Genomic DNA, 72,089 nt, shown 5'->3' with positions numbered 1-72,089 from the left:
GACTTTATTGTTTAGGATGTCTTAAAAGACTTGGATCTACAGTTTGGACGAAAGGACTTACTGGATTAAGTCAAAAAAAAATTAAGCCTTTAGGGAACTGGCCAATACGCTGGGCTTACTCTCCGTTACGCGCCGCGTACTGGGTCAAACCCCCGATTTCTGGTCAAGGCAGCGTACGCTGGGTGTACATGCCCGTTACGCCGCACGTACGCCTATAATTCGAGAATTTATGGACTTTTGGGCCTAAGAAAATGGGCCTGGACTTTTAGGCCTCTTGGCCTACTTTGAAGCATGATTTCGGACTTAAGGACTTAGGACTCGCATATTGGGCCTTCTTGGGCCAAGTTGGGCCCTTGAGAATTATAATGATGGACTTGGATATTTTGGGCCCATTTAGGGAATAAGGCCCAATTTGGTAAATGGACAGTTAGTGGGCCCTTAGGGAATCCTTAAAGGGCCACAGTAGAGTTAGGCTTAATAGGTTAGAATTGGGACTTCGGTATGTCCAGTTGGGTCAAAGGGGTAAAATGGTCATTTTACCCTAAGATTAGTTATCAGATTCTAATTAAGTATCTTTATGGAAATTATAGCTGGAGAGTCGCTAGAGCAGCAGCAGACAGAGATTTCTCACCCAGTTTATCAGCAGTCACTTGTACGAGGTGAGTTACATTTCAGTAGGGGTGGGTCTACGGCCACAATGCCGTCCCACCAGTAGGAGTTGTATGTTAGATGATTTTCTTTGTGATATTCATTCAGGTTTGCTAGTACTTGATATGTTTATGTGCTAGCATGTTATGATGTTAAGTGATAGTAGCAGTAGGGGAGATAGTCCCCAAGATTACCCGTTGATAGGGTCGATGGGGTAGTAATACCCAGTTATGCTAGATAGATTATGATTATGTGATATATGTTATGAGGTAGTACTAGAGGGGTGAAATAGTCCCCGATTCCCGATTGAAAGGACCGAAGGGGAGGCCAGCACCCAGATAGGCTAGGCAATGTCCGATCGAAAGGACCGAAGGGGTAGGTTGGGCACCCAGATATGCCTGATAGTATGTATGTTTTATGTTTGTATGGTATGTAGTATGATAGGGGAACTCACTAAGCTTCGTGCTTACAGTTTGTAGTTTTGTTTCAGGTACCTCTTCAGCAAATGGCAAAGAGTCGGCGCGGTAGCTGCACACCACACGCACATCAGATTTCCGCATTATTGATTCATGGGATTGTACTCTGATTTTAGTACTATTGGTGTTTTGATTTGGAACATGTTTTGGATGATTTATGGTTCGTTGTGATATTAGCAAGATTTTCAGAATTTTTTTTATAAATCAATTAATTAAAATGAAATCTTTGGATTCGAAATTTGGGACGTTACATCATGAAGGTTAACCGGCCCCTGAATGACAGTGATTTAGCTTTCCAAGTTGAGAGCTTTGCTTCAAATTTTTTTTATCACTGTTTCCCAGTTCTTAACTAGGTTCATATTAGCGTCGATAGGTACCCTAAGATATGTGAATGGAAGTGTACCCGCTTCACAACCTAAAATACTTGCCCAGTTTGAAGTTTCTTGGAGGTAGCTCTGTAACATCCTGTTTCAGATTTTTCATGATTAGGGTTCGTAAGCCACGAGCCGGGCATGGGGAGGTCTCGGGTTGCAGCGAGTTGCCAAAGTTTAGGGCATCTCATCACCTTTCTGTAGATATGAGGATCTTTGGAATCTAAGACATATCAAGAATCTATGATAGTTTGGAAGTTATGGCGAGTTTAGTCCTTATTGAGAAATGGGTGGCATCGGGTACGCTGGGCGTAAGTATGGTTACACTTAGCGTACCTTTAAGCGTGGAATGGACGCAAGGGCCACCTAGTATGCTGGGCGTACCAGAAGGTACGCTGGACGTACTAGGCGCTGAGGGAAAAGCCTAATTCGATTAGTGTCCCTATTTAAAGAATGAGATGGTCTCGTTTCTGGCCACCTTCCTCAGTCAATAAACCCTCTCAAACCCTAATATCCATTCTTGAGCTTGTGGGTGGCCATGTTGAGCTTATATGTCTTATTGTGGGCTCTTTGGAGTTAAGAAGGAGCATGGAAAAGAATATAGTTGAAGTCCATGCGTTTGGATCTGAGCGTTCTTGGGGCTAGAGCATCATTTGAAGGTATAAAGCTCAAAGCTTTCCCATTCTTTTGGTCCATGCTTAGTATGGTCCATTTTTAGGGCATGTCCCAAGATTGGAAATTTGTGAGTTGGGGAACTCCAGAGCTTAATAACCTGTCCTTTTAATTGTTTATAGTGGTGAAGAACCATAAAAATCAGATCTTGATCATGAGAATCAATCATGCGTGAGCTATGTGCATTTTGGGTTAAGAAAGTAATAGTTTCATGTGTTGTGACCTTATCAGCCATGCAAGGGCCTAAAGTCGTTAACTTTATGGAGTAAGAGATGTTAGGAAGTCCAGATCCAAGAGATGAGTTAAGGTTTTAACGTGTTAAGACCCATAAATTTGAGTAAGCAAAACTGAGAGTACACGCGGCGTAATTCCAGTACGCCCCACGTACTGGGTCGAGGTCCCCAATCAATTTCATGCGCACTTGAGTACACTGAGCGTGGCAATTAGGTACGCCCCGCGTAATCTCTCTATACGCTTTTGGACTAGACTTTATTGCTGGGCATTAATTGTTGGACCAAAATCTTTGGGCTTGTGTATTTGAGACTATGAGCAGAGAAAAATAATATAATTATGCCTTGGGCCCTTGGGTTGGGCTTGTCATGTAGGTTGAGGTGTGGGCTTCGAGGAGGCCCATTTATTATTGGGCCTTGGTGGGCCCAATGGGTCTAGGGCATTGATGGGCTGGTAGGTGGTCTATGTTTAGACCCAATTAGTGAGAGGTTAGACTTAGCTCCTAATTTAGATAATTGTGGGTTTGGCACAAAGTTAGAGGTCGATGCATAGCAGCAGTGTGTATAGGAGCTGTTCTTCATCTGAGGTGAGTCTTCTCACTATACTTTACCTAGATTAGTAATCAGAGTTATGTGACAGACTATTTTGTATGCTATTTATATGATGTGATACACTGCATTATTTCTATGTGATTTATGATATGTATGCTTTAGAGTTTACAGAGTTAGGACCGGAAGGTCCACAGAGTTAGTACCAGAGGGTCCACAGAGTTATGGGATTGGAGGGTCCCACTGAGTCACATTGACCAGAGGGTCAAACAGAGTTATAGCCTCGAGTGGCTAATATGTGTTGTATGTGGTATTTTGGGGAACTCACTAAGCTTCGTGCTTACCGTGTTATGTGTTATGTGTTTCAGGTTTTCTTCTCAGGATCGCGGGACGATATCAACTTGATTATACACACTAAAGAAAGAGTTATGAGGATCCTGGATTATTACGGATTTGTTCTTTGTAATTGAATAAAAGAGATTTTTATACAATATGTTACGAAAAGTATGAATTTTAGAAATGAAAAATTGAGGGATTCGGATGCGCCTTCGGGTATATCTAGACTCAAACTGAGGAAATGAGGAAAATTTTCAAAATAAATGATTTTTCTGAAACGAGCAGGAGTTTCTAAGAGAAAACGGGAAGGAGCAGTGTGTATAATCAGCCAGAGCCTGAATGGTGATTTCCCAAAATACCCTTACTTTTGTGTTATGAAATATGTTATGAGATATTATGCATGCTAGAGATAGGCTAGGTATTTAATATTTTAGGACTAGAGTGTCCTGATTTGTGATGCCTTAGCCTAGGAGTTGCTGTTATTTGTGATGCACTTTTGAGTATGTGTTGAGTAAGAGTATCCAGCAGGAATCATATATAGAGAGGGATTTGGGTAGAGGAGTAATCTAGGAGAGATACGTGGATGAGAACTGGAGGAGCCTATTGAGATAGTAGTTAGATGCCCGCGTGGGGTAGAGTCTCTTGAGTTAGGTGACACCTGCTTAGTGTGAATAGAGCCAATAGAGCTATATCCTAAAGTGGTTTTACGTGCTGGTAGAGATTGTTCGATGCCTGAATGCTACTTGCTTCGTGCTTCGTAGAACTCTCGATGATGGGAGTTAGCTACTAACTGAATATGACAATATTCAGGAGGTAGATGGTTGGCATCATTAGGAGTTCTTCAGCACCTGATGGCAGAGAAGTGTGAGAATCTAGGAAGAGACTAGGGGGTGACCATGGTTAGATGAGTGCGCTGACAAAGTGGAGCATTTCGCTGGGGAGCGAACACGCGTGACGGAATTGGTGATCGAAAAGGTTGAGCAGCTACCTAGAAACTCTGGGATGGTCCATGTAGAAAGTATGGGTAAGTGTGGCAAGTAGTATGGGCCCGTACTACCGAAAGCAAAGGACCCATACTCGATACAGGGGATATTCCAGAGGATCTAAGTAGAAGATTGAGAGGCGATATCATGGTTAGGGTACCATGATTGGTAGCAGATTGAGAGGTGATATCATGGATCGAGTACCATGATTGGTAGCAGATCGAGAGGTGATAACATGGTTCGAGTAGCATGATTGGTAGTAGATCGAGAGGCGATATCATGGTTCGGGTACCATGATGGGTAGCAGATTGAGAGGTGATATCATGGTTCGAGTACCATGATTGGTGGCAGATCAAGAAGTGATATCACGGTTCGAGCACCATGGTTGGTAGTAGATTGGGAGGTGATGTCATGGTTAGGGTACCATGATTCATAGAAGATAGTGCTTATGCCTTTTCCAGCTATCCCGTTGGTATTGTTTGACTAAGGTCGGATGTGATAGAGTCTGGGGGCAAGAGGGTCGTGTTGCACGAGTTTCGATGAGGCATACCTTGAGAGGGAAATAGGGTTAGTCCTAAGGAATTTTGGTGAGATGCCAGTAGGAGTCACGGGACACAAGGATGAGTAAGGATGGTGTTTATGGGAGATTACGGTCTGAGTTGAGCGATCAGTCGATAGTGGAGGTGTCACCTTCTGTGACCCGAGTGGTGTTATTTCTGTTTCTTGAGGGAGACGTAAGAGGTGTTGAGATTTCGGTTTCTGAGTTTGGGGTGAGCCTTATGGGATCGCACTGATGGTGATCTTCAATCAGAGTATCTGGCAGTAGGTCTGTTGCGAGGGAATGATATAGCTTGAGTAGGTTGTCAGTGGGGACTGAGATAGTCAAGGACCAGGATACACCATATTTGAGTATAGTAGGGCATGTGTTAGCTGTAGCGTTGGACGATCAAGAGGAGTATATCAAGGCGGTGACTCTTATTGTCTTTGATGGGTATAGAGAGTTGAAATGTGGTTTCTGCTCTTATGATAAGGGACGTTTCAGAGCGATGGGCGAGGAGTCCAGGATGAGGAGTATGATAGTTCATTATTTCCAGATTAAGAGTTAGGGTTAATACTGGACAGTTGGGAGGTCCGCTAATGGTATGGTGTGAGATTCTGAATGACTAGAGGCAGTCTTGATGGTAAGTTCTGAGGATTTCATCCGAGATTCGAGTATTTAGAGTTGCTTGGTCTCTGTCGGGGAGATCATCGAGCGTTGCATAGCACCTTCCAAGAGTAGGTGCGATGCTATTGGTGGAATCAGTCTGTGGGATTGATTTTCGGTGCGCCAATTGGTGATGGTTCGATCCCTAGGTGGGGGAGAATCAGCTATTTTATTGAGCGGATCAAAGATTCGTTCAACAATGGTTAGAGATCTGGATATAGAGACCTGCGGTGCGGATTCATGAATCCAGGGTTATTGGTGATCAAGGCGAGGTGCAGAGCGAGTTAATGCAGATGGTATATGGTTGAAAAAGGACGAGTGTCTCCACAGCAAGTGACCGTTGGTTGGAGACCTTGTGGTGGATAGGAATTCTTTAAGGTTATAATGATGAAATAAAGGTGGTTGGCTCGCAGGGTAGTCCGTTGGTTGAGGAATGCTGGTTCAATGTTTGGGCTGTTATGTAGTTTGGGAAGGGCAGGAGTTGATTAGTCAACCAATTTCAAGGTCATTATGAGTTTTCTAGCATGGGTATGAGCAAAATGGGAAGGAGTTTCAGATTGCCATCAACATGTTCTGGGTCGTTGACGATCCCTCCATATTTCAAAGTGAGAATTTGAAGTATTGTGAATTTCGGGTTGTATATCAGGAATATCAGTGGCTGAGGAGAGACTTTGTGAGGTTCTAGGGTGGTGTATCAAGGTATCCGAGTTTAATGTCTTGGATTTCAGATAATTTTGGGTCGTGAGTTGAGACGGCAAGTGGTGTGTCAAGCATCTATGATTCTAGTGGGAGCCCTTTCGGTTAATGACGGCAAGTGGATTATCTAAGGCAATGGATTGCAGCAAGGAAAGGTGTTTTGTTATGACGATTGTCGTCAGTTATAGTGGTGCATAATTCAGGTAGGTGTATGCACCTATCTATGGATGATCCGCAGAGCCTGAGTTAAGGATCGCAGTGTGGGGTCGACCTAAGGATGAGATTGTGAAGTGCTAAGAGCAAGTGGGGTGAGACTACGGAGAGTTGCAGTTTAATGAGTCATAGAGAGGGTGTTGTGATGCTACGGGCAGCCGTAGTACTCACTAGTCAGAGAGAGGGTGTTGTGATGCTACGGGGAGCCGTAGTAATTGATGGGTTATGAACAAAACATCATTCCTATGGTGTACATGCAAACCCTAATAGCTTTTGGATCTAGTTTGTCTAATGAACATGCAATTGAATATCCAAAGCTATAAACCCTAGATCTAGCATACAATTAATCATATTAACATATGAAAGGGTTTTAGATCTTACCTTGATTGTTATGTAGCAATAACAATCTCAAATCCTCCTTTGTAATGGCTTTAGAAAGCTTAGAATCACAAGTGTCAGCCCTCTAATGGCTCACAAACACCAAGAGCAAGAGGATGAAGAATGATAAGAGAGGAGGCACCCAAAAACGTGTAGAAACCCTAAGGAATTAGTTGGCCACGTTTTTAGTGCCCTAGGGGTCCTTAAATAGTGAGGCTATTAGGGTTATCTAACAAGGAAACCCTAATTTGACTGCTTAGGCCCTAAGCAACCCATGGACTCCCTCCTTAGAGGCCTTGGACGATTTCTAATGGGTTTCCCCATAGAATTTGTCCACTCCATCCTCTACGGAGTCCATTAGCCCAATATTCAACTATCACACAATTGACAGTTCTAGTCCGCTTTATTTAATTAATGTCTTTTAGCCACAAAGTTAATTCTTATTAATTCTTGAGTAATATGAATTAAACAATATGATTTCTCCTTTAATATATTATTCTCATAATATAGTAATAAATCATAATTAATCCTCTCTCTCTATAATTCATCCTATCAAGTTGCTTTGGTGAAGGCAACCCAAAAGGACCATGCACCATCGGCTCAAGTACATACCAAAATAGTTATGGACTTACACACTAATCTAATAGTCTCCCACTTGGATAAGTCTAATAACTATTTTGCGTATGACTTCAGATCCTGATCTGCATACGTAGCTTTCAAAAACCGCTGTCAACTCTGATCCTATCAGAAGCGTGTCGTTTAGATAAGGGATCATATATTCCTCCATTCTAGATATCATATATACATGAGACATGGATTTCAATCATTCTCTCTATACTGTTTCCCGATTTCCGATTTATGACGACTGACAACAGACTACAATTGAACACATCAAATTAGTCCCGGCTTGGCCAAGCGCTTATGTGCCATCACTAAATCATCGAGGGGCCCACAGATATCGCTTTCATCCCACTTTGGATAAAAGGAACGGATAAACTTTGATTCAATGCTTGCTTGCACTCACTCACCGAATCACTCACAACAATATGTTTTATGACACCAATTTAGTGGTGCGTTTACATATTATCAATGTGTAACCGACTCGCAAGATACAACTCAGACATCTCGGTTTCAAGAATATAAGATATTATCGTCTCACCAATCACTCGTGATAAAATCAATGAAGTGATCCAAGTGAGCGTGGGTTTAATCCAATGCTCAAATCATATTCATAAGCACTCATGAATGTTGCAACAAACATTTGCTTATATCTAATACACTTTAGACAATCCACACACCAATTCACAACAGTCTTCATTCATACCTACTTCCAACATATGAACGATTGTGGTCCATTCAAATAATTTGATTGTTCTGAACCAAATTAATTATTCAGGAAGTCAAAACATGCAAAGTGAAACACAAGAACAATACTAATCCCATATGGCCCCAAACTCTGGGTATAAATAAAATATTTTAATAAATCACCATATTGATTACTCATTATTTGTTGTTCCAGGTAATCAACTTCTTACTTGAATTATTACTACACTTGTCCTATGCTCTCAGCATGCACACAATTTTTACCTACGGTCCTTACTTTGTGAAATAGATCAAATGAACACATTTCCAATCATACTCATTTTACAACTCCCAATCCTTATCATAAGTATAAGAATATCAAATTCTTGTTACTTATGCTAGATTCTAACATTTTATGCAATGCTTCTTTCGTAAAGTCATAGCTCAAAATCATCAAGACTTGGCCAATCTCTATCAGAAACAATTCTTTAGATATGATGTCTCTCACTCAAAGTACATTCCTTTGAACATCCTTCTTGCATAAAATTTTCTAATCTAGACATAGATTCTCAATATCCAACTCCCAACATGGAAACATTTCCATATTCGCCATATGATAATTCATTCTTAATAGAGTCTTATCTATTCATAATAATGTCATCCAATACCATACTTCCAACTACTCACAAGCGACCAATCCTCAGCGAGCTTTGGATCGTCCTTTGATAGTTGTTTGATTATATTAGTTAAAACTGATTCTAGTCCTTTTTCCCTCTAAATGCGCTAGACATTTGGAAAATTTTAGAATAGTCAAATATAATAACACTGGCAATCAATCCTATACCCGAAGCATATGGGACACGATGCATAATATCTTACATAAAGATATGATACTTTATCAATCTTCTTCCATAATATTTTATGTGTCTCGTTCTTACAATTCGAACTATGAAGAGGGATACCGTAATCATAATCGAAATTTAAGAACACACTATGTATTATTTGACTAAATTTATTAACATTTCTCAATCTAAGCTTTAGATATTGAAATTTCTCAATCTAAGCTTTAGATATTGAAATTTCTCAATCTAAGCTTTAGATATTGAAACGGAGTACAATATTCTCTCCCTTAATTATAGCAAAACAACTTTTCAACCGTTACGACTTTGCAAAGTATAACTCTTGTTTTCTATAATTAATATTGCTAACTTGCAATACTTGACTTAATAATCATACAAGCACAACATTTATTCTCCCACTATCATGATGATTATTATCATATAAGCATAACACTTATGCTCCCACTAGCTTTGACATGTTTTAGAAAACAACTGAACTTCCAGAAAACAATACTTATTGAATTTCTAAAGTTCATATTTCTAATACCTAAGGCTTTGATAATCCTTTATATAAGCTTCTTAAACTTAGACACCTTTGCCTTAGACAGCTCATATGTGTGTCTAAACAATTCAGACTAATTGCCAAATCTCACAATTCGAATTATGGAAAGGGATACCGTAACCATAATCGAATTCGAGAATACAATTTCACAATCACTATCTTCTTAAAATCTCTCTTAGTGAAAGAATTTCCTCACAGTAATTTTCATGAAGGAGGGAATCTTATGACACTTAGATTTTATGGTGTATGTGTTCCTATCCATGTGAATTTGTCAAAATCAAAGTTTGCGACAAATCCAAACTCATATGGACTGAATTTTGTCAATCTTGATTTCTTGTTTTATGGTAACATGAGTGCCTACCATGTCTTCCAAGTAGTTAAGCAGATCACCCTTTCATATCAATGTACTTTTCATTGATCAAAGTGCTTGCCTTTTATGCGTTCAAATGAGAACTCATAGAACTCACATGCATAACTAACTCAATTAGAATAGCCCAAAAACAAAATAATGTCAACACGATAGGTCATAAACCTCAAGTCGTGTGCTAGTGATGATTGATAAGGTTTATTCTTGATTTGTTCTTGAAACCTTTCAAGACCATTGAGACTCCCACTGACTCCTTGACATATAAGATTCTCTTGTCAATAAATTTTTTTTGACAAACAAATATTCAAGAGTTAGTGTAGCTTTTATCAAGACAAAACACTTCACAAAATTGGTCCTAGTTGATCTTTGTCTTATCCAAGACATCACAACTTTCCAATTTCAAAACTTTTCAAAATTCCACATTTGATGAATGTTATAAACCTTCTTGAGACTTGTCACTCAATTCACAATCTTAACTCTGAGACTTGTTTTTGGAGTGAAGTATGATTGAATACTTGATTTAACCATTTCTTCAATTCTCGATTCCTCTTCTCAGACATACAATTGTACTAAGACTCACTTAGAGGATTAATTGAGATATGGTTCTTAATCATTAAGACCTATCATAAAACATAATAAAAGGTACTCTCCCTTCTTCTTAGAATAGAGAAACTTTTATCTTTCTGCCTACTTGATTCTTCTTATTCGTTCTGCTATTTATTGAAACTCTTTCAATCAACTGAGAATTACACTTAATCTCATAAGTATAATCATATTTACTTAACCTTAGTAAATCATGACGAATATCTTTGTTACTCTTGTGGTGGACTTGATCAGCACACAACCTTGTGTACTCGATCTCCTAGTCCTTCACTTGACACTTTGTCAATGAAGTAGTTTGATTTCCAAATATGAAATTTCTCATTCATCATGCAACCAAGTTGTATGATTCCAAGTTTCTGTCCAATTGAAACTTGGGCGATGATAAACTTTCCCTATTTGGTAAATTCTTGACCTTTCCACAAATAACATAATTAAGAATCAAATCCATTATTGCTAACAATAGAAACTTACAAACATCAATTTTCATACACGCCATTGCAAAGATAAATAAATAATATAAAATCAAAATATATTTTATTGCGCAAAAATTTGTCCTTACAATGCAATTCAACTGAAAAACTATGTTGTTGCATATTCCTAAGCAATCTATTCTTACTCCAAGTAGTAGCTTAAGAATCTAATCTTCAAGCAATGCGATCGAAATTCATTTCCTCACGATTAGATTCAGCTCACTTCTTCCCTTAAGCTTCCTTTCTTTTCTTCGATCCTCCAAAACATCAAAATGTAATCGTATCACATCATGTATCAAGAATCTAGAATAGGAACTTAAAAGAGTTAGTTAATGGATTTTACCTAAAGTAGAGCCACACGTTTTGACTCTCCCATCTCTTAGATCTTTTAGGTAAATAGGGCAGTTTCGTCTCCTATGCCCCTTCTCTTGGCAATAAAAGCAAATTGACTCTTTTGGAACAGCACACAGAACTACTTTTGACTTTGCCTTTCTCTTATGATCAAAATTTCGATCATGGCATGCCTTTCATTGCCATTGCCTTCATCCATAGAGGTCTGGAAGGCAGATTCACCAATCAACTTTGCTTTTCCAGTGCGCCAAACCATTGCTGATTCAGCAGCAATAAGCATATAGTTGAGATCGATGAGGGTCACATCGTGGTTCATCATATAGTACTCTCTTACGAACTTACTATATGAGTCAGTAAGCAACTGAAGAACCCAGTCAACAGCCAACTCCTCACAGATAACGGATCCCAATATTCTTAACCTATCAATGTGTGACTTCATCTCTAGGACGTGTGCACACGCTGACTTTCTTTCTTCATGTTTACTTGCCAAAAGGGCTTGAGTGAGTTTGAACTTTTCAAGCCCTCGAACTTGTGGGTTAGGGAGAATAATTGGAGGAGGTGGAGGAAGTGAAGCATGATCTCTTGTTCCTCGATCATATCATGGAACATCATCTTCATTTGGAAAGCATGTTCCATGGGATTTGGGAAGACCATAGTTGTCATACTTTGACATCTACAAAACGGGAGAAAATTCAAGTTAAGTTGATTAGAATCCTCGATGTGACACCCAAATGAAACATCGAGGCTAGGATCCAACACAATACTCTAAAACCTAGTAGAGGGATGCTGTAATCTAGTTGCAGAATATTTGAAGGTAGGTAAATGACGATTTACCAATTTCCACCATGAAAAAAGAAAAAAAAAAGAAATTTAAGTTTTAAATCTATTGAAAATTCCTAGATATTTTGAGATTCACTGAACTTTTCAATGGCATGTTCGAATCTTGATATGCTCCTCGATTTGTGACTGGGATGCCGAGGATCACAAAACAAGGTGTGAATAACCATGCAAACTTACATGGTGCCCCAAATGTTACAGTCACCTATTCGATGTGCTGGTTAACCACACACGCTCCACCGAACTATGACAAACAATGAGTCACCCTTTGCTACCTTTGTTTAAAACCATTTAGTGTGCCGGTTAACCACACACGCTCCACTAATGTCTTCGCAAGGGCACAAAGTGTAATTTCATGGAATTGCATCAATTCACTTTTGCTTAAAGTAACTAAGATTGGGAATTTTGTAAAAACATTTAGTTACTTTTGTACTTCATTATACCTATAATGGAAGGTTTCTGTCCTATCCTACCCGTTTGGCTAACGACCCTCCACTAGTCAAGAGTGCGGTGGGTAAGAGTGGATACCCATTCAATCGCCCTTTTATAGGCAATTTCCTTAAACACCCCTTATAGACCAACTTCGTGAATGAGGCCTATTAACGTTAAGACTGACTGTTACTCATACATATATAATACTAGACTTTTAATGTTATATATATATATATATATATATATATATATATATATATATATATATATACATAGTACAGGGTGTATTTTACACTTTTAAAATACTCGGCGGTCTAATTTAATAAATTATACTTTTAATTTAATTAAATGTAAACCAAAACTTTATGGGTTTATTAAATCTCCTTTAATTATACACCTTAATTAGTTAATAAAACCATAAGGGTGTGATTTGAACTTTTCAAAACAATACTAGGGTTTTAGAATTTAACATTTCTAAATTAAACTTTTAATCAACTTTTAAATTCCAAAACTTGAGGGCAAGTTTTGAAACATTTCAAAACATTAGGGTTTAACTTATTTAAATTTCAAAAACAAAACTTTTAAGTTCAAATTTAAACTATAAAACCTAAAGGGATTAATTTGACACTTTTCCAAACTTTTGAAGAATATTCTAGATCACAAAATTCAAATAAGGCATTTAACAATTAATTGGTGGTTATCTAATTTGACCTAGTCCAAATTCTTGCAAGATAATTCACCAAATAATTAAATCTAATCATATAAGGAAATAATTATTTAACTAATATGAAGTTATCTTTAATTTTGGAAAAGATAATCACCCAATATCATAAAAATCTGATTTATATCAATAAAAAACATTTTGGTAACTATCCCACAGCCAAAGAAGCACAAAATCCCGATTTTCCCTCTTTCTGACCAGCTGACTTGTCGAGTCAAGCATGAACTCGACGATTTCACCATGGACTCAGCGAGTTCAGCCCCCAGAAACCCTAAATTTCGAATTTTAAGCAAGGATAATCCATAATAGTATCAAATACATCAAATAAACAGCCATGGCTCTAATACCACTGATGGGTTATGAGCAAAACATCGTTCCTATGGTGTACATGCAAACCCTAATAGCTTTTGGATCTAGTTTCTCTAATGAACATGCAATTGAATATCCAAAGCTATAAACCCTAGATCTAGCATACAATTAATCATATTAATATATGAAAGGGTTTTAGATCTTACCTTGATTGTTATGTAGCAATAACAATCTCAAATCCTCCTTTGTAATGGCTTTAGAAAGCTTAGAGTCACAAGTGTCACTCCTCTAATGGCTCACAAACACCAAGAGCAAGAGGATGAAGAATGATAAGAGAGGAGGCACCCAAAAACGTGTGGAAACCCTAAGGAATTAGTTGGCCACGTTTTTAGTGCCCTAGGGGTCCTTAAATACTGAGGCTATGTTATCTAACAAGGAAACCCTAATTTGACTGCTTAGGCCCTAAGCAACCCATGGGCTCCCTCCTTAGAGGCCATGGACGGTTTCTAATGGGTTTCCCCATATAATTCGTCCACTTCATCCTCTATGGAGTCCATTAGCCCAATATTGAACTATCACATAATTGACAGTTCTAGTCCACTTTATTTAATTAATGTCTTTTAGCCACAAAGTTAATTCTTATTAATTCTTGAGTAATATTAATTAAACAATATGATTTCTCCTTTAATATATTATTCTCATAATATATTAATACATCATAATTAATCCTCTCTCTCCATAATTCATCCTATCAAGTTGCTTTGGTGAAGGCAACTCAAAAGGACCATGCACCATCGGGCCAAGTACATACCAAAATAGTTATGGACTTAGACACTAATCCAACAGTACTCACTAGTCAGAGAGAGGGTGTTATGATGCTACGGGGAGCCGTAGTACTTACTAGTCAGAGGAGGGTGTTGTGATGCTAGGGGAGCCAGAGTGCTTACTAGTCAGTAGGAGGTTGTTGTGATGCTATGGGGAGCCGTAGTACGCAGTAGTTAGCGAGACGTTGTTATGATGAAGCACTCTTGATCAGAGCATGACGTAGAAGAGTTTTAGGCTTGAATATCCCTAATTTATGACTTTTTGGGAGCCTGGTGGTCAGACCAGGAGCAAGACCGGGGTCTCATCAATGATCGGGAATCATTATATTATGAGGAGGGTGTGGACATCGTAATCCGAAGGAATTGGATAGGTGAAGTACACATGGTTTGCGGGTCATGATTCATGAGTTGAGTGGTTCATTGGGACGAGTGGTTCCAGCTACGGGTCGGACCAAACTCTCGAGTTGAGTTGAGTCTTGGTGGTGTGTTGGGTAGACGAGATGAGATTCTGGAATCGGAGGTGGGTTCCATGTGAGGGGTATTGTTTGTCATATTATGTCTTTGACCTAAGTAGGTCAGAGCCTTGGTTCGGGAGGTGCAGCGGGATGCACAGAACTATTGAGCAGTAAACAACAGAGTTCAGGGGTGATCCGATCTTCAGTAGAGTTGTGGTGTTCGCTTGAGGGAAAGAAAACAGTGTGACTTATGTGTCACTAAGAGTTGAGACAGTTATTATAAGATGGGAATCGGTGAAACCTTTTTGGTTATGGGATGGGTGAGCTTCGGGTTCATCTATTGGGTTTATAGAGGTCAGAGAATATTCCCATATGCACATGATCTTTTCCTTGTGTCCTAGATTAGAGTTTTGGGTTCATCCTCTCTAATGGATCTTGATGATTTCCCTTGCAGTGGGTCCTAGAGAGAGAGGGAGATTATGACATTTTCGTCCTTTTGAGTTGCGATCGGGATTGATCAGGGAATCAGGGTTGGTAGGGTGTTCTTAGGGTCTGTTAGTCGGTGGGCGATTAAACAAATAATGTTTCGAGTATGGTCTGGCAAGGAAATAGACCGCAAGAGTTTTCCAGTTATGGAGATTCAGATTGGGTACCACAGCCGCAGTTGGGTCTGCCCCTTTCGGGTCTGGAGCCCCCGGTGGGAACGAGTATCCTTGGAAGTGATTGTTGCATGGTTTCAGGACCTTCAGTGGTGCATCTCGGTTTGTTGGGTCCGAGCTATGTGTTAATAAAGAGTGATTTCGAGGGCGAAATCTAATTCAAGTGGGGGAGAATTGTAACATCCTGTTTCAAATATTCTGTGATTAGGGTTCGTGAGCCACGAGTCGGGCATGGGGAGGTCTCGGGTTGCAGCAAGTTGCCAAAGCGTAGGGCATCTCATCACCTTTCCATTTATATGAGGATATTTGGAATCTGAGATATATCTAGAATCTATGATAGTTTGGAAGTTATGGCAAGTTTGGTCCTTATTGAGAAATGGGTGGCATCGGGTACACTGGGCGTAAGTATGGTTACGCTTAGCGTACCTATAAGCGTGGAATGGACGCGAGGGCCACCTAGTACGCCGGGCATACCAGAAGGTACGTTGGACGTACTAGGCGCTGAGGCAAAAGCCTAATTCAATTAGTGTCCCTATTTAAAGAATGAGATGGTCTCATTTCTGGCCACCTTCCTCAGTCAATAAACCCTCTCAACCCCTAATATCCATTCTTGAGCTTGTGGGTGGCCATGTTGAGCTTATATGTCTTATTGTGGGCTCTTTGGAGTTAAGAAGGAGCATGGAAAAGAATATAGTTAAAGTCCATGCCTTGGATCTAAGCTTTCTTGGGGCTAGAGCATCATTTGAAGGTATAAAGCTCAAAGCTTTCCCATTCTTTTGGTGTATGCTTAGTATGGTCCATTTTTAGGGTTTCATGTCCCAAGATTGGAAATTTGTGAGTTGGGGAACTCCAGAGCTTAATAACATGTCCTTTTAAGTGTTTATAGTGGTGAAGAACCATAAAAATCAGATCTTGTTCATGAGAATCAACCATGCATGAGTTATGTGCATTTTGGGTTAAGAAAGTAATAGTTTCATGTGTTGTGACCTTATCAGCCATGCAAGGGCCTAAAGTCGTTAACTTTATGGAGTAAGAGATGTTAGGAAGTCCAGATCCAAGAGATGAGTTAAGGTTTTAACGTGTTAAGACCCATAAATTTGAGTAAGCAAAACTGAGAGTACACGCGGCGTAATTCCAGTACGCCCCGCGTACTGGGTCGAGGTCCCCAATCAATTTCATGCGCACTTGAGTACGTTGAGCGTACGAAGGAGGTACGCCCCGCGTAGTCTCAATGTACGCTTTTGGGCTAGACTTTATTATTGGTCCTTAAGTGTTGGACCTAAATCTTTGGACCTGTGTATTTTAGACTATGAGCAGAGAAAAATAATATAATTATGCCTTAGGCCCTTTGGTTGGGATTGTCATGTAGGTTGAGGTTTGGGATTCGAGGAATCCCATTTATTATTGGGCGTTGGTGGGCCTAATGGGTTTATGGGCATTGATGGGCTGGTAGGTGGTCTATCTTTAGACCCAATAAGTGAGAGGTTACACTTAGCTCCTAATTGAGATAATTGTAGGTTTGGCACATAGTTAGAAGTCGGTGCATAGCAGCAGTGTGTATAGGAGATGTTCTTCATCCGAGGTGAGTCTTCCCACTATACTTTAGCTAGAGTGGTAATTAGAGTTATGTGATAGAGTATTTTGTATGTTATTTATATGATGTGGTACACTGCATTATTTTTATGTGATTTATGATATGTATGTTTTAGAGTTTATAGAGTTAGGACCGGAAGGTCTACAGAGTGAGGACCAGAGGGTCCACAAAGTTATGGGACTGGAGGGTACCACTGAGACATATTGGCTAGAGGGTTTAACAGAGTTATAGCCTCAAGTGGCTAATATGTGTTATATGTGGTATTTTGGGGAACTCACTAAGCTTCGTGCTTACCGTGTTATATGTTATGTGTTTCAGGTTTTGTTCTCAGGATCGCGGGATGGCACCGACTTGGTTGTACACACCATAGAAAGTGTTATGAGGATCCTGGATTATTACGGATTTGTGCTTTGTAATTGAATAAAAGAGATTTTATACAATATGTTATGAAAAGTATGCATTTTAAAAATGAAAAATTGTTTTAAATTTTCACGTCGTTACAAGCTCCAATCCCGAAGACTTTAGATTTGTGGAAGTTGACCTTGACGCTGGAAGAAACATAGAAGCACTTAAGGATACGAGCTAGATTTTTGAGATTAGATCGTGACCACTCTCCAAGAAATAGTGCGTCGTCAGCATAGATGAGATGGGAGATTGTATATCCTCCGTGTGGAATATTGACGCCTTTAAAGATACCTTTTTCTCCTGCTGGTTTTAGGGCAACGTTTAAGCCTTCCATTGCTATTATGAACAGGAAACAAGAAAGCGGATCTCCTTGACAGACCCTCTATTTATATTGAATTCTTTGGTTGGAACTCCATTCATAATGATGGAAGCACGTGATGAGGAAAGACATACACGGATCCGCCCTCTCCATTTGTTCCCGAATCCTATCTGAGAAAGTATAGAATCCAAGTATTCCTAGTTAACCGAGTCGAACGCTTTGTCAAAGTCAAACTTGAATAGCAACACCTTCTTTTTGATTTTTTTTGCCCACGCACAAATTTTATTGATAATTAGCGGCCCATCTAATATGTTACGGTCCTCTACATAAGCCGATTGTACATCTCCGATGATCTTCCCAATGACAGTTTTAGGTCTCGTAGCTAATAGCTTGGTAATAATCTTATTGAGACAACCAACTAAGCTGATTGGACGAAATTCGTTGAGAGAGATAGGGTCTTTGGTTTTGGGAGCAAGTGTGATGAAGGATGAGTTACAAGAATGGGATAGGGTACCATGGTCTTCAAAATGGCAAACAAAGTTCATAATATCAGTGACTAAAATGTTCAAGCATCTTTTGACGAATTCGAAAGTTAACCCATCGGGACCAGGTGCTTTATTGTTCCCACATGACCAAACAACCGCCTTTACCTCCTCTAGTTCAAATGCGGCTTCGATGCGAATTGCGTCCATCATCGGGATAGATAGAAAGTGAGAATTGATGAGTTTGGGTCGGGAGGGCCATTGCTCTTGGAATTTGCTTTGAAAGAATCGAAACACTTTGCCTTTGATCTCATTAACTACCGTTAATCATCTACCGTTGATGAGTAAGCCATTCAATTTATTTCTCCTATTTTTGCAATTAAGGAATCCGTGGAAGAATTTACTGTTTTCATCACCATCCACAGTCCATTTAATTCGTGATTTTTTCTTTAATCTAACACTGCCATGCTTTCTAGTTCAATAATTTTTTGAATACTGTCGGAACGGGTTTTGAGTTCATCATTTGTTAAGGTTCTTCGTTCAGCAACCTTCTCAAGTTTAGCTCTACTTTCTTTAAGGCTGTTCATCACCTGTTTTTCATTTAGAGACTCCTCTCCTCCATTTTTTTATTCCTTTTTTAAGATGTTTAAGTTTAGCGGCTAATTAAGTATGCATCTGGTCTACCGTACCCATTGAAAGAACTCCAAGTTTCTGCCACTACTCGATCCAGTCGATCTATTAATAACCATGAGTTGTAGAATTTAAACGGTGGTGGCCCAAAGTCAACAAAGGATTAAATAAGAGTAACTGGACAGTGGTCGGAGAGTTCTTTTGGATGAGCAATAGCTGTAGCAGATGGGAAATCAGAAAGGAAGGAGGAGCAAACAAGAAATCTGTCTAATTTGCTGAGCTTGGCTCCAACACGTGTCATATATGTATACTTGTCACCACCCATGTTAAAGTCATGTAAACCGGCCTTTCAAATGAATCGATTGAATGATCGTGCACTGGAGGGACAAAACACGGAATTGAATCTCTTCTCAATACGCCTGACAACATTAAGGACTGTAAATAGATTGAGGACTGTAAATGTTAGCAAAAATGTTATTACCTGATAAGCCCTTCCAGTTGCCAACTACGATAAGGTAGGATTTAGATTTGATAACACTTGACTTCGTGAAGTAGTTTGTGTTCTAGATAGAAATTAGTCCCTCAGACCTACCACATGAGTCAACCCCATCAAAGTCAAGGTTCGAGGAATTCCAACAGCTGTTGACGTCGATGCATGAAAAGTCTGATAATTGAGTTTCTTGGAGCCCAAGGAAATTAATTTTATGTTTTGATTGAAGTCGCCTGATCCATTGGACCTTTATATTCTCCCCAATACCTCTTACGTTCAGAGAGAGACAGTTCATTGGAAACCTGTTTTATCGCCATTATCGCCAACCACTTGGGCAAGAATCTCATCGCTCTTATCGATCTGAAAACCAACCTCAATACCTATTTCTACTTCTTGAGTCAACTCATGAGAAGCGGAACATTCTTCACATCCGGAGTGAGCATCACCCAACACAACACTACTAGAAGGGGGGAATCATTCAGATTGATGTCTTGGGTTTGGGTGATGAAGGCCATGTGCGGAGCAGAAGAATTCATTAGATTATTGTCAATCGGAGGAAGACAAGGAGAGAGTCGAGATTTAGAGCGATTTCTTTTTCTCCGTTAGTCTTTCGGCCACCGTTATTCAAGTTAGAATTTGGATAAGGGGTATTGCATTGGGCCGGAGTGGAGCCCAGTGAGGATCTAATGGATTTAGGAAAAGGTCCAAAACAACCTGCTGGGACCAGTAGTTCCGAGGAACCAAATTCAAAAGTGAATGATTTTTTGGGATTATGATCCAAGTTGGAAGGCTCATTATGTCGAGTATTCAATTTCTGGTACGCCTTCATTCCATATGGTGTGGTCTCCAAAGTTTGGGGACTATCAGTTGTCGAAGATGATTGGGGAAGTGGGGGGTTCGCTTTTAATTCGAATCCGACTGTTGAGTCCTGTGTTGGTACCGGAGGATTGATCACCGGAAAATTGTTAGCAGTTTCGTCCATCTTTTCCACTACTCCATTTCCATCTGCGTGCTTCTCATCCATACAAATTTCACCTTCCTCAAAGCCATTATCTTCTTCCTAAATCCATGTATCTGAGATACCTTCTTCTTCCTCCTCATCATTATCTTCATTTGATTATTCCTTCGACCTTATCAAACGGAAGGGGCTTGAATGGGGACCAATCATCTGTATATTCGACTACACCAACCTTGAATGTTTTTCCTTCTACGATGATACTGATGTCCTCATTTATCCATCTAATATGTGATGTCAACACTCCCATTTTACCCATGGAATAATCTCTCTGGTTATAAATGCCATCGAACGGACATATGACTCTACCATATCGACTTGTAATAGTTGAGAAGTTATCTTCGTCCCAGAGCCTCAACGATAGACGGAGAATTTTTAGCCACGCTGTTCGTGATGGGTTTTGGACATAAGAACTTTACCTATGTGCACATACAACCCTATAGCTTGGATCTAGGTTTCACTAATTGAACATGCAACATATCCAAGACGTTCCTGGCTAGATCTAATGTAAACAAACAATCAAAGCATATGAAAACAGATCTAGAATGATACCTTGAGTTACTTGCTTGAAAACCTTCTTCTTCTTGGAGCTTAGAGTCACAAATGTCACTCCTCTAATGGCTTACAAACACCAACTACCAAGAAGATGATTTGAGAGAGATGAGGAAGAGGGAAATCGGCTCTAGGGTTTCTCCAATCACAATGGTGGCCGATTTCCTCAACCCTATGGGTCTATTTATATTGTAAGCTCCTAGGGTTTTACCCTTAAACCCTAATTGGATAACTTAGCCTCAAAGCAATCCAAATCCCTTCCTAGATAACGCCTTGGACGATTTCTAGGTGATCCATATCCCTAAAATCGTCCAACCCTATATCCATAAGGATTATCAGCTCAAAATACAACTTTCACACATTTGACAGTTTATACCCCTTTATTCAATTAATCTCTTTAAGTCACCAAATTAATTCCTAATTAATTTATGACTTATATTAATCAAATAATATTAGTATTCCTTTAACATATTATTCTTATAATATTAATAATAATATCTCTTCTCTCTAAATCACCCTATCAAGTTGTTATGGTGAAGGCAACCCAAAAGGACCATGCACAACCGGGTCAAGTACTTACCAAATATAGTTACAGCCTTAGACACTAATCCAATAGTCTCCCACTTGGATAAGTCTAGTAACTATAAACGCAAACACAATCGGATTAGAAATCGTAGCTCTCAAAGACGTTGTTAACTCTGATCATATCAGTAACTTGTCCTTTAGATAAGGGATCGTATAGTCCTCTGTTTTGATATCGTGCAGACGATTTCATAAGACATTGTCATACTCATTGTCCAGCAACTATTTTCTCGATCTCAGATTTATTCGACATAGAAATTAATTGAACACATCAATTCGGTCCTGACCGGGCCAACACATAAGTCAAATCAAATCATCGAGCAGCCGTGATATCGCTTTTACTCTCTTAGAATAAAAGTAACAAATAAACTTCAACTTATATGCATTTACTTATCGACTAACCAACTATACACAACAATGCGTTTTATAACATCAATTTACTGATGCGGTTTCGCATTATCAATGTACAACCAATTAGTAAATAATAAACCATATATCTAGGTTTTAAGACATATGATATTATCGTCTTGCGATCACTCCAAAGTGATTCTAGCAAGTGCGGGTTTATTCCAATGCTCAAAACTTGTTCATAAGAACTCATGAACGTTGCAGCAAACCTTTGCTATGTCTAATACCATTTAAACAATCTACACACCAATTCACGACAATCTTCATTCATATCTACTTCCAACACATGAACGATTGTGGACAGTCTGAATAATTCGATTATTCTTAATAAACTCGATTATTCTAGAAGTCAAAACATGCAAAGTGAAACAATAGCTAAACAATTTACATAAGACAATAACATTACTTATAAATAATACTCCTTTATTTAATCATCAAATGTCAATTACATTTATCTATTACACGTTTCTAATACTATCTAATCTAAACTAATATCATCCTTCAGCCCAATACTCCTAGCATGCTGAAAGTGCTTAACCATGCTCAGTCCCTTCGTAAGCGGATCTGTTGGGTTATCTTCTGATGATATCCTCTTAACTACAAGGTGTCCTTCTTCTACTCGATGCCTAATAAAGTGATATTTTCTGTCGATATGCCGAGATCTACCATGATCCCTCAGTTCCTTGGTCAAGGCAACCGCTCCTTCATTATCACAAAAAAAATTCCACGGGCTCCTTTATGGCAGGCACAACTCCAAGATCGCCAATGAAGTTCTTCAACCATATGGCCTCCTTTGACGCTTCGCTCGCTGCAATGTACTCTGATTCGCACGTTGAATCAGCTACAGTTTCCTGTTTGGAACTTTTCCAAGTTACTGCTCCTCCATTAAGGGTAAAGACCCATCCCGAATGCGAACGGTAGTTGTCCCTGTCGGTCTGGAAACTGGCGTCACTATACCCTCGCACCTTCAAGTCATCATTCCCTCCGAGGACTAGAAACCATTCCTTGGTCCTCCGAAGGTACTTAAGGATATTCTTGACCGCAATCCAATGCGCTTTACCAGGATTCCCTTGATATCTACTGACCATGCTCAAAGCGAAGGCCACATCGGGTCGAGTACAAGTCATAGCATACATGATCGAGCCAACTGCGGAAGCGTAAGGTACTCGGCTCATCTCAGCTATCTCGGCTTCGATACTCGGACTTTGAGTCTTACTCAAATTGGTATTACTCTGTATCGGTAGTTCTCCCTTCTTTGAGTTTTCCATACTAAAACGTTTTAGTACCTTATCTAAGTAAGTATTCTGACTAAGTCCTATTAGTCTCTTACTTCTTTCTCTCACTATCCTTATTCCCAAAATATAGGAAGCCTCTCCGAGGTCCTTCATAGCGAAGCACTTCCCGAGCCAGGACTTTACTTCCTGCAGAGTCGGGACGTTGTTTCCTATGAGTAGTATGTCATCGACATACAAAACGAGAAAGCTAACTATGCTCCCACTGGCTTTGACATATACACATGATTCATCTTCGCTTCGTACAAATCAAAACTCTTTGACTTTCTCATCAAAGATAAGATTTCATCTGTAAGACGCTTGCTTAAGTCCATAAATGGACTTCTCAAGCTTGCATACTCTATTTGGATGCTTCGGATCAACAAAACCCTCTGGCTGAGCCATGTAAACATCCTTAGCCAACTTCCCATTAAGGAAACCGGTCTTGACATCCATTTGCCATATCTCATAATCATGAAATGCGGCAATAGCTAGCATCACTCTAATAGACTTTATCTTCGCAACTGGTGAGAATGTCTCATCATAGTCAACTCCGGGAGTTTGAGTAAAGCCCTTCGCAACCAATCGTGCCTTGTACGTGTGCACGTTTCCATCCATGTCGGTCTTCTTTTTGAAGATCCATTTGCACCCAACCGTCTTACGTCCGAGCACATTGTCAACCAAATTCCAAACTTGGTTGTCATACATGGACTGAATCTCGTTGTCCATTGCCTCTTTCCATTTTACAGACTCCGGGCCTGCCATGGCTTCCTTATAGGAATTAGGTTCATCTAGATTTATTAGTGTACTATCACTAATATACGTGTCCCCTTCGGTAGTAATATGAAAACCATACAACTGCGATTGAACTCTAACTCTTTCGGAACATCTAAGTGGTAATGACTCGTCAATTGGTTCAACCGGAGTTTCCTCCTCGGGTTGAACGCCAGCGGTAGAGGTTCCTTCATCACTTGACTCTTGAATCTCTTCAAGATCGATTTGCCTCCCACTGTCCCCTTGGCTTATGAGTTCTCTGTCTCGGAAAACCCCTGTCCTCGCAACGAAGACTACATTGTCACTCGGTCTATAGAAGAGATATCCAAAGGATTTCTGCGGGTAGCCGATGAAAATACATCGCTCAACACGAGGTTCGAGCTTGTCATGAGTTTCTCGTCTTACGAAAACTTCACAACCCCAAACCTTGATATGTTCCAACGAGGGAGCTTTCCCTGTCCACATCTCGTGATGTGTTTTGGCAACCTTCTTTGTAGGGACTCGGTTAAGGATATGAGCGGTAGTCTCTAAGGCATACCCCCAAAATGAGATAGGTAGCGAAGCACGACTCATCATAGAACGAACCATGTCCAACAGGGGTCGATTGCGCCTTTCTGCCACACCATTCAACCGCGGTGTCCTAGGTGGCGTCAATTGTGAAATTATTCCACATTCCTTGAGATAGTCGTGGAATTCAAGACTTAGGTACTCTCCTCCTCGATCAGATCGAAGCATCTTGATTTTCCTGCCCAATTGATTCTCCACTTAATTCTTGAACTCTTTGAACTTTTCAAACGTTTTAGACTTGTGCTTGATTAAGTAAATATACCGATATCTACTATAATCATCGGTGAAAGTCACGTAGAAGCGGTTTCCATCCTTTGTGGTGGATCTGAAGGGTCCACATACATCGGTATGTATGAGATCCAATAAACCCTCACCCCTCTCACATGTGCTAGTGAAGGGTAACTTGGTCATCTTTCCAAGTAAACACAATTCGCACATGTTATCTTCCTTAACGTCGAATGACTCCAACACTCCATCCTTTTGAAGTTGGGCTATGCGCTTCTTGTTGACATGTCCCAGACGAAAATGCCACAAAGACGCTTTATCAATACTATTGGAAGAATCTATACACAACACATCATTTCCTAGGTTATCTACAACCATAACAGTTTCATAAATTCCATTACAAGGCATAGCTTCAAAGTATAAAACACCATTTAGATAAGCATAAATAGAACCATTCATATTACTAAACGAATATCTAAATCCTTTTTCCTAAACAAACCATGAAATGAAATGATGTTTCTTGCCATTTCTGGCGAGTAGCAACAATTATTTAAATCTAGACCTAATCCATTACTAAGCACTAAAGAATACACTCCAATCTTGGTGACAGGCGACAATCTTCTGTTTCCCATGATTAGATTTATTCTTCCTTGCTCCACATCTCTATCTCTTCTTAGTCCCTGCAAGTCAGAACAAATGTGGTAACCACATCTTGTGTCAAGAACCCAAGAAGTAGTGTGAGATGAATTACTAGATTTAATTGTGTATATACCTGCAAAAGATGGATTGATCTTTCCATCCTTGATGGCTTGCAGATATTTCGGGCAGCTTCTCTTCCAATGCCCTATCTTGTGTCAATGATGGCACTCTGCCTCCTTCGGGTTAGGGTTGGGCTTAGCGGGATCAACTTTGGTCCCACTAGAAGAGGAACCATCTTGGGACTTTCCCTTGCGGTGGCTCTTTGAAGAAGCCTTCCTCTTCTTTCCCTTTCCCTGCCCTATAGCCAAAACAGGAGCAGCGGTTGGTGCGGGAGTTGGTGCAACAGAGTTGTCCTTTAGGTTGCTCTCAGCAGTCCTTAGGAGTCCTTGGAGTTTGCTTAGGGTGACCTCTTCCGTGTTCATGTGGTAGGTCATCCTAAATTGGTTGTAGCATGAAGGCAAGGAATAAAGAACAATGTCGATGGCCAAATCCTCCCCAAAGTTAACATTTAACTTGCGAAGACGATCAACATATCGTTGCATCTTTTTCAAGTGCACAGTCAACGATTCTCCATTTCCCATCTTAGCGGTGATCATATTAGTGATGATCTCGTAGCGCTCTTGCCTTGCGCTTTGGTGGTACCTCTCCATCAAGTCTTGATGCATTTCATACGGATACATGTCCTGTAACGTCCCAAAATTTAAGACTAAAAATTTCTTTTAATAAAACATTACTTTAAGCAAATTCATCATTTCAAAACATAATCAGAGTATTAGTTTCCAAAATACATGTTCGTTATCAGAGTAAACATTCCTAGGCTGTCTAATCTATGGTGTGTGCCATGCGATCACCCCGAGCTCTTCCCTCCGCTACCGGAAGTACCTGAAACCAAAACTGAAAACCGTAAGCACGAAGCTTAGTGAGTTCCCCACCCTACCACATACCATGCATAACCACATACTGCACATACTGGGCCACGCCCACTGTCCTGGCCCTCGCCCCCTACCTCGGGCTTCGCCCGCTACAACGGCCCCGCCACTCCAGGCCCCGCCTGGCTTCGAGCCCCGATCGGATACAGATCTGTTTCACTTAGGCCTCGCCTGTCACAGGGCCTCACCCACCAACGTATAATAGCACATAAACATATCACATCACATTACATAATCTAAACACATACTAACGGATCTTGTCCTAAGGCCTCGCCTATCCCTGGGCCCCGCCCTTGTCCTGCTACTGATGAGTCATGGAACCCCGTCCATACTCCTGCTGATAGTGAGGTACGGGCCCAGCCCACCCTCACTCCTTCCCTAACTTGGGCCTCGCCCCTGATCTGTTGCTACTGAGATGTGGAACACCATCCACACTCTGCTATTGGTGAGATACGGGACCTCGCCCACACTCACCTCCCTACCAGGCACATACAAGTATCACACAGACAACAAGTATAAACTATCACATAAACCATTCCTTGGGCACCCACCCTCTATCATTGGACCTCATCCCGAATATCATATTAGCATATTGTGCCTAGGGCTAACCCCCGGGTCTTCTACTCATAACTACATGGGCCGGCATTGTGGTCGTAGACCCATTCATACAAAGGGAAACTCACCTGCACTGGCTGAACTGGCTTATGAACCCACTAGTTGCTGCCCGGTAACTCTCTGAACTCCTGCTCCACTCGCTCCCCGAGCTACCAATATCAATGCAAACACTGAGTCTAACCGACCCCCAAAAGACTACCAAGTCAACTCTGGTCAAAGTCAACCTTCCAGGTCAACCCTACTCGCCGAGTCACCCTATTGACTCGCCGAGTTCATAAGTTCAGAGTCCTTCTATTCGGGACTCGACTCGCCAATTCAGTCCATGACTCGCTGAGTCTACCGATTACCGAGTCCTGACCTGTCCAACTCACCGAGTCTCCATTCGACCTGACTCCCCGAGTCCAAGAACAGAGTCGCCGAGTCCAAGACAACCTTCAATAGACTCGCTGAGTTGTTCAGCCAACTCGCCGAGTTCCTGCCCAACTTCATCTGACTCGACGAGCTGTTCATCCCACTCGTCGAGTTCCTCCTCATCTTCATGCTACTCGCCGAGTCCACTCAAAGGACTCGCCGAGTCCATTCAGATCTCTATACATGCAGAGGACTTTTGAGTCATGCATTGACTCCAAACTGTAGATCTACCCTTCCCAAGCCTATTCCTCACGTAAAGTTGCAAACTTTATGTGTAAAGAAGGAGATCTAGGCAAAATGCGCCATACACTAGGGTTTAAGGCAAAGAGGCTCCATAATCAACTCCAGGGCTAAAACTTTATGCTTTCCAAGACCAAAATATACTTTGATCCGAAGTAGCGACTTCAGATTTGGCTTTTAACTCAAATGGATCACTACTCATGGCTAAAAGCCCCAAAACTCACAACCAAAATAGATCTAAAGGAAGGGAAATGACTTAATACCTTCAGATGTTCAGAAATATCTTCCCAATCTCATATCTATAGCCCCCTCCTTGCACCTTCAAGATCCTTTTTCCTTCTCCAAGCTTTAATGCACTCCTCAAGACAACAATTGGCTCAATCAATGGATATGGCGGCTAGGGTTTGGCATTCTGGGTTAAATAGGCAGTAAAGGAACCCTAGGGAAGAGAATGAGGCGCTTAAATAGGCCCCAAGTCCCGAATTTAGGGTTTTCCTCGAACAGACCTGACTCGTCGAGTCTCCTTGGCCGACTCGCCGAGTTCCTCCTTGGACTCACCGAGTCCCCCCCCCCTTAAAGTTAGGGTTGTCTTTCCTTTCTTGGCCATCAAAACTTTGGGTGTTACAACTCTCCCCCACTTAAACTAAACTTCGTCCTTAAAGTTTGCTATGGCCCACCGCCTGCGATCTACCTCCCATACCCCACCAACTATTCCAACACGAGCTGCCTACCTTCGCTGGCCTTCCGCTTGGTCATTCCGACTAACATTAACCCTTGCGGATAATCATCTCAGGTCAACCCTGACCCTAAACATTCTGGAAACACAACTTACTCAACCGACAATCCTTCTGGTACTCACCGAGTACTGCACTGAACCCACAGGGGTTCTCCCCTTCCTTCTTTGCGCGATTTCCTTACCTCCCCAAGGCAATACTCCATAACCAACTATTTTCTCTGTCACTGTGAAGGTCCTATCCTTCACCAACTCCATCACCCCTGCTATTTCCAGTACGGGTCATCACCGTCAGTAACCACTGACACTCTTCTCCGTCAAAACTTGGTGCCGAGCACCCCTCGATTCAACTAACTGAATTCCACCATACGTTGTATACTCGCACTACTACTGACTGGAAATTCTGCTATTCCTCGTCTGACTTCCGGATGAACTGAGACCACCCTGGTCCCTACCAACCTATCAATGTCTGGATTACCGGCTCCCACCGGTAGCTAGTCCCAACACCACCACTAGTCGCTCCCAGTGACTTCCGAAGAAGCTTCGACCACCTATAACTGCTCAATCTATTCTGCCATTCAGGAACTACAAACGTGGGATCCCCGATCCCCTAACTTGACACTAAGGTCCCTACCATGTCCCACCTGTGCTGCTAAAACTCACGGGCCTCAACCATGGATCCCACCCGCCTCTATCCTTCTAGTCCCACTAGTCTAATCACTCTCGCTTGGGCCTCGCCCACGGGTCTCACCCAACCATACTACTGAGCAACCCTGCTCTCAGGTCTCATCTACACCGCTAATCTCATTTGGGCCTCGCCTACGGGTCTCACCCAACTATATCCTGGAGCAGCCTCTCCCAAGGTCTCACCTCCCTAGGGCTATACAGGCAAACTCCCTATCATTCTCATCCACTACCCATTCTTGATCCCTATCTGATCACTAGGAGATAAGGGCCTCGCCCCAACTCCGCTAACGAAGCTACTAAGGAATGCTACGGCTTACCCGTAGTCTTACATCACCATCCATTGCTGACTGCTAGTGAATGCTACAGCTGCCCCATAGTCTTACATCACTTTTTACCACTGACTGCTACTACGAAGGCACCCATGTGCCATTAGCTCTCAAGATCCTCATTTCGACTCCCTCGAGTCCTATAGGCGATCTACAACCCGAATTCCCAACCACGTACTAACCATCACCATCACATGCACTAGCTGATGGGGAGTTTCTCAAACTCCCAACCCTGAAATCCTCAACCCATCAAACGCTGAACCACTTCTTTTTCCTTCTCGGAGGTCGCGCACTCATTCTGGGTCTGCGTGCTCCTACCTTTGCACACTCGGAGGATTCTCCCCCACTTCGATCCTGCTTACCCCTTGTTTCTCAATACTCAAAAGAAATCCTTGCTACCATTCCATAATCAATCTACTGAGGAACCCAAGCTTACCATAGATAGGGATCTAACCAATCCATTTCTAACACTATACAACTCCGATCTAACAAGACATACCAAGTCCCTCCCAAGCATGCTACAGTTACTGCATCCTATGTAACCTTCTCCAATAGGACACATCCCATCACTACCATTTGAATATCCAAGGTATGCAGATGGCATATAACTCGATCACAATCAACCGCTCAAAAATAAAACACTCATACCGATAATGATGCGGAACCATAACAATATAATCATGCACAAATAAAAGAACTGAAAACAGAAATCGCATACCTGCAACGTCCGGTGCTGATCGCGCCTCTAAGGTAGTCATCTGAAGAGCTCTGCCTCTTACCGTAGGCGCCTCTGCACGGCCCTGATGGCCGTCTGTGATCCTCAAAGTTGCAGGGGCAGGTGCCATCACCCGTCCTGCTAAAACAAACTGGGGCACTGGGCCTTCCTGTGGCCCCGCTGATTGTAGTGAAAACATAACAAGTCTGATCCCTGTGCGGTGGTAACAGTACAATCCCTGCTGAAATGACCAGTCTGACCGCACTTGAAACAGCCAGACTCACCACCACTACCACTCCTGCACGCGCCCCCGTGCGCCTGCCACACTTCCCGCACCGACTGCGGTCCTGATAACCCCTCGATCTCGAATCCGATCCCTTAGGCCTTTTGCCCGAACCTGCAGCTACCTGAACCTCATCTGGCTTCCTCTTCTGGATCTGCTCCAAATCAATTTCCCTCTCTCTAGCCCGAGAAATCATATCTTCCAGCGTCTTACAGTTGGATCTGCTCATGAACTCTCTGATGTCATCCCTCAACATCTCATGGTATCGGGCCTTCTTCATCTCCTCATCCGCGACATACTGCGGTACAAGAAGAGCCCTCTCCCTGAACTTGGCGGTGATCTCCGCCATAGTCTCAGTGGTCTGCGTCAAATCCTGAGACTCCCGTGCCAACTGCTGCACCTCAATAATCGGCGAAAACTCCGCCCTGAACCTGGCCGAGAAATCGCTCCAAGTCATTGCGTCCAACGCGGCATCATCCCCTAAAGCATGACCAATCTCCTCCCACCAATCCCTCGCTCTGTCCTTCAGAAGACAGGAAGCGAGTATGACCTTGTCCCCCTCCGGACACCGGCTCGTATGGAATGCGTTGGTAACATCAGCCAACCATCTACTGCTAGCGATGGGGTCCCTAGCCCCATGATAATCTGGTGCCCCGCAAGCCCTGAACTCTCGAAATGTCAAGGTACGCGCTCCCATCAAGGCCATCATCTCAGTACGGAAGGCTCCCAGCCTCTCATCCAAAATCTCCAATATACCCTCCTTGACCGTGCCAAAGATCACAGGAGTCTGATCCAGAATACTGCGCGTAACCTCGGCGGATATCAACTCCCTCATTCGCTCCTCAAGCTGCTCGGCCCCTGAGCCCGAGCCTGATCCCTCTCCGGCGCTTGATCTGCCCGCTGGTCTCTCTCGCAACATCACCATGCTGAAAATATACCACAACCACTATCAGAATACTCATCACTGATGCGAGACCAAACACACCCTACCAGGTTCCCGGTCTTGTCTCGGCCTTTCCCGAATCGAGTACGGATCCTCTGCTTTCAGTAGTACGGGCCCATACTACCTTCCACATCTATCCGTACTTTCCTCAGGAATTGCTTCGACTCCACCAGGTCCCTTATCCACTACTACTGCTCCCAGTACTATCTCATCCTAGGCTTACCCTAGGAAAACCTCTGCCTCAACTCAAACCAGTCCTCAGTTGCTGAAGGTCTCCTTGTGATGCCAATTAGCCATCACCTGGATACCATCACATGTGACGAGGCTCAGATAATCCTTCAAGTAAAAGACTCGTCCCTACAACAGTTAGGACTAAATCCAGCACTCTGAGATTATTCAACCCTGATCACATGTGACGTGTCGTATCCACCTAATGGCTTACTCCCATCACTCAATATCCCACAATGCACAAAGCAAGCAACATTCAGACAAGGGAAAATCTAACCATAATATACTCAAGCAATCATATCCACGCAGCAAGAATCTGAACTAGCATGCAACACAACTCATAGACTCAGGCATAACCTAAACAGGCTATCCTACTACTGTCTAATTAGCACTATCATGTAGCTCGAAAGCACATATCACTACAAGAAAAATAGCCTTTTACGACGCGCAAACCACGACACTCGTTGATTTATGTTACGCAAATGGGAGTGACTTTAAAAAAGTGTCATCTCTTCAAAAAAAATTAAGGATTTAAGTCACGCATTATTGCGTGCCCTTAAATTAGTGTCTATTGTAAAAAAATAAAAAAAACACGGAGGGCACTTTATCTAAAACGTGTGTCCTCTATGAATGTCGCTTTATATATTTTTTTTAAGAAGCGCGCGTCTCCCTTTAGAGGGAAAATGAAATCCCTAAATTTTTTAAACCCTCGCTTCTTCTCCCTTGTCTCCACCCCGACCCCGACCCTCACCCACATTCACCGCCTCCAATCCTCGTTGCCTCCTCTGGCCTCAGACTACGCGTACTGTTCATCTTATAATAAAATCGTAAGGGATTTAGGGTATTTTCAAAAGGATCGCTACATCTGCTCACTTCTGCTCACCTCTTACCTCCGGAGACCTCCGCTCAACTCTTCCCACTGGCGACCTCGAGTTCATCTCACTTCACCGAGGTGAAACCTCTTACCTCCGACTCCTCACGCTCACAAGAATATGATTCAGGGCTCGTTACATTATACCTATGTCAAACTTACAAGGAGATTAAGAGCTTTGCGACTTAATCGGACGTGGTGGCGCTGAATCTTCCGATAAGGTTGTCGGAGGTGGTGTTGGTGGTTCCTTAGAGTCTGATGATGATGAAGATGACGGATTCGATGATGTGGAGATTCTGGTGGATCATCCGGTGTCGGACTATAACATCACGATCGAGGCGCTTCCGTCTAGTACAATCAACGATCTGCACGAAATCGCAAAAAGGATGGTCGCTGCCGGCTACGGAAAAGAATGCTCGCTTGCTTACAGCACCTGCCGGAGGGAGATTTTGGAAGAAAGCCTCTCGAGATTAGGTTTTTTAGGGTTACAGAATTCGAGTAAACCTCTAGAAGACGCCGACAACGATGTTGAAATCGAGAAATGGGTCAAAGCAATTAGCATGGTTGTTCGGGTTTTTTACCCTAGCGAGCGACGCCTTTGCGAATGATATACTCCAAATGTTCAGATGCAGCCGCTGAGGTGCCAGAAGCTTCAGATGTTGCTGAGAAATACACTGGTGCTAAATCAGAGGTACTTCAATTGTCGATTGTTTTAGCTTTGTGGTTTTTTTTTTTTTTTTTGCCTGATGCAAATCATAGTTTGAAAACTTCAATTTTCCTTGTGAAACTGAGCTAAATAAAAATCATCTGTGTTTCTTTTATTTGTGTGTATAAATTATAACTATTGTTAATAAAGTAATATTTCTATTTCTAATTATAACAAGAATCACATGATTCTTGATGATGATGAAGTTGGAGGTCTTAACTTAAATCTTGGAGGCCAAGTGTACCCTATAACAGAAGACGATTTGGAAATATGGGAAGGGAAGAGTGGCAGAAGACGATTTTGTCAGCAGTTCAGTAGGTAAGGGATAACATGTATTTTCTTTTACTATATCTCATCTAATCATATGTTAAAATTCAATTTTGGTAAACCTAAATATGGGCATATGTTTGATGTTTTAGTTGTAAAAAAAATATTATCTAATCCACCATAAACAAAGAAACACATTAAAATTAAACTTAAAATTTTTTAAAGAAAATAAGTTGTTTCGGCTTCTGACTTTGGCATGATTTATTTGTGTACTTTGACATGATCAAGTTGATAAAGTTGAAGGGGTAAATATTTTCTACAAGATAAAAGAATTTTGCAACTTTGGGTGGGGCTTTGTTCTTTTTGCATGCTTCTCAAATTATTCATCTGCCAACAGGTTACAAAGATTTTTACCATTTAGATAAATATAGGAATTAGTTATTTACTTATTTTATTGATGTGGGATTTCATTTACAGGGGAGAAAGTTTGAACTGTGGCATGCTTGTGTGGGTCTTCCTGCCTCTGTAGTCATTTTTATGTAATTTCATAAGTCATTTATCATTAACCCCAATCATTATTTTAGGAAAATTTACGAAAGGGTGAAACCATCATTTCATTTCATTGAAGACTAAAGAGCCAAGATAATCCTGCAAGTTGAACAAATGGAGGTACCAATAGCTTATTGGAATAAGTATCATTACTCACTGTTGAAAATGGTGGGAAATTCCTCAATAAAAGTATGCAGCAGATCATCTCTTCCATCTGATGAAAACAGAAAAGGAGGTATAGGGGCAGTTTGGTCAAGCAAGTTACATGGTTCAAAATTGTTACTGATATGGAAACTTATTGGCAATGTAAATGCTATGCATCAGGTTATTATAGGAAAGGGTATTGTGGGAAAACTAAACAAATAAAGAGCATCTTTTAGTATAGGGGCATTTTAGGCATTTATGTTAATGTAGTGGCTATATAGGAGTAGAGAGAATGAGTGGAAGGCATCTTTTCATTTGTGTAAAAACTGGATTTTATTCCTTTGGGAGAGGCTAGGCTCTCAATTCTCTAGGGTTGTTGTTCATTTTGAGTGATTAATGAATTTACAGGTGACACATTTTTGGTTGTCAACTTTATTAGTGAGACTCGAATATTGGCAATGAATTTAGATGATGAATTAGATGAAAAAAGTTGTGGCTTGTCTCCTGTTTGGAGGATCAAGGAAGGTATAATGCCAACTTTACCCTTGAATATTGGTGTCTTTACTTAATCATTTAGGAGCTCATTTCCTCTATTTTTACAGACTTTACCTGATGGTGTTAGATTGAGGGGTGATATTAATGTTTTGCTCTTAGGAGACCTATCCACTGCAAAATCACAGGTAACCTTAAATTCTTTTCATTTCTTTTTATTACAGAGTTGTAATTTTAATAATCTAAGTAAATCAATGAAGGTACTTTACTATTTGTTGTTTTTAACCCATGAGTTAGAAAAATATAATAAATAAATAATAAAGAGTATATTGCTATTTCTTGTATTTAAACCCATTTTTATTACAATGGCTAAATTTTGTAATGAATTAGAAATCTGGTTGATGCCTCCAATATTGTTGCATTGGCTGCCCTGTCAACTTTTAGAAGGCATGAATGTACACTTGGAGGTGAAGATGGTCAAGAAGTCATTGTGCATCCACCAGAGGTGAGCTTTATTTTATTTTGTTTTGTTTTAGTTTTTATTTTTTTTATTTAATATGTTAATAGTTAATATATTATTAAACAAATCTTTTTCGAAGGGTAAGAAGGTCATTTATGTTTCCATTTGTATTCCTTTTTTCTTACTCTTCCCTCGCAAGCATGTCTTAGTCGTTGGTTACCCATTTAGACATTATATATGACAATGCTTATTATTGGTTACGTGTCTGAGCTGGAATCTCAAATCGAGGTTGGATAATGATGAATTGAGCCCTGAAAAAGTCAATGATGTTAAGGACTTCATTGATGACTATGTGGAACGAAATCATGTCATCATATACTTCTTTCCTTTTCACATTTTCTCAATAGTTTATTTTGTGATTGAATGAAAGTCTTAATGAAAGTAAGTTATTTTTTTTCACATTTTCTCAGTAGTTCCTTTTCACTTCATTGTGTTTGCTCTAAGGGAGATCAACTTATCAAAAGTAAGTTATTTTTTTCACCCTTTTATTTAATATTTCTGTGATTGAATGAAAGTCTTAATGAAAGTAATTGACAACCCTTTTTCTGTAAACGATGTTGTGATTGTGGGAGAGGTGTTGTGTTTTTCTCTGCTGCTAGGTAACCTTCTCAACAACAGCATTCTACTTAAGCAGGTGAGTAATCAAGATTAAAGGAGACTTGTAATCATGTTTGGCATTCCTTTCCAGTAAGAAACAGAGTTGTATGATTATTTTTTAGTTTTATAGGAATGTATAACCCATGTTAGCAATGTATTATTTTTGTTTAACATTTGACTGATTCTTTGTATGACATTATAATTTGTGCAATTTATTTTATTTTTTGAGTATAAAATTTTATTTTATATTATGCAATGGATTGTATTTTTTGTATATGGTATTTTATTTCTATTATGAGAAATTAAATGAAAATTTAATTTAAAAATTAATAAATATATAAATTTATTTTTTTTAACATTTAAATTTACGATACGCAAAAATGTGTGTCATCTTCATTTATGAAATGGCCTTTCTTGACAGAGGCTTTCTTGATACGCATTGCGTGTCATTAACACGCGCATCGTAAGGTTACGACACGCAGATGCGTGTCGTCTTCCTTTATGACAGGACCTTCCTTGATACGCATTACGTGTCGTAAACGCACGTCGTAATTGCGCGTCGTAAATGAGCGTTGTAAATGCGCGTCGTCTCTCTTTATGATAGGGCCTTCCTTGACGCGCATTTGCGCGTCGTCTGAGCCTTTTACGACGCGCAATGAGCGTCGTAAAAGGGTGTTTTTCTAGTAGTGTATAACAGGCACATAAGGCATCATCCCTAGATCCTTAGCCCTATTCTAGCATGTTGTTCTACTAACTGATAATCAAATCATAAACTTGTATGGGTATTTTGGGGTACTTACTTGAGCTCGGTTGATTGCATACACCACCCTTTTTCTCTTGTCAAAGTTCTTTTCTTTCTGAATTATTTTTTCTTTTCTAAAACTGTTTTCTTTCCCAAAACTCTCATTTTTACAAAACTGTCTTTTCATTTTGAAAACTTCTATACCAATTCCTCGGTTTGAGTTCAGACACACCCGAGAGCATGTCTGAATCCCTCAAACCAAGGCTCTGATACCAACTTGTAACGTCCCAAAATTTAAGACTAAAAATTTCTTTTAATAAAACATTACTTTAAGCAAATTCATCATTTCAAAACATAATCAGAGTATTAGTTTCCAAAATACATGTTCGTTATCAGAGTAAACATTCCCAAGCTGTCTAATCTATGGTGTGTGCCATGCAATAACCCCGAGCTCTTCCCTCCGCTACCGGAAGTACCTGAAACCAAAACTGAAAATCGTAAGCACGAAGCTTAGTGAGTTCCCCACCCTAGCACATACCATGCATAACCACATATTGCACATACTGGGCCACGCCTGCTATCCTGGGCCTCGCCCCTACCTCGGGCCTTGCCCGCTACAACGGCCCCGCCGCTCCAGGCCCCACCTGGCTTCGAGCCCTACTCGGATACAGATCTGTTTCACTTAGACCTCGCCTGTCACAGGGCCTCGCCCACTAACGTATAATAGAACATAAACATATCACATCACATCACATAATCTAAACACATACTAACGGATCTTGTCCTAAGGCCTCGCCTATCCCTGGGCCCCGCCCTTGTCCTGCTACTGATGAGTCATGGAACCCTGTCCATACTCCTGCTGATAGTGAGGTACGGTCCCAGCCCACCCTCACTCCTTCCCTAACTTGGGCCTCGCTCCTGATCTGCTGCTACTGAGATGTGGAACACCATCCACACTCTGCTATTTGTGAGATACGGGACCTCGCCCACACTCACCTCCCTACCAGGCACATACAAGTATCACACAGACAACAAGTATAAACTATCACATAAACCATTCTTTGGGCACCCGCCCTCTATCATTGGACCTCGTCCCGAATATCATACTAGCATATTGTGCCTAGGGCTAACCCCCGGGTCTTCTACTCATAACTACATGGGCCGGCATTGTGGCCGTAGACCCATTCATACAAAGGGAAACTCACTTGCACTGGCTGAACTGGCTGATGAATCCACTAGCTGCTGCCCGGCAACTCTCTGAACTCCTACTTCACTCGCTCCCCGAGCTACCAATATCAATGCAACACTGAGTCTAACCGACCCCCGAAAGACAACCAAGTCAACTCTGGTCAAAGTCAACCTTCCAGGTCAACCCTACTCGCCGAGTCACCCTATTGACTCACTGAGTTCATATGTTCAGAGTTCTTCTATTTGCGACTCGACTCACCGAGTCAGTCCATGACTCGCCGAGTCTACCGATTACCGAGTCCTGACCTGTCCAAGTCACCGAGTCTCCATTCGACTCACTGATTCGAGTCTCAACTCGAAGGGTTTGGGGTTTCGCGACCTAACTCGCCGAGTTGTTCATCCAACTCGTCGAGTTCCTACCCAACTTCAACTGACTCGACGAGCTATTCATCCCACTCGTCGAGTTCCTCCTCATCTTCATGCTACTCGTCGAGTCCACTCAAAGGACTCGCCGAGTCCATTCAGATCTCTATACATGCAAAGGACTTTTTAGTCATGCATGGACTCCAAACTGTAGATCTACCCTTCCCAAGCCTATTCCTCACGTAAAGAAGGAGATCTAGGCAAAATGCACCATACACTAGGGTTTAAGGCAAAGCGGCTCCATAATCAACTCAAGGGCTGAAACTTTATGCTTTCCAAGACCAAAATATACTTATATCCGAAGTAGCAACTTCAGATCTGGCTTCTAACTCATATGGATCACTACTCATGGCTAAAAGCCCCAAAACTCACAACCAAAATAGATCTAAAGGAAGGGAAACGACTTAATACCTTCAGATGTTCAGAAATATCTTCCCAATCTCAGATCTATAGCCCCCTCCTTGCACCTTCAAGATCCTTCTTCCTTCTCCAAGCTTTAATGCACTCCTCAAGACAACAATTGGCTTAATCAATGGATATGGCGGCTAGGGTTTGGCATTCTGGGTTAAAGAGGCAGTAAAGGAACCCTAAGGAAGAGAATGAGGCGCTTAAATAGGCCCCAAGTCCCGAATTTAGGGTTTTTCCTCTAACAGACCTGACTCGTCGAGTCTCCTTGGCTGACTCGCCGAGTCGGTCACTTACTCTTCGACCCGGATCCCGCTTGGACTCGCCGAGTTCCTCCTTGGACTCGCCGAGTCCCCCCCTTAAAGTTAGGGTTTTCTTTCCTTTCTTGGCCTTCAAAACTTTGGGTGTTACATGTCCTCATAGGACTTTTGGAATTCTTGGTTCATAGTGGCTATCATGATGCAACGAACTTTCGTTGCATCACGGTCGTGTGTCTCAAAGACAGCCATCTCTTTGGGAGTAGCGATTTCCGGGTTGACCTTCTCGAGCTTTTCGTCGAGGACATACTCTTTGTCCTCGTAGCGTGCAATGGTGCGAATGTATCTTATCCATTCGTTAAAGTTGGTACCATCGAAGGTCACCTTTTGGCAAAGGCTCATTAAGGTGAATGAGTTGGCAGCAGCGTTGTTTACGTTTGACATCTACAAATAGAAAGGACAAAGTTTGATTAGAATTTGGATCCCTAATTAAACACCCAAAATGAAAAATTAGGGCTAGGACCCAACAACATTATTTACATATTAGAAAAGGGATGCCGTAATCCAATCATGCAAATAATTTGGAGGTAAGTGAATGACGATTCACTAATTCTTCACCACGAAAACATAACCTTAAGTTTTATTGAGAATTCCTAGATTTTAGAGATTCATTGAACTTTTCAATGGCATGTTTAAATCTCGATATGCCCCTCTAGTTTGTGACTGGGATACCGAGGATCACAAAGCGGATGTGAATTACCATGCAAATCTACATGGTGCCTTCATTGTTACAATCATCTATTCAATGTGCCGGTAAACCACACACGCTCCATCGAACTATGATAAACAATGAATCACCGTTCGTCACCTTTTCTTAGAACCAATTAGTGTGCCGGTAAACCACACACGCTCCACTAACTTCTTAGCAAGGGTGCAAAGTGCAATTTCATGGGATTGCATCAATTCACTTTTCCTAAAGTAACTAAGATTGGGAATTTTATAAAATAGTTTAGTTACTTTATAGTTTCATTATACTTATTAATGAGGAGAGTGAGTTGCTCTATCTTACCCGTCCGGCTAACGACCCTCCATCGGTCAAGCAAGCGGTGGGTGTGAGTGTACACCCATTAAGCACCATTTTATAGGCAGCAACGTTATACCCACCTTATAGACCGGCTTCGTGAATGAGGCATACTAACGGTAAGACTAGCATTTTAATTTTACTTATATATTTATTAAGCTTTTAATAATATAATAGTATAGGTTGAATTTTAAACTTGTAAAACTCTAGGGGTTGAAATTTAAATTCTTCTAAATCAAACTATTAATCACAAAATTCAAATTTCAAAACTTCGGGATATAAATTGAACTTTTCAAACAATAGGGATCAAATAACAAATAATTCAACTTAAACAATTAATTTCATAATTATCTATATTTGACCTTATTAACTTTTAGCCATTAGATAATTACCAAATAATCTTAAATAGTCCAATATTTATCATATAAATAATCAATATTTAAAGGATTTGAAATTATCTATATTTATGTCAACGATAATCATTGAATTAAGTTAAAATTCGGATTTTTACATAATAAAACGATTTAGGTATCAATCCAAGACAAAACAGCAACAAAATCCCGAATTATCCTCTGTCTGACGCTTGAACTCGTCGAGTCAAGCTTTGGACTCACCGAGTAGGGCCAACTCACCGAGTCCAAACACTGACTCGCCGAGTTGGGTTGACAGAGGGCAAGAAAAATGATTTTCAGCAAATGAAACAGTAAAGCATCATATTCAATTGAAACCAATCAAGGCTCTGATACCACTGATGAGTTTTGGACATAAGAACTTTACCTATGTGCACATACAACCCTATAACTTGGATCTAGGTTTCACTAATTGAACATGCAACATATCCAAGACTTTCATGGCTAGATCTAATGTAAACAAACAATCAAAGCATATGAAAACAGATCTAGAATGATACCTTGAGTTACTTGCTTGAAAACCTTCTTCTTCTTGGAGCTTAGAGTCACAAATGTCACTCCTCTAATGGCTTACAAACACCAACTAGCAAGAAGATGATTTGAGAGAGATGAGGAAGAGGGAAATCGGCTCTAGGGTTTTTCCAATCACAATGGTGGCCGATTTCCTCAACCCTATGGGTCTATTTATACTGTGAGCTCCTAGGGTTTCAACCTTAAACCCTAATTGGATAACTTAGCCTCAAAGCAATCCAAATCCCTTCCTAGATAAGGCCTTGGACAATTTCTAGGTGATCCATATCCCTAAAATTGTCCAACCCTATATCCATAAGGATTATCAGCTCAAAGTACAACTTTCACACATTTGACAGTTTATACCCCTTTATTCAATTAATCTCTTTAAGTCACCAAATTAATTCCTAATTAATTTATGACTTATATTAATCAAATAATATTATTATTCCTTTAACAGATTATTCTTATAATATATTAATAATAATATCTCTTCTCTCTAAATCACCCTATCAAGTTGCTATGGTGAAGGCAACCCAAAAGGACCATGCACAACCGGGTCAAGTACTTACCAAATATAGTTACAGCCTTAGACACTAATCCAACAGTTCGTTCATATTTGATGTCGGTTTGGTCCCCTTTTGTCAACCATTTAAACCAATCGCTCCACCTTTCTTTTTCATTAAGAAATTCCTTAGCTTCCACGGAGTTATCAAAGCATAGAGCAATTCTTGGACATCCCAGGTACTTAGTGTCCATGTATCTTATTGGTGATGTTGGAAGGTTGCCAATATGATCTAGGCTGTGAGCTTCACCGATTAATACCTTTTTCTGAATCCATACTCCTATTGAGGTCTGTGAGTAGAGGTGAACTGTCGGGGTGGGTTATTAGTGTTTCTGAGGTTGACTCCAGCAGTTACTTGGGCGAATGATATTTGATCTCTATTGTAGAGGGGTGGAGGTGGAGGGGGAGGGGGTAGAGGAGAATCCTGACCGACAAAGTTAGGTTTGTGACGACCTGTATATTGGAATTGCGTTTTAAGGGGTTTTCTTTTGAATTTCTCTAGGTTCACCGATAGAACTATATCACACATCATTATGCCCTATAGTTCATTCTCCAACATTTTCTCATCCTGGACATTAGTGTACCTGACGAAAGCAAAGTTTTTCCGGTGAGACTCTTTCTTTCTCCCCATGTATACGTCGATGACTTTTCCGAATCTAGTGAAGGGCTTACTAAGTTCCTCCATCTTGGTATCTTCTGGAAAACCTGAGATATAGAGGTTTGTGATGATGTTGTTGGGGTGTGAGTGTCGTGATGGTTTTCTTCGTCGGACCTCCGTCCATTCACCGTTTCTCTCGCCCATCTCGCTCGAATTGGGGTCTTATTTACTTCTTTAGATTTTAATCATGGAGTATTTTCCAGACAATAATTACATCTAGTCTTGTTTTTGTTTGTTAATGAAATTGTGTTGTTCAAAAATAATAATAATAAATAAATAAAATAAAACAAACTAAAAAAATTTGTTTCTAGATACTATAAGCTTTGGCTGGCTCCGCATTCATATGCGCCACCTAACTCTAACTCTCGTTTTATATTAAAAAACTGTCTACGCTTAAGTCTGCAACTATAAAATGGTTACCTCTCCTCAATCTCAATCTCACTCTTCAAAAATTTCATTTCTCCACTTCCTCTTGTCTCAATCGCTGCTGCCTTCACCTTCGTATTTCACCTCCCACGCCTGACCCTTCGTGTAAAATATCTCATTCCTACAGCTTGAATGATCTCTTAGCACTTAATCAATAATTTCATTTTCACATTTGCATTCACACTTAACGTTGAAATATTTGTTGTTAATTGTTATATATATATACTCTGCATGGTATCTCTATCATTAATCGGTTTATTTATTCTGGTATTTATTGACGCAGTGTAGCCTCCAAAAAAACACAGGAAAAATGGTTGCCAATAAATTAACAGGAAAAACCGACGTTATCGATAACTTGAAAGAAAAGACCGATGCTGTTGATACCTTGAAAGAAAAGGCGGTCTCTATCGATAATAATCTCTCTGCATGCACACTTGACTACGACAGGAAAGCTGAGCTTATAGCATTTGATGAAACCAAATCCGGTGTCAAAGGACTTGTAGATGCTGGCATAACAGAGGTGCCTCGGATCTTCCGTCTACCTTCACCTGAAAACCCAAACTCCGACCAAAAGCCGCCACCAGAGCACAGTCTTCCGGTCATCAACCTTGAAGGAATCAAGAAAGATCCGATCCGGCGAAAGGAGGTAGTGAAGGAAATCAAGGATGCGTTGGGGAGTTGGGGGTTCTTTCAAATGGTGAATCATGGAGTTCCGATTAGCGTAATGGAGGAAATGAAAAAAGGAGTTTTAGGGTTTTTTGAACAGGATAATGAGGTGAAGAAGCAGTGGTATACGAGAGACAGCAGTGGGAAAACGAGGGTGGTGTATAACAGCAATTTCGACTTGTATTCTGCTCCGGTGACAAACTGGCGAGACACTTTCTTGTGCACCATGTATCCTAATCCTCCTCAGCCAAACGAGTTGCCTCCTCAATGCAGGTTTTGACTTTCAATATATTTATTTCAATAAAAAAATTTCATCATTCAAATTCAATGGATCAAAGTAACGCTTTTATAAAAGACATGTAAAGTCGAGTTTTTCTGATCTCAACCACATTTTTTGGGTATGTTATTTCTTCAAAATCCTTTAAAAGTAGTCATTATTAATTACAAAAAACATTATATAACTTTTATGAATAAAACAATTTAAAATGTAAAAACAAAGAGTTAAATTTTGGGTTATGTAGCAATATTTGTACTTTGATAAATTATTGGTCACCATTGCCAGGACGGCTAATTTTGATTATAATTATTTTTTCAACCATATTTCTAATAAATAAAACCCTAGGTGACCTTTGGTTTATTTTTAATTTTTGTCAACTAAACTATTAATCATTATTGTTGACAACGATGGCATTAATTAACAAAGTCCGAGATAGCGGTCCAAGCTTTTAAGAATATGATCGCTTCAGATCTTTTATTTGTAATTTCTTTTTTTATAAATTTTAGTCGATAATAATTAACATATATTCAACTTGTCGTTTGTTTCTTCTACATTTTCAATGTTTAATACTTCTACAAATATATAAAAAGTAATGATTAACCGTAAACAAATAGTGTATAAGCTTTATTTAAACGGCCAAACCATATGTAGCCAAACAGTCCATCGGTCTTGAAATTTTTTAAGGATCCATTTTGAGCATATTTCTGGATCGATTCAAATTCATATCTACACATGGATTTTCGCATGATATGCATTTTTTGTTTGATTGGGAGATATGTACACTTGCAGAGATATTTTGTTAGAGTACTCAAACCATGTAATGAAACTCGGACGTTTTGTTCTCGAATTGATGTCAGAGGCTCTAGGGTTGGACTCAAATTACCTTTTAGATATGGGATGTGCAGAAGGGCTTTCTATTGGCAACCATTACTATCCTCCTTGCCCACAACCTGAGCTAACGATTGGCACCCTTGAACACGCAGATGCCGGTTTCATCACCATTCTTCAACAAGATCATATCGGTGGCCTTAAGGTCTTTTATCAGAACGAATGGACCGATGTTCCAACTATATCAGGAGCCTTTGTAGTGAATGCTGGAGATCTTTTACAGGCATCTCTCTCTCTCACTCTCTCTCACATATAGTATACTGTCCTTAAATCGTTAAGTGTAGTGTACTAATATGTAGCATTCCTTGAAATTTTATAGCTAGTTACAAATGACAACTTTGTAAGTTCACGACACAAAGTGATGGCAAACAAGGCTGGTCCAAGGATATCGATGGCATCGTTCTTTATAAGTTACCTGACTGATACAGGAAAGGTGTTGGGACCAATCAAGGAGTTGCTTTCCGAAGATAATCCAGCAAAGTATAGAGAAACAACAGAAAAAGAATTTTCGAGTCACTACCATCAGAAAGGACTTACTAAAATTTCTGCTTTGATGCATTTCAAGATCTAGCTCAATTATATGACTTTGAATTGGCTCCAATATGAAGGTCTCCTTTTCTTGTTCTACTTGTGGTCACCTAATCTGTCTATAAAATTGTTTCTTTGCATTATAATAAAGTATTATGTTTTAATAAGAAGCTCAGAAAAAAATTTAGTTGCTATATTGTATGTGCTTCACTACGCAATCAAATGTAATGTCAAACGTTAAACGCTTTCCAAGTACTGTAAAGGTGAAATTACTTGTTGAACTTTGTTATATATTTGTTTTTGTGTATGGTTTTTCGTCCCTCATATAAAGAATACTAGTATAAGAAATATATTTTGAAGTGCTTATTTGTAAGAAACCACTAATAACAACAAAAATTTCCTAAATGTTAGAGAAGTCACGCAAAACAATAATTTAATCAATACAAATATATATTATATTAAACATTTCAAAATATAGTGAGTTTTAATTTTGAATCCTACAATCTTTAATCTTTGGGTGACCTAGTGTTCAAAAACACATTATAAAGTCTATTTCTTAAAAAAGTCAAAGATAAACATCTTTAACAGCTTTTTTATTAAAGGATAAGAATCCAATTGATCTTTAAGAACTTACCGAAAGTTGTTTATGCTAAATGATTATTATAAAATGATATTTACTAATAATATATGATTTTATAAAGTCACACCATATAACAAATAAACAATAATTGATTATTTATTAAGTAATATGATTATAAATTATTTAAATCATAACTTGTATTTAATTATGAAATTACTGTTTTTGGGAAAAACAATAATACAAAGTACAATTAATTATATTTTAATTATATAGTATGATTAATATGTTATGTACAAAATATTAGACATATAGTAGACTAATAACTACTGGTGTACATAATATTAATAAGATGGAGTGCTAGGCACTCCACCCTCTCTCCACACCATCAAATCGTCAACCACATGGTGTGGGAGATAGTTTGTTTGCTTTGGCTTTACTTGCCCATTCTTGGTTGCTTGTAAATACACGAGACATTAAATAAAAGCATGGATTTTGTCTTATCTTATGTAATATAATCAAAGAGTCATGGGAGACCAATGCTAGTTTTTACTTTCTTGAAGAACAAAAGTCAAGAGCAACTCGAAGCCCTCCCATCTCCTATGTTGTTTCTTTTTGCTTGCATTTTGCACTTGGATTTGCTTCTCCTTTGAAGTCTTATCTAATATAAGACTTACGAGTTTGAAAATATCTCCTTACAGTGAATGACTAGCATCCACTAGTAGATTGGAGACTTGTTTTTGTGGATACATAAACAAAGCTCTTTGTTTGGGTGGATACATATGCACCACCTAACTCTTGTTTTATATTTAAAAAAATTGTCTACGCTTAATCGCCTGCTGGAACCATGTTGAAAAAAAAATCATGAGATTTCTAGTTTTCGTACATGGGACAAATCACTAAAACAAGCTCCCCGCAACTATAAAATGCTTACCTCTCTTCAAACTCAATCTCACTTTAAAAAATCTCACTTCTCCACTTTTTCTTGTCTCGACCTTTGCTGCCTTCACCTTCGTGTATCACCTCCCACACCTGACTCTTCGTGTAAAATCTCGTTCCAACAATTTGAATGATCTCTTAGCACTTAATTAATAATTTCATTTTCACATTTGCATTCACACTTAACATTGAAATATTTGTTGTTAATTGTTATATATATATATATATATATATATATATATATATATATATATATATATATATATATATATATATATTTATTGCATGGTATCTCTATCATTAATCGATTTGTATATTCTTGTATTTATTGATGCAGTGTAGCCTCCAAAAGAAAACAGAAAAAATGGTTACCAATATCATGACAGGAAAGACCAACGTTGTCGATAACTTCAAGCGAAAAATGGAAGTTGTCGACAACTTGAAAAAAAAAACCGATGTTGTTGATACCTTAAAAGAAAAGGTGGTCGTTATAGATGATAATCTGTCTACATGCACACTTGACTATGATAGGAAAGCTGAGCTTATAGCCTTTGATGAAACTACATCCGGTGTCAAAGGACTTGTAGATGATGGCATAACAGAGGTGTCTCAGATCTTCCATATACCTTCACCTGAAACCCAAACTCCGACCAAAATTCGCCACCAGGTCACAATCTTCCAATCATCAACCTTGAAGGAATCAAGGAAGATCTGATCCAGCGAAAATGGTGTTTTCATGGCGTAAGAGCGTAGGGTTGATACGTTGTTAGAAGACTTTGTAGCAGCCAACTGTGGCGTGGATTGATGTTTCTTCGTTGGTGATATTCTTTTGTTCGTTGGTATTCGTTTGTTGTTGTTGTTGTTCGATTTCTTGTTGTTCGATTGATTGCTTCTGCTGGTTTGTTACTCCTTTCATTCTCATATTACTATACTGTTATTGTGGTTACTTATTCATTGTTAACATGACTGGAAAGGATGATTCCCTTCAGTTTATCAGTCCTCGTCTAGATGGAAAGAGTTATTTGTATTGAAGTTATGTTATAAAGAACCTCCTTCGTGGGCAGAATATGTGGGGCTATGTCACTGGAACTAAAGCCAAACCCTCAGTGCCTCAAGCTGAGAATTTCGACTTGTTGGTTGATACTTGTGAGACTGATAACTCCAAGGTCATTACTTGGATTAATATGTCTGTTACTCGGTATATTGGTATGTAGTTGGCTAAATATGAAAAAGCAAAGGAAGTTTAGAATCACTTGGAGAGACTGTATACTTAGTCCAACTTTGCTAAACAATATGAGTTACAATATGATATTCGTGCTTTTCAACAAAATGACCAGAGCATTCAAGATTTCTATGTTGTTATGTCTGATTTGTGGGATCAATTAGCTCTTACTGAATCTAAAGAGTTAAAAGATTTTAAGCCTTACATTGCTAAGAAGGGAGAACAACGTTTGGTCCATTTCTTGATGGCCTTACATTATATGACTTGCTTAATTTATAAATGACATTGCGGGGTTATACGTAGATGGTTTGGGTAGTTCATGATCTTTGCCTAAAACCTTATTTGAATCATTGAGGGTGCCTACTAGGTTGAAAGAGTACCTATAGGAAGAGCTATAGCTACAACGGTGATTAGTTGTCGATCTTTCTAGATGACCGTGTGACACATGGTTTGCGGGCACTTCGTTGTTCGTGGGCTGGAGTGATGTTGGTCCCTCGTTCGTGGCCAGCGCAAACATCACGTGGGAATCGGGAGGTGTATCGTTGGAATTGGCACCGTTTGTACCGATCCTGAACGACACCGTGGGGTACTTGTACTTTGCAAAGTCGGAGTAGCGAAAGTGGAGTCACGGGGTTAGTGTTTCGGGTGGAAGTCATGAGCCACTTAGAGCATTCGGCTGGCCGTGCACACAAGTAGTGAACGGGGTGTTTCTCTTGGGTTAGGTAGTACTAAGAGACACTTTTTTATCAATCGGTTGGATAGATATAATAAAATGTTGAACATGTAACAAACGGTTGGTTGAATATATATAACAAAGGTTGATTATTAACAAAAGGTTGAACATGTAACAAAAGGTTGGTTGCATATTAAAAAGTTGAATATATATCAAAGGTTTCTTATTAATAAAAGGTTGAACATTTAAAGGTTGCTTATATATGAAATGTGATTAATTATATGCTATGCGGTTGCTTATGTGGTATTTGATTGATCATATATGTTATGTGGTAGAATTGTGATTAAACATATAGGCATATATGTCGTTGGATAATTATGATATGCGGTTGTTTTCTAAGTGGTATTTGTCTATCATTTTTATGCTTCATCATAAAATGAATGATTGACCCATTTGGGGTTTGTATGTTTTATGTGCAACTTTATGAACTCATTCAGCAGGGCCTGACACTTGTATCTTTTCTCTTTTGTGTCTTATGATTGGTACAGGCAGTTTAGAAGGTTGGCCTTGGTGAGAGGGGTTCCAATGGGTAGTAGATTTATATTAGCGATACCACTCTTGGACACGTTTTTGATTGTTTACTTTAAAAATACTTTTGTTTACAGTTTAATGGTTTGGAATTATGTTTGAATTTTTTAAGTAACGTTGTGGTATTGAAAATGTTTTGATAAACAAAACTAAGTCTTCCGCTAACATATTTTGTTAAATAATTGTTTTAAAAAGAAAAAAAATTGGTAAAAATCACGATGTTACACGTATGTCTTGGAGGTTCTTGAAGTATATGCTATTGCTACCTCCAATATTGATTTGTCTTCTTTTCGTTTGATTCCTTTGTCATCTAAGTATTATCTTTAGCATTATCATTTGGGACGGTGCCACAAATGTCAGGGTACAACCACATATACCATTATGAATATGGTCATTGGTACGCTAGCCCCTATCACATGCAACACACAATGGCCAGTGGAGCACCTGCATATCCATACATGTATGACTAGGTACCAAGAATTAGCTCGACATTTTGCCACGAGGTCCTACGATACGAAATACCACATTCATCCATGATCCCAAATATCCCAAAATATAATGGCACAACAGATCCCAACGAACACATAGACACTTATGAATGGACGATGACATCGCTCCGGATGGACAAGAGGTTCACTTATACCTACTTCCCGATCAAACTATCAGGAAATGCCAGTAAGTGGTTCAAGGCGTTATGACCGGGAAGTATCTCCAGCTTCGAACAATTGAGACATCTTCCTCCACAATTTCATGCAGTTGAGAAAAGTCAAAGGAGATGCCAACTCGATCATGGAATGCAAGCAAAAGGAGGGAGAGTCCATCTGAGTATATTATGACTGGTTCACCTTACCAACTTTAAGCATCCCAAGCCATGAAGAATTCTTAGTCACATGCATCTTCGCCCAAGCTACTCCCAGGCCCCCTGTCAAGAAAAATGCAAGCCACAGTACTAAAATCTTGAGATGAGCTTAAATATAGGGTCTAGAAATACCTCCGACGGGTCGAAGGAGAAGAATGCAAACAATCAAATTTGAAGGTCGTAGCAAACACATGTATCAAATAGAGAATCGGCCAACTCCTACTGCCGCCACAACCATAAAGAGCGTAATGATGGAAACCACGAAAAACAGATTAGACATTCGGGACATTCCTCCGCAGATTCTGCCTATTCGTTAGACACGATCCTAGGAGCCACAGTTGAGAAGTACATGTCGTAGAAAAAACCCTACAGCAGACGGAGAAGGAAAAAAACAAATACTACGAATACTACAAAAGCAAAACACTCGACACCGGACAATGCGCGATACTTAAAATAGAAGTAGCGGACAAGCAATTGAAAGGAGACCTAACAGAAATAGCAAGGACCCTACGGTTAAAGTTCAAACCATAATAAGAAAATTTTGACAGCATGGAGACCTAACAACAGTACTAGATATATAGGAATATTTACAGGGACAAGTGCTACATAGAGCATAGATACGAAGGCTATTCCTTAAACCAAAAGAAAGGACGGGTAAAGCGTCTTCTACCGGCGACGGGTACCCCTCGGGCGAACCCTCAAGTCAGACAAATGACACTCCACATGAAGGAGGTGTTGCTCATAAACCCTTTGGCGTACCTGGAGCTCTATGACTTTAGCCCGAGTTGCAGCCAGTTGTTGTTGTAGAGCCTCATTGTCTCTTTTAGCTCTCTCACGAGCATCTTCCAGACGACGAATGTGGATTGTACCAACTGCCGCATTAGCATCAGCCTCCATGATTCGGTGGATGGTTTTCTTACCCTGCTCTTCATTACGAGCAACCCTACGGACCAGAATTGGCAGGACTCTGTCTGTTGAGCCTCCCTCGCTCAGGTTGTAGAAGCTTCGGTCTCCATTGTATGGCATAGGCTGACCCTGCTCCTAACTCCATGTATCCGCCCACAGAGGCGTAAGGCCTTGAAAAGCCAAACGAGGGTTAGGATTCAGGATTGGAGCCACCAAAGGCAAATCATTGACTTTTGGCTTGGAGTCAGAATCCTCCGGAAAGTTCTCTAAGAAGTCATCATCCAAAGGGATTGGATGATTCTCTTTTGGCTCGTCATCAAGCCATCCATCATTGCCTTGGTTGGGGAAGTACGGGTCGCCAGGGAGATTGAATCCAGCCATATTATCTACGCGAGAATAGGAGTAAAAGAATTAATTAATAGACGTACTAATTAAGATAATTATAAGATGATCGTTATCAGTTACTTCAATAATTGCATAGTGCATACCAATTACATGAAATCAAAATAGGATAGACCATCGAATAAGTGACCCTAACTCCAAATTCACAACCAAATAAGGAACAGGAAATAAAGCAAAGATCATAGATTCTAAGTCTATGACACCTTAGTCACATATAACCTTAGCGTATCCACCTAGCAACTATTGACCTACTAATAAAGACCTTTAGTTCCCAAATAAGTAATTATAGTAACACAAAATACTCCTATAGTATTTTAAGTTTATGTTATGTTCTAATGTTTTCATTATAGTAGTGTTGGTAACTTTTTAGACTTGTTGCGACACCACAACCATTCCTAGGCAGATGATAATCACTTCTCGGAAAGATATAGTTGATCAGGCTATATCACTCCCAGATCTGATTATATGTCCCCCAAGCCTACTTGTGTTGTCCAACAACCGCAATACTTTTATTCTGTCCTAGTGACACTGATTTTAGTATGAATGCAGGTATGTATACTTCGGTTAAATATTTTATTATTTAAAAGTATAAACTCTTGGTCAGAGTATTTTAATCTCTTTGTGTTTATAGTTTGTATATCTTTTATGGGTTGATATACTCAATTCACTATAAACAAAGCTCTGATACCAATCTGTCGCACCCCAAAACCGGAACGGCGGAAATATTATGGGGCGGAGGACGTCATGTACAGTGTCACAACAATGCATAATAGTAAACAAGCAACAACATAATCCATTGCATTAATAATATGATTTTAATACAAGTGTGTTCTGTGTATAGTTTATAAGACACCAAAAATGAATAATCAAAATAAAGACAAGTCTTGAAAGCTTTGTCTTCTTAAAAACCTGGTCATCGGTACCTGTCTACTGGTGACCTGAGAATACAAGTTATTTTGAAAGAGTAGATCAGCAATAAAGCTGGTGAGTTCATAAGTATTTTAGTGTCATTGTTTGTATGAAAATATTTGATGTAAACGTTTGTACGTGTTTGTAAATGTTTGTATCTCCTAGAAAATCCTATATTTTCTACTAAAAAGTAGCCTTCTACCAAGGCCCGAATGTTCTGTATGTTGTTTGTTTGTAAAAGTGTGTATCTTTCCCAAGTGTGACTATCATTACCAAAATATAGTTTACATTACCGTTTATGTGAGAAGATCACAATGTGAATGCAATGGGAAAATAATGATGTATTGTATTATTGTATATAAGTAACTACCAATGTAGTAACTACCTTAAACCAGTTTGTTAATTAAGGTAAAATCTGATATGATTGTAACCATACTTGATCGACTAGTAAAACACAATGCTCGAAGACGTCGAAATGGTATAACATTCATCACCTGTAGACCTGTAAGTCCCACTGTAGCTAGCAGCAAGGTGTAGGACGGTCAGTCTCGTATAGATCTATACACAAATTCACGCACTCCCTCCAGGAGACTCTGGTTACAAAACGGGACACAACAATAGATTGCCATGCCATGAAGTAGTGGCTCACATTAATGTTATTGCAAGTCTCTAATTTGCCCGTGTATCAATCAGATCTGTTTGATGGTGCGGAATCCCAATCAAACGGATGATGTCATATCAAATAGAAGAAAAAGAGAAGAAGAATATGTTGAATCTTGAATGTATTGATGATATGAATTAAGTTCCTTACACAAGATTCACACACACTAACACACACTAAAGTTCCTATCTTCTTCTCTCTTGGCCGTACACTCTCTATTGTTCCATCAATCAGTACTCCTCACCCCTAACACCTATATATACAAGGGGAACATGGGCCGTAAATGGGTTTACGGCCGTAAACACCAAGTTGTTTACGGTCCAGGACACAAAAATACATTTTTCTAGAAAAGTAAAGTATAAACCATATTTTTGACCCAACAATCCCCCCCTTGGTTTATAGCTTTCTTTTCTTAAATGACCCAACAAGCTCCCCCTAAAAAGTAGCTGCCTTTTCTTGTTAATCTTCACTGGGAGATTGGCTTCAGCATTTATCTTCAAATTCTTCACAACTTCAAGATGTACTTGATGAATCTTCAATGAATGACTTCATCTTGAGCACTTGAGCTTTTCTTCAGGATTTGACTCTGAACGCACATTGGGTGAGGAGGCTTCTTGTATTGATTCTTGAAAGATGGAGCTTTCAGCTTGAGAATCTTTAGAGAGAACATCAGAGAGAACAAATCTTCTGGATCACTTTTGCAAGTACAACGATAGCAACAGACTGATTGAGGAGGCTTCAATGCAATCCGTCACACAATCTTCAATTTTTGCTTAACCTTGCTTCTGGGGTGGAAGGATTGAATGTTGAAAGAATAATCTTCATTTCTTGCTCCTTCGAATGAGAATTCTTCGATGATCACGGATGAAGCTTTGGCTCAGAAATTTTCGACACAAACTCCATGAGTTTCATCTTCACCTAAATTCACTTTTCAAGAAAAAACAAAACTAAAAGAAAATTTAGCACACAATATTTTTGGGTTTTTCATATTTTCTGAACAAAAAATAAAACAGAAACAACACTATTTTTTATTTTGAATTTTCTGATTTTTGTTTGTTTTTTTTTTAATTTTCCTCCTTACATTTAAATTAGAAGAACACTATGAACAAACTAAACAAAAACAAAAATAATAGCTAACTTTAAGAGTGATTTGGGATCGAAGTTGTTGGAAAGCCTTATTCCAATTGTCGGTACCCTTATCTTCACATCTTCGTCTGATCGATCGCCAGTATTGTGGTCCACTTAAACACGAAAAATTTGTGACAATATTTTGGACAATTTACCAATGACATGATACACATACATATAGATGATTATAATTTTATTATCATGATTGGCCCTAATTCTTAAATAAATTTTTCTTATGACCATTTAACTGACTACGACCAGGGATATTGTTGTCCACCTAAATTGAGCAATGAGATCTACAAACAACCTGTATGTCTTCAACTTTAATTATACTAGAACGTGTTTCCTGCACCCTGGCATGCCCCAGCCATCAAGGACTTCCAAAATACTTCTTACACCGGGTGAGCAGACACTTATTAAGAGAGAAGATAGATTTAGAATGCATATGTTGTACATCCAGGTCGGATCTCTTCCAATCACGCAAAGGATGAAACATATGGCTAACTGAAGTTTCAGAGGGATTGAGAAGAGAACGTTGCATATACTGTGTACCAGGTCGGATTTTGAGTCACGCAGAAGAGACAGTATATGGCTAACAGATGGAAAGAATTGCATAGATAGAAGATGCAGAGAGATAAAGTTGCATATGTTACAGTCTAGGTCGGATCTCTCGATCACGCGGAGGAGACAACATATGAATAACAGACAGAAAGAAAGAAAATAACATTCTATAGACCTAATTTATCGGAATTCCCCAGTCACCCCATCCAACCGGAATTAAGGATAGAATCCGCACATCGAGGAAAAGTGAATCCACAGTTCTAGATACAGGTTCTTTAGTGTGACCAGTAGATTCCCATCCCTGCTCAACCTATCTGAGCGTCGTGATGTCAGGCTAAACGGATCTAACTAGGTTAAAGTTTGTCAAGTCCTTAAATTTATTAAGTTCAACTATCCTTAGTCAAGTCTATTTAAAATCTTTCATGCCTACCAGCGCATCGAGCATAGAACATAGACAATTCAATTTAGGTACGTTACGCAGATTCAGATTGCCCTTTATCACTTGCTTTCATTTCCCAAAACATCTCCTGCAAGCACATTTCATAACCAACATATTTTTTTTTATTTTTTGATTTTCTAATGTTTTTGGATTTTTTTTTGAAATTTTCTAATTTTTGTTTTGGTTTTATTTCTCCCCCTAAATTTGTGCATATGAGAGAAACGAAAGTAAATGCACAAATTTAAAATATCCTAAAACAAACATTAGTCTTTAAAGCGAATCAGCTTAAGAAAAACTCAGGACTATAGAGAAGAAAACTCAAACCGTAAGTCACCGATTGAATTTGCATCCAGAAGGTCTGAGAACAGCACGCGTAATCTCAGAACAGATCCAAAAATTCTTCATGTCATTAAGCACAAACCCCATGTGTTGTCCCTTCCTTTCTTCCCTTCCCGCAAAGGACACATACTCTTAAACAAAATTCTGAGTGTTGTACAGTTTAGAGATGCCTCCTATCATGTGCCTGGAACAGGCACTACCAACAAACCGAAATCTGATGGTATGCCTCCATAGCTGCTCCGACACAAAGCGAGATTAGTTAGTCATTGGAACCCAGTCCATTTTGAAACTGGGCCGACCTTTGTCATCAATGTTGGGTACTCTCTCCCATGACATATCCTGCTTATCACAAACAGAAGGCGGTGAAATATTAGATTCATTAGACGATTTGGGAGTTTTCACCTTTCGTACCCATCTATATTCGGGTTTAACCTATTTCTTGTTCGATCTGATGGGTGCCTCGGCACTTGATTTGGAACTTGAAGCCGGCTGCCGAGATGGCTTTGACCTAACCGGTATTGGCTTCATAGGAGCATCTCTTGAACTAGACTTCTGGGCCAGCATTCCTTTCTTGTTCTTCGAAGTTGGATGCTTGACCTTGGGAGTTGGATGCTTGGCCTTGGGAGTTGAATTCTTGGCCTTCATGGCATTCCAGTCGGCATTGTCTGAACGTGACCTTGAGGGGTTTCTTTTGAAAAATCTCCCACTTGGCGCGTTTTGCCATCCTTGTGCGTAGTAGGGAACGTACGCGCGATTAGGACAATTTCTGGCAATTTGTCCAGGTGTTCCGCAGTGAAAACATGTCTTTTTCTTCACTATAAAGTTATTTCTTCCCGCCCCTGGTGGCGTATCCATGTCTTGTCTCTTATTGATCCCAGATGCACACTTGCAATAGGCACTCTGTTTCACTGGAATTGGTGGCCTATATTTCTCAACGGCAGGTTTGTTAGGAATAACAGAATTTGAAGCAACAGATTCTGAGTTCAAGGAGATGTTGGATTGTTCAATGGTTTTCTCCTTGTTCTCATCTTCTGCTACTTTACCTGCACATAAAGTAGAAGCATTAGTATTTTCAACTTGAATACCTCCTGACACAAATCCAGCTGATTTTCCATATTGAAGATGTGCCTCCCTGTCAATTTCTTCCTGTGTCATAGGGATGGATGTGTAGTTATGATTGAAAGGTGGAGGAACACTATCATACCCTAGACCCTTGTTATGATTATCCTTGAATTTTAATTGGGTTTCAAATAATGACTCGGTTGTCTGATTTGACGCAGTATAATTTTTGAAACTAACGTCTGTTTTTCCACACTTAATTTTCAAAGTGTCAAGTTCTTCAGTTAAAGCAGCAAGTTGTCTCTTAATATAGTCATAATTTTCACACTTGTTGCTATACTCTTCCTGAAGTTTCCTAAAGTCCTTGGTTTTTGCTTCTAATTCAACCTTCATGGGTTTCTGTCCTTTCCTGAGTTGATATCCTTCATATCTCATGTCCTCAACTTCTCTTTTTAATAAATCAATTTGTTCCCCAAGAAATTTAATCGTAGTTTCACAAGCTGGAGTACATGTAACTTCAGTGAACGGAATGTTTTCAGAACTCATTGTTTTTCTAAACTTCAAAGCATCAAGTTCTTCAATTACATCAGCAAGACTAAGATGATTGAGATCTTTTGTCTTCTTGACGATAGCCACGTTTATATCCCACGATTTCAGAAGTGAATTCAGTAGCTTTTTGTTTATCTCAAACTTAGACAAGAAGATCCCAGCTATATTCATCTCAGTATTAAGTGTAGTAAATCGCTGCAACTGAGTTTCGAGGGTGTCTCCAGGGATATAATCGAAAATGTTGAAATTTTGTCTCAACATATCCTGACAACTCTCTTTCATGTTTTCAATTCCCTTGTTGACCTCAAAAGTCATTAAAAGCACAACTCGAAACTAAGATAAAACTTAAACGTCAAATTTGAAAATACCCTTTTTCTAAAAAGTCAAATTTAAAAAAAATCAAAATCAAAAGTCAAATTTGAAAAAGTCAAACGTAAAAGTAAAATTTAAAAAAAAAACCAAACTTAAAAGTCAAACTTGAAAAAGTCAAACCGAAAAGCTAAATTTGAAAATTTAAAAGTCATACGAGAAAGTCAAAGTTTAAAGTCAAAGACCAAACTTGAAAGTCAAAAGTCAATTTTTGAAGACAAAAGTCAAAAATAAAAGTCAAAAATTAAAAACTATTTTTATTTATTATTATTATTTATTTATTATTTTTATTTATTTATTTATTATGGAGGAAAAAAAATTTAAAATTAAAAGAAATTAAGCTTTGGGGTTAAAAGTGTCAAAATGCAAAACTTGAAGCGAAAAAGACGCTTTATGAATTAAATTCGGAAGGAGATTATCAAGTCATGGCCTAGAGGAGTTGGAAGTAGCGCTGCTTGGTGAACCAGAGGTCCTGAGTTCTAACCTCGAAACCTCTACTTTTGCTTCTTATTTTTTTATATGCGAAGGTTGCTGCTGCGAAGCGAGGACGAGGACCGAGGTGCGAGGCGAGGATCTGGTGCGAGGTACGAATACCGGCCGCAAACCGAGGCCGTGAACTTCGGGCCGAAAACTCAGGACCGTGAACTTCGGGCCGTGAACTCCGAAACCCTAGCCGTCGACCGCAAACTCCACCACACCCTCGCAGGTTTCGACCGAAAACACTGATTTTTCGACTTTAAAGCTCCAAAACTCGATTAAAAACCTTTTTTTATGAAAAACACGAAGAACAAAACCCCCTTATTTTTTAGAGATCTATCCTAAAACGCAAGAATCTTTCGAAAATAAGATCAAATAATGCTCCAAATCTGACAAAATTGATTGATACAACCTTGCTCTGATACCAATTGTAAGTCCCTAATTTGCCCGTGTATCAATCAAATCCTTTTGATGGTGCGGAATCCCAATCAAATGGATGATGTCAGATCAAATAGAAGAGAAGGAGAAGAAGAATATGTTGAATCTTGAATGTATTGATGATATGAATTAAGTTTCTTACACAAGATTCACACACACTAACACACACTAAAGTTCCTCTCTTCTTCTCTCTTGGCCGTACGCTCTCTATTGTTCCATCAATCAGTACTCCTCACCCCTAACACCTATATATATACAAGGGGAACATGGGCCGGAGAACATGGTCCGTAAATGGGTTTACGGCCGTAAACACAGCCGTAAACACGTATACAGCCGTAAACACCAAGTTGTTTACGGTCCAAGACACAAAATACATTTTTCTATAAAAGTAAAGTATAAACCATATTTTTGACCCAACAGTTATAGTATTCTAGTGTTTGTATAGTATGTTCTAGTGCATTGTATGTTCTATCTGTTCTAGTGTATAGTATGTTCTCTTTTATAGTGTAGTGTATGTTCTCTTAGTTTCTCATCATAGTATGTTCTTTCTGTTTCTTATAATAGTAAGTTTGTATTGAATCATGAATGAAATGATACTTGTATGTTTCATTGTACTAGAATTAGTGAGTATTAAATCTCTAAATTATACCTATTATAGTTACTAGTAATGTTGTTTCAATGACTGAGTATGTTTGTACACCTTTGCTGCCCAAAGGTTCTGAACTGATGTAAGAACTTTTATATCTATGCATATATACATAATTCATAACTAAGATTCAAACAACACTCGGACAAATAACCGTATACCCTAAGTCCACAACCAAACAAGGAATAGGAAATAAAGTAAGTTATCAGTCCTAATTCCTTTCAATCTTATTTATATAACTATATCTATATAGACATGATTTTGACAATATAAATAAGTTTAAAAGAGTTTAATAAAGAGTTTTAACCATTTGAATGGTAAAAGATGACTTGATATCAGTTTATATAATGTTTTGAAGAGTTTGCTTGATAAAACAGTTTGATGTATAAGAAAATCCACTTGTATGATAGCTATTCATCACATGTGATTGATATAACAGCTATAATGTTTCTACTTGTATTCTCCCCCATAAAAGCATTTAAAATCATTTAAAAGATAAGTTAAGGGGTATGAACTCACCTGTAGTGAGTGATGCGAATGTAAGATCGATTGTAGGATGCTAAGTGCTAACTGAAATCTCGGGCACAAACGGATCCTATAAAGCATATAATGATACATATATGTATATAATTAGTGTTTATACAACTAATCATGCAAGGAAACATCTTAGGGACTAGGAAACACTTGAATGGAAGTGTTACAATCACATGTGATTGCACATAAAGGGAGTTTACGGCCACACATGGTGTTCACGACCATGATGTTTACGACCCAATGTGTTTACGGCCATAGGGTTTATGGCCCTAAGAATTTATGGTCGTACACTCATGAATACATATGCCAAAGAGTGTTTTATGTCCTATTCATCCTCAAGGAAGTGTGTCTTGACCCATTCCTAACCTTAAGAAGAGTTTATGGCCAAAATAGGAACCTTAACAAGGGTTTACGGCTAGGGGTGTAAGTGAGCCGAGCTACTTGCGAGCTACTCAGGATCGACTCGTTAAAAGCTCGACTCGAGATCGAATTAAACGAGCCCGAGTCGAGCTCGATCCCAAATATGAGGCTCGTTTATTAAACGAGCTCGATCCGAGCTTCAGCTACTGGGCTCGCAAGCTTAAATGAGCCTAAACGAGCCTATATATATATATATATATATATATATATATATATATATATATATATATATATATATATATATACGTGTGTGTGTGTGAGTGTATATATATATAGGCTCGTTTAGGCTCGCGAGCTCACTAAATTGTTCACGAGCTGAGCTCGAACTTCATTTTAAGGCTCGAATCGAGCTCGAGCTTCTTCAAAATTAAACGAGCCGAGCTCGGGCTCGGCTCGGCTCGTTTACACCCCTATTTACGGCCAAGGGAGATGCTCATGGCCGTAAACTCTCATTGTTCTTGGGAAAATGATTGTTTTCAAGGGTGTATGTGAAAAGCTTCTATATAATAACTAGTATATGGAAGATTACTTATGTTTTGAAGCTTGAAGGGGGTATTTAAGGTCCAAGAATTAGTGTGTGTTCTTGGTGTTATTGAAGATCTAACCCAAAAGATGAATTTCATGGATGAAATAAAAGTGTGCTACTAGATTAAGAAGAATAACATCTAATAACATGGAAGAAATGCTTACTCTTTTGAAGATCAAGGTGAAAATCTTGATGATAGTTAAGAGAGAATCCGAAATCTAGGCTTGGAAGTGTAAGAAATGACTAGAAATGAAGGTAAAACTCATATATGGACATGAGTTTACGGCCAAGGAGGTGTTTACGGCTGTAAACTCTAGTTTACGGTCGTAAACTCCTTATGAATGGAGTTTCCGGCTTGTATGTTGCACACAACATTCTAAAATACACTTCCTAGCATTCATTCTTGAAGGTACTAGGCTTATAACACTCAAACAGACCCTAAACAGTGCTAAAAGATAGTAGAAACGAGTCTGACATTGATTGAATTGAATGGATGTATAAGATAGAAATTTCGGGTTGTCACATAATCCCACCAATTTGTTATCATGCTAACAACTCAAAAGATGCAAATGAATAGTTGATTAATTTGTTGCTATCGGTTCTCAAAACACATACAAGCTTTGCACTTTACACCACATCATCCATGATCATTGTCTCCAAACGATCCTTGTCTCTGAGTTCTAATACTAAACAAAAGAAAAAAATCAAATACAATGAGTAGTTAATGACTAAAAAAACTGCATGCAAATTTTTAGCAGCAATGGAGTGATACACAAATATAAATAAAGCAGTATAAAGTAGAGTGGATAGATAGGAGTATTTTTTTGTAGTAAAACTCCCATGTACCAACACACAAGATGTGAACCACCACGACACCATCACTGAAAAATACATGTTGCATCACCCAAAAAAAATCTTCATAAATAACGAATCAATACCCAAAAAATACATGTTGCATCACCGAGCATCATCGTCTTCACCAGCCGAAAACATCCATTCCAGCCATCTTCTAGAACCTCTTGCCAATTAACCTTCATACATGATGTAGACTATCACCGTAAACCTCAACCCACTTCTGGCAGCACTATACACCTTCACTGGTTCTAACCGTGTTCATTGTCGGAAACCTCTAGCTTCACCGAAACCATATTCGCATTGTTTTCCTCCATCAGTACCTGTTACAGCCTACACCCATCAAGGGAAGATAGCAAAAGCAGGTTATTATAAACACAAAAAACAAAAGTGTATTGTTATTTCTTGCATCTGGCCCTTAGAAAAAAAATGCATGCCTATTCGGGTCTAAAACCCGAAACCAGTTTCAATTACCCATTTCCGGTTACATACCCACGTTACTTTACCCGGTCTGATATCCGGAGCTGAACCGGATGCGGTTCCTTTATACCGGTCCGGTTCTCGGGTCCTCTAATCCTTCAATTCTGGTTTTTGGATCCATTCTGGCAGAGTCCGAACATACTTTCATCCATACTTTCAAGTTCAAGACCACAAGAAACCTTAGACAGTAAGAACTTCACTTCCTCCTACACAAAATTTCAAACCAGTTAATATTTGAACTTTAGTACTTCTCTATAACTACACTTAATTGTTTGGACAAATATGCCCTTGAAAATCAAACATCTCAATAACTAAACCCAAACTATCCAAACAATCAAATTGTTAATCTTCTACATAAGGTTCGTTATCTTACCCATTAAAACAACAATCATTATTTACTTGGCTTATGAAAAATCCATTTAACACAAATTTTCGGATTTAGACCCTTATAAGACGACATTTACCAACCCAGATTCATTATTGGTATCTAACTTGACTGGCAAAAAATCCATGTACATTATCTGTAAAATTTCAAGGTAGATGTTTTTTTGGTTGTTTCACTTTCATCATCTGTATGAGCTAAAAATATTGTTGTCAAATTTGTTCTAACGACAATGTGACTTGTTACCTTCGAGTTTCACTTTCATCATCTGTAGGAGTTGTCATTTCATTGAACCGTTGGTCAGCAGCTGTCGTGATCTTTAGATGTATCTACCAAGAGCGATGTTATTAGCCATGTAAATGGTTACAATAGAAGGATAACTTAAATTGAATACTAAATCCAAATTAAACATATATGTTGTTTTTAAATGTTATAATATTGACTAGATCTGTACAAAATATTGTTATTATGATTTCACCAGTTTAAATACTTAATTGAAAAAACACAACGAAAACATCAAACACACCCAAATTAAAACATACCTATAGGTAATATATTATATCAACTAAAACCATCATGAACCAAAATACCAAGAAAGGTATAAACACTGCAACATACAACTTACAAAGCATGGGTGTCAACTTTATTAGCAAAAACATATGTAGACAGCCATCCACCATCATCAGATGTTACAACAGATTGCCCCATCTTACAATTACCACGCAATTGCATTTGGATACAATCATAATTATTTTGGAACATGACATATAAACATGCATTCTTTATTTCAATGTAAATACGGAAAACACATAAGCTTAAGTGAAGAGCATTCCCATCTTTTATGTCATATATAACATATATAACCTAAAAACATTATATCAAAGAGAAAAGAGATCTACCTAGGCTCATTATCACCAAATACCCGACCCATCGCACATACCATCATCGTATGTCCATTTCAACCTACCACAATATTTATTTCATTAAAATCATGAATCTTATGTTAAGCAACTTTTTTCTCTATGGATACACTAATCAAGATTCAACTCACCTTAAAGCATTACAAATCAGGACATGTGTTGTGAACTTCCCCTAATTTCATGATGTCTTCTTTAGAGTTGCTCCGACGGGAAGCCAAACCACTAAAACCAAGCAGCCAAAATTTCCCAAATTGATCAATATGTTGAAAGAGACCCACTCTTATAGCTTGCTCATTGGAGTCAAAAAGTTTCACCGATGTGGGTAGCACCTATATTTAAATCCCCAAAAGTTTCAATAACTTTATGAAAAAATTATTTGTGGCTTTAGCTCAAGAAAAATCAAACCAATATCATTTTTCGTATTTTACAAACAATAATCCCCAAAACACAATAAATAAATAAATAAATAAAATAAGTTAAAGCAAATCCAAGTACTGGAAACCTGCCATTCAAAATAATCAAATCAAATTTGAAATTGAAACCAAAAACTCAAGATGCAAAGAAATTAAAAAAAAGGAGAATCTTACATGTTATTTCATTTGTTCAAAAACTTCACAACCAGATGTAAAAAATAAAAACAAAATAAATTTCAGACACAACTTCTAAAACTTCAATTTTGAAACACATACAAACTCCTCAACTGATCTCATCGGTTTAGTTGGATTTTGTTGAGTATAACATAAGTTCTTTACCTGATATTTGTGATGTGTCAATACACAAATAAGCGACGAGCAGAGGTGGTACTGCAGTTCTTCTTCCAAGAGTGTGGATTGAGTGAGATAGAGAACAGAGATCGTGACCTACGTAGGTTTCCACTTCACGATGTGTGACGATAGTGAGAACGGTCGTACGATGGTATGGAGTTTCTCAGAGAGACGGAGGTGGAGGAAGAGAGAAGTCACTGAGCGATGTTGGCGGCCGTAGGTTTTCCGTCATAATGATGGATAGGTGACAGCTTTGGTTGAAAGCGAGGGATAGAGACCTTAGTGGTGGTACAAGTTCGGGTTTGTAGAAAGGGTTATGACTATCTGACCTTGGTGAGTGACCGGCGACTACTTAGGTCAGAGAGAAGGAGAGATGCTAAAAGAATGAAGAGGAACATACTTGGGGTTCAAATTCAAAATAAGAATGATAGGGGTGGTGGGGAAAACTGAATTGCTAGATATGAACAAAGAAAAATGAATTCTTCAGACTTTTCCATTCCTCAAATTTGAAAGACTCTGAACAAAGAATCGTTCATTTTGAGCTAAAAAGGAGGATTTGGCGATATATACCGGGAAAGTTGATATATATATATATATATATATATATATATATATATATATATATATATATATATATATATATATATATATATATATATATATATATATATATCAATGGCGGATCCCTTAAGGGGCCAGGGAGGCCATGGCCCCCCTGTTTTTTGGCTTTCTAATTACTTACATAGAGGATAAATTCTATAGAATTAATAAGAAAAAGTGAGAAAACGGAGCAAAAACTAAACAGTGGGTGCTGCTCCGTTGTTGCTTTAGATCTCAGGCAAAGCTTCACATCTCAGTGGTTGCTTCTTATCTCCAGCGTCGCTTTGCCACTCCCGATGGTCGCTTTACCAGCTTCCCCTCTGATTTACCCAATTGGTCAATAGGAAAAACCTCATTTCAAAATATAGAGTTAATTGATTATCGGCGTTTTTTCCTTTACATGTCAACTTTTATAGGTTTAAAAAGAAAACTAAGAAAAACACTCTACCCAATAAACAATAGCCAATAAGTACTCGATTTTTACTTTATTAATATATTTTCTTACTTTCTATTCTACTACTTGTTTTCAGTTTATTGGTATTATTGTTGAATTTATAATCATTTTATATAGGAATACATATTGCACTAACCGTATATATTTTTGCTAAAATAATTTACAAACAAATAGTTGATAATGGTACTATTATTCTAAAATACTAGTAATTTGTTTTGTATATGAAGTATGTATATTTTTCAATACATATAAAATATACCCTTAGAAATATTTAGGAATTTTAGTATTTAGAAAATGGTTTTCAACTTAATAAATGTTTTTTTAAACATAAAACAGGTTGTTCTATTATAAACTTTTGTCAAATTTTTCAACAACCCCAAGTCCCCCAACATCTTTGTGAAATTCTTCAATAACCCAAAGATCTTTAAAAAAACTCATTAGTAACATTCTTTACAAAACCAATATAAAGTAAGCTTGACATACCTTAGAGCACACGGTATGGGGCTTCTCGTTCTCATTATTACCGACGTGGACATGCCTTGATGACGTGATAACGGGGGGAACACCCCCCCCCCCCTTCTCGTATCTTCTCGTCGTGGCATGCATCGTTGTGACGAGAACGAGACAAAACGCCATTTTCCACCAATAAGATTTCTTTCTTTACTCTATCTCTCTCTTTCTCTCTATTTCGTAACACACGTTATAACATTGAACATTATTTTTTATCTAAATGGTGTGGTGTTAAAGGTGATATGTCATGGTGAGGTGGCAATTTTTTTGTGTCATAACACCCACCCATACCGTATGCTCTTAATATTAAAATTCAAAATTCTTTAGTTGAATGAATTGAATTTTTCATTTCACTCGTATCGGTCAATCCATGATGTATAATTCCAATGTATTTAATAGATTCTATTTTGTTAAATATTCACAAAACACATATAAATATCAACCTCATTTAAAAGATAATTAATATAATCTTTATAGAAAACAAAATACCAGTATAATTATAACATTTTAATTTACCCAATCTTTATTTTGGCCCCTCCGGTTATAATGGTCGTGTTCCGCCCCTGATATATATATATATATATATATATATATATATATATATATATATATATATATATATATATATATATATATATATATATATATATATATATACTTATAAAGCTAGCATTTTTTCTTGAATCTCATGCATTTGAAACCTCCATTCATTTTTCCTTTCACCATATTCATTTGAAACTCTCATGACTTTTCAATTTCTTTATAATAATAATTATAATTTGGTAATTAGGTTAAATAAATATCAAATCTAAAGTGTATTCATATATAAACTAAATTGCAGTATTAAAATAATATCTTTAATTCTACTTATAAAATTATGTTTATTAACTTCTAACATATTATAGTTAATTTATTAGTTTTAATATATTGTTGGATGTAAACCATTATCATTTTAAAGGTATAATTTTTGAACAATTTGTATAAAATACTTAAATTATTAATTAAAATATAACATTATAGGCTCAACGTAAATATAAATTTTATTTAACTTAAACAACACAAAGTTTATTTTATAAATAGTTAAAAGTGATAAATTTTAGTGTCTTTCTAATAATGATTGTAAGTTGGTTAATAAAGTCAAATAAATATCAAACCTAAAGTGTAATCATAAATAGACTAAATTTCAATTTTAAAATAATATATTTACTTCTATTTATAAAGTTATGTCTTTAAATTTTAACATATTATACTTAATTTATTAGATTTAAAATGTTGTTGCATATAAACCATTATCAGTTTAAAGCTATAATTTTTGAACAGTTTTGACAAAATACTTAAATTGTTAATTTAAATATAACATTATAGTGTCAACTTAAATATAAATTTCAGTTCCACTAAAAAAATCAAATAATATGTTGTAAATAGTTAAAGATGATAAATTATATGTAACAGCCCGGAATTCCAGGTATTGTTATATTTATGATTTTGGGTGTTTTAAGAGGGGACTCGGCGAGTTGGAGCTCAGACTTGCCGAGTAGGATCGCGGATCAGGTCGCGGGTTCGCGACTGGACTCGGCGAGTCCGCGCTGTTTAGCGAAACCCTAACCGTTCAGGTTTGGGACACATATAAGGGGCCTTATGGCCGTCATTGTTCATCCTAGTCCCTGGAGAGAAACCCTAATTCGATTGTGAACATCTGGAGCAAGGTAGAAGACCATTATTGATCTTCTAAGTGTTACTTTGCAAGGAGAAGGAGGATTGGTTAAGGGAACAACAGGAGAAGCCACACTCTAAGGATTTGGGGACACAGAGCACGTTATTCAGGTAAGATTTCGAGTTGCACTCTTCTATGTTGATGTTAATATGGATTTAGGGTTTATTGAACCCTTTTGTGGCTAGATTGAGTGTTACCTTAGTCCCCCAAGCGATTGGAACCCTGTATTGGGACCCTTAGAAGTCCAGAATGTCCCATGCCTGAGCATTTCGGGAATCAATGGAGGTTTTGGATTGGAAACCTTATGCCTTAGGTTAAAATGTGAATTATGAGTCTTGGGGTGTATTATGAACACCAAAATGAGGGCTTTACGTGATGAACCAGTTTAAGAAGGCCAGACCTGTGAATTGTCGGAGCAGATCGGACCTTAGGAAGCAGTTTGAGCGGTTGCATGGCATGGACTCGCCGAGTCCGATGAACAGACTCGGCGAGTAGCTTGAAGATTAACTGGGACTCGCCGAGTTGTTCTTCAGACTCGACGAGTTGAGTCGGGGTGGCCCCACGATTCTTCCAGGAGGAACTCGTCGAGTCAGGGGAGATACTCGATGAGTAGAAAGGGAATCTTAGAGAATTGGTGAGGACGTCTAGACTCGCCGAGTCGCCCTAGCACTCGCCGAGTCCGGTCAAAGTTGACCGTTGACCGTTGACCGTTGACCAAAGTGGACCTGTGTTGACTTCTTAGGGATAGTCAACATTAGAGATATAAAGTGTTAACTAGGGACATATGATGTTATAGGAGGATTAGAGCTCGGAGAATCGGGCACGAGGGATTCCCAGGATTGTGAGATATCGAGACACGCGAGGTGAGTCTTTTCACTATACTTTACCTTGAGTATGTAACCAGAGTTATGTGATAGAGTATTTGTATGCTATGTATGATATGTGTTGTACTGCATTATTTCTATGTGATTTATGTTGTGCCTATTTGCAGAGTTGGAACCGAAGGGTTCCTAGAGTTAGAACCTGAGGGTTCACAGAGTTGGGTGCACGGACCCATAGAGTTATAGCCTCGAGTGGCTTATATGTGTTATATGTGTGGTATTTTGGGGAACTCACTAAGCTTCGTGCTTACAGTGTCTGTGTTATGTTGTTTTCAGGTTTCTTTTAGTATCACGGGACGGCACCGGCTTGATTGTACACACCAGAGAAAGAGTCATATTTTGGAGGATCATGGTTTACTATGCAAGTGAAAATGAAGCTATGTTTAGTAATTCACTTATGAATGAGATTTTAAACAAGTGTTCTAAGATTAAAATGATTATTTTAAATGAAAATTTTGTCTTGAAATTTACGGTGTTACAAGTTGGTATCAGAGCCTTGGTTTGAGGGATTCGGATGCGCCTTCGGGCAAATCTGGACTCAAACTGAGGAAGTAAGAAAAGTTTTCAAATAAATAGTTTTCTAAAAGTGAATAAGAGTTCAAAGAGAAAGCAAGAAAGAGCAGTGTGTACAATCAGCCAGAGCCCGAACGGTGTTTTCCCAAAATGCCCTTACTTTTGTGTTATGAGATATTTATGATGCACTTTATGAGATATTATTGCATGCTAGGGACAGGCTAAGTATTTCATATCTTAGGACTAGAGTGGCCTGATTTGTGATGCCTTAGCCTAGGAATTGTTGTTATATGTGTTATGCTTTTGAGTATGTGATGAGTGAGAGTATCCAGTTAGAACCCATGAGGGGTAGAGTTACAGAGTTCAGTGGTACTTTCGAGGATTAGCCGAGAAGGTGGAGTTATCACAGAGAGGGAGTACTATGTATTCTTCGATGCTCGAATGCTGCTTGCTTTGTGCTTTGTGGAACTCTCGATGATGGGAGTCAGCTACCAAGTGAGTATGACGATATTCAGGAGGTAGATGGCTGGCATCATTAGGAGCTCTTCAGCAGCTGATAGCAAAGAAGTGGGAGGACAACGGAAGAGCCTAGGGAGTAAACCTAGCCAGATGAGTGCACTGGTAGAGTAGAGGATTTTGCTGGGGAGCGAGCACGCGCGACGGAATTGGTGAACTAGAAGGTCGAGCAGCTACTTAGGAGCTCCGGGATAGTCCGTGTGGAAAGTATGGGTAGATGTGGCAGGTAGTATGGGCCCATACTACTGAAAGCAGAGGACCCATACTTGATACAGGGAGTATTCTGAAGATTCTAATGAGCGTATTGAGGAGTGATGTTATGGTTCGAGTACCATACATCGGAGCAGATTGAGGAGTGATGTTATGGTTCGAGTACCATACATCGGAGCAGATTGAGGAGTGATGTTATGGTTCGAGTACCATACATCGGAGCAGATTGAGGAGTGATGTTATGGTTGAGTACCATACATCGGAGCAGATTGAGGAGTGATGTTATGGTTCGGGTACCATACACCGGAGCATATTGAGAAGGGATGTCATGGGATGAGTACCATGGTTCGTAGTGAATGATGCTTGTGATTATCTTGTTATCCGGTCATGATTGATGAGGTAGAGATTGGACGCTATGGGTTTTAGGCCTGTAGACCATGATTGAGTTTGAAGAGGCGTCCCTCGAGAGGGAAGTCGAGTGCCTATCAGAGTATTTTGGTAAGGAGTTAGAGGGAGAGGAGAATTTCGGTCTGAGTTGAGCAATCGGTCGATAGAGGAGAGGTCACCTTCTATGTGGGAGGTGCTATTTATGTTCGTGTGCAAGACACGAGAGGCCTGATGTTTTAGTTTTGGGTTGGGGTAAACCCTGTAGGTCGTTATCGGTGATGATTTGTCCCAGAGTATCAGGTAGCATGTGTGTCGCGAGGCAGTGACTTATCATGAGCAGACAGTCAGTTGGGACTGAGGTAGTCGAGGACCACACCACACCTATTTGAGAATAGTAGGATGTGTTATAGTGGTATCAGTGGGGAGTTCAGTCGAGTTTTGCAGTGCAGAGAGTTTTCTATCTATGTTGGGTGTTGAATATGGGAGTGGGTCCCTGTTCTTGGGATGATCCCGGTGTTGGAGCACTGGTTGATGAGTGAGGCGAGGGGTACGATGATTTTGTGGTTCGGTCTATGAGCCAGGGATGTTATTGAGCAGTTGAGTTGTTTGGTACTAGATTGGTACGAGATTTGGAACGACTAGAGGCAGTCGTGACGAGAAGTTCTTGAGGAGTTCATCAGAGGTTCAGAGTATATGAGGTTGATTGATTTCCTTAAGGGGGGGATTATCGGGCGTTGTGTAGCACTTTCCAGGGGGCAGGTGCGATCTTGTTGGTGAAAATAGTTATGGGTTGGTTGTGTGCTAATTGGTGATGGTTCGAACCCTAAGTGGGGTAGAACCGGGTGCAGTATGTAAGAAAGCAGAGATTTGTCAAGAGTAGTTATAAGTGGAGTATAGAGATATGCTGTAAGAAATCATGAGACCAGAGATGTCGGTGATCGAGGAAAGGGGTCAGAGTGAGTTAATGCGGGAAGTACTTGATGAGAAGGATGAATGTCTCCACGACAGGTGTTTGGTGTTGTTGCAAGTAGATAGAGAATGATTAGGCAGCCAACTCCCGGGTCGGTATGTGTATCCTTGTTTGGAGTTTGAGCGGTGGAAAATGGGTTCGGAGAATTATCAGCGTATTTAGTAGCGTTAGCGTTTTCTTGTATTCCAATTGAGAAATTGGATACACCGAGATTGCAATTTGGAAAATGCAGATCTAATTTTGGGGTTCAGAGGAAATATATTATTGTGTCTATATGATGCTTGGGGCAGGAGATCAGTGGTTGTGGCAGGATCTTGTGATGTTCTGTTGGAGTATTCTGAGATATCCGGGTATGATATTTTTATTTCGGAGTTACTCGTGAATCTTGAATTGAATCGACTTGTGGTATATCAAGTATCTATGGATCTAGTGGGAGCCCTTCGAGTATGGGCATCCAGGGAGATTATTTGAGAGAGTGGATTTTCGCAAGGGTGGGCATTTGTTATGTTGATTGCCTCCAGAGTCTGTGATGGATATTCGATTCGAGTATGGGTAGCCACTGATAATAGACTGCGGAGCACGAGCTAGTGGAGTCAGAGGGTGTTGTGATACTGCGGGGAGCCGTAGTACTCACTAGTCAGAGGGCGTGTGATACTGCGGGGAGCCGTAGTACTCACTAGTCAGAGGGTGTTGTGATACTGCGGGGAGCCGTAGTACTCACTATTCAGAGGATGTTGTGATACTGCGTGGAGTCGCAGTACTCACTAGATGGCAAGAGAATATGATGTGGGAATGTTTTCCGAGTAGTGTATGATGTGGAAGAGTTTTGGGGTTTGAGTAGCCCTAGTATTGAGTCTTTGGAGCCTGGATGTTGAATCGGGGGCGAGATGGGGGTCTCCGTCTCTGTCGGGAGATGCGGTGAGATGCGCAAGGGATATGCGCAACAGAAACCGGAGATCAGAGCTGAGACGATCCTCGATTGGATCGTATTCTTCTCGCATGAGGAAAAGAGGATTTCGTGACTTGCGTGTCACTGGGCAAGGAGAGTGGTCACGGGGAAAAGGTTAGTGAGATGTTTGGATCATGTTATGGGTGACCTTTGGAGGCTCAGCTGTAGAGTCAAAAGCTAACCTGGTGCTCAGTCTCGAAGAGGGATATGAGAAATGAGCTAGAGCTTATCATGAGGTTGTCTGAGGACACTCCAGAGCGAGTGAGCGATTCAGACGCTCGAAGTCATACTTCGGGCATGTGTATTAGATTTCGGAGGGAGCTGCGGCACGTAATTATCCCTGGTTTAGTTGTCCTATATCAACAGCCATCATTAGCGCATTGGTATGCCGCCCTTTGAGCTGTTGTATAGGAGGTGGTGTCGGACCCTCATTTGCTGAGGAGAGGTAACGCATGGACCCGAGAGTCCTTGCGAGCAGATCCAGAGCATGTGCGATACATGGAGTAGTGGCAAGGTTGTCAAGTGGATTTCCCTAGGTAAGGGAAGGGAAAGGTATGTAACCCCAAGGGGGGGGGGAAGTGTTGGTTTACGGAAGTGAAGGTAGTAGTGCGAATGGATGATTTAGAGTATGAGGGTTGAACGCTGTGTCTGTTACAGTGGTATGGAATGACATCATGATGAGATGTCTGCTGAGGACGCGGAAGGGATTCCGCGGGTGTAGAGCCAGGAGGCTCGGAAGGGATCCAGGGAGAGAATCCTGGACTCTCAGTGTGATTCTGATCAGGGTATTGGGTATGTATCAGTGGTTCATCCTGGGGGGGGATGTTTGAGGATATCATCAGTGTATCGGGTCTTCCAACCTGTGGGTGTTGGGACTAGTTCAGCATGTGTATGTGATTGCAAGAGGAGAACTCGTGAGAGTTGCTCTGAGAGTGAGAATGGGTCTCTCAGTCGTTCCGGAATGGATAAAGTGGGCTTTGGATCGG

The 72,089-nt window shown here is 39.4% G+C and overlaps 1 protein-coding gene and 1 long non-coding RNA gene across 6 annotated transcripts; one reads left to right on the top strand and one right to left on the bottom strand.

Annotated features, from left to right (window-relative positions):
* The first annotated feature begins 42,402 nt into the window (after positions 1–42,402).
* LOC145093871 (1-aminocyclopropane-1-carboxylate oxidase homolog 1-like) lies at positions 42,403–45,087 on the top strand. Of its 2 annotated transcripts, none has more exons than XM_079032115.1 (4): positions 42,403–42,526; positions 42,705–43,360; positions 44,154–44,475; positions 44,572–45,087. In XM_079032115.1, the coding sequence occupies exons 2-4, from the start codon at positions 42,732–42,734 to the stop codon at positions 44,821–44,823; spliced, it is 1,203 nt and encodes a 400-aa protein (XP_078888241.1). In that variant the 5' UTR covers positions 42,403–42,526; positions 42,705–42,731; the 3' UTR covers positions 44,824–45,087. The 2 variants fall into 2 exon arrangements, with proteins under 2 accessions (XP_078888241.1, XP_078888242.1); XM_079032116.1 differs by having other exon boundaries at positions 42,425–42,526; positions 42,710–43,360.
* A 15,475-nt stretch (positions 45,088–60,562) lies between these two features.
* LOC145093869 (uncharacterized) lies at positions 60,563–63,972 on the bottom strand. 4 transcript variants are annotated; one of them, XR_013703122.1, is made up of 6 exons: positions 63,388–63,972; positions 62,767–62,964; positions 62,615–62,678; positions 61,962–62,044; positions 60,940–61,539; positions 60,563–60,687 (listed from the first exon to the last, which is right to left on the bottom strand). It is a non-coding gene; the product is annotated as an uncharacterized LOC145093869 (long non-coding RNA). The 4 variants fall into 4 exon arrangements; XR_013703123.1 differs by having other exon boundaries at positions 60,563–61,176; positions 61,346–61,539; positions 63,388–63,971; XR_013703121.1 differs by having other exon boundaries at positions 60,563–61,186; positions 61,346–61,539; positions 63,388–63,969.
* Positions 63,973–72,089: the final 8,117 nt, after the last annotated feature.

The sequence above is a fragment of the Lactuca serriola genome, chromosome 3, assembly GCF_051521515.1.
Source record: "Lactuca serriola cultivar US96UC23 chromosome 3, Lser_US96UC23_V15, whole genome shotgun sequence".
NCBI classification, from domain to species: Eukaryota; Viridiplantae; Streptophyta; class Magnoliopsida; order Asterales; family Asteraceae; genus Lactuca; species Lactuca serriola.
Note: the sequence above shows the minus strand (reverse complement) of the source record. Positions and strands in the feature narration are given on the sequence as shown.

What these genes read in the sequence shown, in the direction of transcription:
- LOC145093871 (XM_079032115.1), top strand. Translation starts at nt 42,732, where the DNA reads ATGGTTGCCAATAAATTAACAGGAAAAACCGACGTTATCGATAACTTG. An exon ending in GAGTTGCCTCCTCAATGCAG is followed by an intron (nt 43,361 to 44,153) that starts GTTTTGACTTTC and finishes GTACACTTGCAG; the next exon opens with AGATATTTTGTTAGAGTACT. An exon ending in ATGCTGGAGATCTTTTACAG is followed by an intron (nt 44,476 to 44,571) that starts GCATCTCTCTCT and finishes GAAATTTTATAG; the next exon opens with CTAGTTACAAATGACAACTT.